Here is a 72,089-nt window from a genome sequence, read left to right as displayed (position 1 = left end):
GGACCTGTTTCCCTTAGATCAGAAGCCATCTGTATGCTGGTTGATATGAGAATGAAACTAAGGACTCTGAAATTACAAGATCTTTTTACGAAAGCATGAAATCATTTCATTAATTGCTTTTTAGCTATTAAGTCATCAGACAGACAGAGATGGTGCTGCTTTTTCAGTGGAACCTAGCTTGGTGCCCGATGTTTCGTTCTTTGTCTTTATAATTTATAAAAAAAAGACAAATGTTGTTGACCCGTTACGTGCCTTAATTAAGGCGGGTCGGTATTTCTTAAATGAGCTCTTAATCTTGCCGCGGTGACACACGGTTAATGGAGGAATTTAACGTTTTGGATTGCTTGATTCTATGCGATGTGTACTGTTCCATCAGAGTTATTTTAGTTTTGCAAAATTGAAAAAAAAAAAAACAAAAAAAATGTTACTGGAGTACTCAGTCTTGCTTATTTATAGAATATTGATGCTTTAAGTAAGGGACACACTATTGTGGGCAATAGATTTTTCAATTCCCTAGCCTCATTAACAACAACATGAGCAATGATAATGATGATGATAATAAACAGTTGCTACAAAAAAATATAAAACCAATTGAAAAAACAAAAAATTTAGAAACATCTGATCGTGCACGGTGATTACTGAACAATTTCCAGAAAATCAGTTTTATTAGTTAACAATCTACAATTATTCATTGCTATTTATATTGTTCACAGGCAGCTGAATGGCATTAGTAACGTTGCCTAATGCTAGCGAACAACTGTCTACAATAATTAGTTGAGGAGAATAAAGTTGGGCGTTAACAGAGTTTTTAAAATTAATGTTGGCTATTACGGACTATTAAGGATTCTAAGAGGCCGTTCGCACGAAAGACTCCCATTTTAAAACAATGAGAGAAAATTAGTCTCCAATGCACCTCGTTTTTTCTAGAATAACCAATGGTAAACTTGCTGAAGAAAGACAAAAAATGTTTTCATAAATTAAAGCCAGTTGGTCATTGCCTAATTTCAATAATTATATACGAATATGGTTGTATGAACTATGTTTGCACTTTTATGCCATCTAAGATGTGATGCCAAATATAAATAAATTGAGATATCAATAAAGATGGTTAGAAAAATAGTTTCACTTATATCTAACGGGTAGCAAAATAGGTACTTGTAAAACGTAAACATCATTATAAAGGCGCCTGAACCTTGATTGTATCAAATAAATTTAGTAAAAAAATGACATTTCGTAGTATTTACCGACTCCACTCCACATCCCAATTCCTTATATGTTCAAACTGCATGTCTCGCAATCTATACTGTGAACGCATTTGTCTTTTAAGATTTTTTATTAAAATACCGTACATACTAATCACACTGCGCTTAGATCACATTTTTTTAATGGCTTCATAAATACTTCCGGTTGTAATAACCCCAGTTTTACGCGCGTTTCTCATATTTTGTAATGATTAATTGCTCCCCATGTGTGTAAGACAATGCGTGGGCTGGTATGCGGCAATGCTGTGTTAAAGATCAGTCACTGAATATTTACCATATAAAAGAATGTCGGCACATATGGAAGCCCGTGATAAATTTTCTACAAGTAACAACTTCATAGTAAGAAATGGAGAGTGAAAATCTTACGAATTCATTGATCCTTATTAAACATAGTCTGGATTCCACACCTACGAAGTTTATGCATTTTTCCGGGAGTGATTTATTCTTTCGAAGAATAAATTTAAGTGCCTTTAAGGCTTTGCTGTATGAAAAAATTCGAAGGCGTTCGTGGCAAAAAATGACTTTTTTGTCTGTGTTGGATTCTTGTCTTAACTCATGTGCACCAGTCTTCACTCAGTCTGTTAAGGGCACATGTAGCCGGCGGCGTGGGCAGGGATTTGAATTCAACAAGCAAACGTTCTCATAGGAACGCTGTCAAGACCTTTAGAATGTGAAATTTCTGGTGTTGTATTTAGCGCTACATCAAGTTTTAATCAAGAAAACGTACCTCGTTTAAATGTTAGATATACCTGACGCGTCCGATGGAGAAAAAAACATAGTGAACAAGTTCTGCATACTGTAAAGCTATTACTGTTTGGAGGCTAATGAAAAGCCCATTCACAGGCCACAGTCATGCTCAAAGATAAGGCAAAGTGGTTCGAGACCGGTGATGGTTTTAATTTATCAGTTTTGTAAGACCTGTCAAACGCTTCGAGTACATGAAACAGGGTTAAAGATATAAGTTAGTTTTCGTTTGAACTGTACAGCCAGGCAATGACCTCGTGTGTATTTCATCCGGTTATTTTTAAAGATATGCTGCATTTAAGAACAGTATTTTTTTACAAGCAATTATTCCCCTTGTCTTAGTCACTTTTTGCTCATTATTAATCTTTTTGATGATTTGAAAGATTATTGAGATAATAAGGCATAAATGCATAAATGCAAAGCTTATTTCCAAGGTTTTTTAAAACAAAAGTGTGATGATGAAAGATCATGCACTTATTATTACCAATTAAAAAAAGCCACCTAAGTGGTGTTATGGGCCTCATTGTGACAAGTGACCCCTCACGTGACGCAATGATATATTGTACATGTTATTCCTACACAGATTAAAAATCAGTACATGCAACGGGCTCATATGGAAAATATTTTATTGCACATGCAAACGCAGGGCACAGTGAGTGAAAATTGCTTAGTTTTGTTATACCTGTACGTGTTTTGATTTGTGGGGGAAGTGGGCACCTCCGAAGCTCTCTCTGCGCGCGCGCGCGTGTGTGTGTGTGTGTGACAGAGAGAGAGAGGGGGGGGGTGAAATCACCCACCGTGCCCCCTCCGGGTCCTCAATTGCTTACGCACGAAGACCTGCTTACGCACCAAGCTTGGGAGCCAACCTGCCACGTAATATTTCATGGTGTTTACATACATTGCAGAAGGAGGAAGCGTAGATGGCTGTTACGTAAAATTACTCTCGCTCTGTTATCTCAATTAATTCAACTAGAAGGCTGCAAAACTGTAAACACATAGAACATTGTTAAACAAGAACTGCACTGTTGTCGACGTCAGTACACATTTGTGACAAGCAGCGCCAAATGTGCACTTGTCTTCTCTCTCTCTCTCTCTCTCTCTCTCTCTCTCTCTCTCTCTCTCTCTGAGTGTGTGTGTGTGTGTGTGTTAGCGTGTTTCGTATTCGTGAGCCTTGTGGTTCGCGCGTCCTAGTGTGTGCATCAACAGACATACAGCTAGATCGAGGCACACATGAGTAGTATCGGATATTGTAATATAGAAAAAGTCCCTTTTTTATTTGATGTTTCATAACAATAAAGGGTTGGCCAACTTTTCAGGCGCTTACTTCATTCAGTTAAGCGGACCATTTTGGATTTATCTTAGGCATAATTAGATACAAGTTATGGTGTGGAAGTTTAAACCAGTTTTCAGTCCCGCTAAATCCATTTTTTTTTTTTTTTTTGAAAATCATCTCAGTTATATTCATGAACTTCTGATGGTTCAACTAGTTCGTGGATAAAGTATTATTTTCAGATCAGACAAGTCAGTGTTTCTTCCTTCAAGGCAAATCTATTTCTAGATTATTAATGCATAATATATTGCCTAGTGTTAAATGATATGGTTTATTGCATATTCTATCGTAATAAGTCATTTTATAACACGTAATCTTATACAGTATGAAGGTATGACACACCGTCAAAAATACATTAAGGATTATCTAATATCGTCTTTCTTTTATGACATCTGGCGTGATCAAATAACAGAGTTGGTCTGGCGGAAAATGGTGACGCAAAAGGAACGCATACACAGTAAAAGGATAACGCCATTACGTCACCTTTGAATGTGATCCCACGTGACCCTGGGAAGGCTCACATAAAAGAACATTTGGGCGTGGATAGTTTTGTCATAATATATTTAAAAAATCATCCAGAAGTATTTCGTATGTTGAAAGATGAGAGGTCTGTCGTTCTGGATAACATTTCTGGACATCCCTTTCCCTTTCCGAACTTTTTTTAAATTTATCATTTAGAGTGGGGCCAATGTAATTAAAATTCGAAAATAAAAATGGAACAATAACAATATAAGGTGAATGATCCAATGTCCCTTGACCCGACCCTCTATTTGTTTTGACCCGATCCGGTAAAGAAACCCAAACCTCAGTATCTTTGATGGATTGCAGTAAGCTGTTGATGACAGCTCGGGCTTCAAACGTCAAGACCGCAGAAAACACCTGTGTCATGCACCACTGGTTATAAATCTTGGTGAAATATGGAGTACTTCTTGTTACGCGGAAAACCAGCTCCCCAACAGAGATATTAACTGAAGTTGTTTACATTGCCGATTTAGAGTAGAACAAGCTATAAGGTTCGATGTGCTTCATATTCTTCTGAACAAACAGTTTCTTGCAAGAATAAACATAAGAGGTACAGGAACCGGTATGTACAGTGTAGCTTCTGCTATGTGAAATTCGAATTAAATTTCTTCATAGCCCTTATGTTGGGTTTAAGAGGTTATTGAATGCGTGCCATGGTACGTTAAACATTGCTTCCGTTCACTATTAATCTTTACCACCTCTTTCTGAGAAAGTTTGATTTGAATTCAAATTTATGTATGAGCATATTTTTTATACAAGTCACTCTTCAACCATTTCAATTTATTGGAGATGCGAAAACAACAAAACTCTAGCGCTACGTAGGCACGAGTTTTGGGTCTTGCGTCCCGTAGACGTAATAAGTTATAATATATTTATAATAAATTCTAGAGAAATGAACAATACTTTCCTTGAACAATTCCCTTTGGTAAGAATGATAATTTCAATATGTTTGATAAACTACAGGTAAGAACAAAAAAAAAACTTTTAATCACCGAAAACATAACCTCATGATATCTTGTAAATAATTATTATGACACTTTTTCCAGATGAAACGTATACCAACACATTTAAAAAAAAAAGAAAATAAAGCTGGAGTTATAATTCAATCTCTTATTGAAGCTTATGTGTGAAGTCATTAGGTTTTTGACACCACGTGACTTCGTTTAACTCAACTAAATTCATTTTGGCATTTCAGAGAGTTCAATTTAACTGTTGTATCACTGCAAACCCATCGCGAGGAATTAAACTTGAGTTCTGAATGCCCCCCTACCCCCCCCCCAAAAAAAAAAAAAAAGAGAGAAAAAACACACACATACACACACACACATATAGAAAACATAACTGTAAAAGCAAACAATAGACAATCATAATTCTTTCAGTACGGTGTGTATTTCCAAAAAATATTCTCTTATATTGTACATTTCAATATAAATACCATCAGTGAAAATATCACAAACAAATAACGTGTGCTCACCACGTTCAACGAATAAAACACTTGCAAACGTATTTTCCAGTCAAAGATCATCTGGCAGTCAACCGCTTTTATCAGAAACATTCTTTTGTTTTTAGGACGATATTTACATAATATTCATCAGTATTAACCGATGAAGCCAGTTCTTCATTTATCCCACAGTCAGATCGTTAAGATAACACTTTGTGCCAAAGTGTTGGATGCTCAATATCGATGGCTATATTGGCCCCGCGACTTAGAGTATTGGCCCCTGCCAAGTATAGCGTAGGGGGAGGCACAGCAGGCACCAGTTAGTCGTCAAAAAGTAGCAATGGTGGGGTGTGCGTAAACAGTTATGGCTTTTAAGAGCACAGGTCCACGTGCAGCTCTTTTGATATCGTCCTCGCCAATCTTTTGGTGCATGGTATTCGTCAAAACAATCCGGAAAATCCAACATCCGGTTGTTTTAAAAAACGACATATTCAAAACCAGGGTATTTGGCAAAATGTCCCGTTTCAGTATAGCAACTTTGGCTTTCGACAATGCAGAACCTCCAAGTGTTAAAAGAATGATGTTTACCGGGACTCGAGTCAAAATCACATGTGAAAAGTAGTTCCATCCTGTTGAAATGCTCAAGTCCGATTCACAATGGCATACTTTTTCAGATTTTATACATTGTTGAAAAAATAAAAAGATAAAAATAAAAATTGATTACCCATCAAAGTGCACATTTATGATCATGCTACAGTACGTTGTGCATGAATCTTCGCTAAATAAACCAGAAATTACACTATAATAAATTACACTATTCACATATATACAGTATTATAACAATATAAATACCAAAAAATACCTAAATAGACTTTACTGATAAACCTTTACTCATTATTTAGATCGAAGCTCTCTATTGCTGTGCTATATATGCTCCGTCTCACTAATTCTTAATTAGGCTACTTGGTCCTGGGTTTCTGTAACATTTCTAGCAATGTCAATGACATGAAAACAAAGGCACAGAGCATTATGTATAGTCATATATATGTCAAATGAAACACAATACAAGGCCTATCAACCAAAAGTAGTCCGATGACAAATACATGTACAGTCAATATATTTCTTGAAGACGTTCGTTCGCCTCCCATTACTACACGAGAACAGGCACGCGTATTTATGAAATGTACGAAATGGCAGTGTTCTGAACTGCCTTCCTGAAACAGCCTTTGTTGCTGAATTATGGTGCTTACTTTGACCTTTCGATTGCACGTGATTTCATTCATTTTGTATAGCGAAAGAATAAATCCATTTCCCTGAGCATTTTGCAAAACATTTGTCGCCGAAGGGGGTCCAAAGATCCGCAGCTGATGTAATTTACGATAGGCACTTTTCGTTTTTTGCAGTTGTCAGAAGTCAAAATTCAAGATAGACCACAAGACAAACGCGGTCATGTCCGGCATGATTTTTAAAATCAACATATTTTGTTTTAAGCCCACTTGCAAAGTGCCCAAAATTTCACACTTTCTCGGAACACACCTTTTTGGCGGTCACGCGTCAAATAAAAACCCTTACAGTTGTCACTTCGATGCCATTTTGTCACCCCCTTCACGCGACATCATGTTGTGTCGGCAGCGTTTATTGCTTTTCCAGGTGTGCCTCGCTACCGTTGCTTTTAGCTCAAGTTGTGTAAACTACAGTCAATACCTAATTGGATACGATCACATTTTTACATCAAAAACGTTTTTCAACTCCACAAACTTTAAACAGTTTCCTCAAAGGCTGCCAAATACAGTATAGCGTAAATACAAACACGAGTCTTATTACTAACATCTGCGCGAACAACGCAGCTTTATCGTGAAAGTATGTGGATGAGAAGTTACAGGAGGATATGCACACGATTAATGAATAAATGAACAGATGATGATTAAAACGAGTACAGGTAAGCGGCAAAGGCAGAGATGTAAAGATTGAACAAAGTTCTCTGGTGGACGAATTTTGTTCTTCAGAAGTCTTTTGTCACTTTGTCTGATTTGATGACGTCCTATCTAATCGCATCACTGACGCTCTGCTTCCAGCCGTTTATAGATGCGAAGTCGTGTGTCCGATTCACGGTTTAATGCTGTTTAAGTCTCTGGATAATACAATGTGGGGTGTATGTTTCCGCGCAACTGTCCCAAAAGTTTAAAACGACTTATTTTTTAACTGTTTGCGGAAACGATTAGGAATTTCTTGAAATTCCGAAAAGTCTTCGACCAAGAAGACATGAATGTGTCACACTGATGCTCTGCCACCTTGAAAAGTCAAGTATCACGTGGTGGGTAACGGGGAATTTCGATTTCTGTGAGGAGAGATAACGTTCATGACTCGTCCACGTAGCCGCCGCGTTCATCTTCGTCTTCCTCTTCTTTATCTGTTGAGAAAAAGGATAACAATAAAGATGTTTGTAATCATGAGTGTATGTTTTTATTTTATTTCTTATTATTTCTTTATTCCATTTTATTTATTTATTTATTTGCGAGAAGAGAAATTCATACACTGTGGCCAAACACATTTGAAATATTTAAATCTTTTAACGAATTCGTATATTGTTCAAAGACGCTTTAAGCTTAAACGTACTTTTGTTGTAAATAAAACTTTATTGAAATATCTTCTATGTGATTAGCTTCGGTACTATTATATACATGTTTATTTGACAGAACCTTACCTTTGCAGATTACTCTGTATAAAAGCTTTCGTAGATTTTTGTTCAAAGCTGCTGATTGGTTGAACCTTAACCCATACTGAGGCTTGGAGGCGAGGCTGAACAACGTCTTGTCGCTTACTTCATCGGAGACTGCCAGTGTCATAATTTTAATACCGTGCTTCTTCGCAGCTCTGGCTGCGGCGTAGGCCGATTTCAACTTTTCTGGGTCCTTGTCCAAAACGAGCACCGCCAATTTCCGTACATTCTTACGGGCGCCGTTTTTATGGTGGAAAGTGCTCTTGACGAGGTGGTGGATTCTTGACTGGGTGGTGTACAATTCTTTGCTCTGTAATAAACATAGAACGGACCTTTATTTTAAGAGAAATAAAAACATATTGGGACAGAGTAAATACAAGTTAATACAAGGCTAAATCATACGTTTTCTGTATATATACATATACCATGTACCAGTCCTACATTTCAAAGACCATTGATGTTAGCTTTTTTTCCATGAAAGCTTGGACGAAGATGAAAGCAATTTGTGTATCTTTTACCCTAACACTTTAAATGAAAATGGCATTACCTCTACGTTGTCCAAATGTTTATGAAGGGACCACATATCCTGGTACTGGTTGAAAGAGAATCCGGGTGCCTTGCACTCCTCTGGGACCATGGCGACCTGGATGGCATCCGGTCCGACTTCAAACTTCTTGGTGATGTTCTTGACGAGCTGACTGTAGAAGCGCAATTTGTCGGGGTTTCTCGTCGTGGCCTCCCCCAGAACGAAGGCAACATCGGATTGCATCTTCTTGCCGCAGTCTACAAATAATCAAAATCAATAAGGGAATAAAGAAAATGAATCGAATATGCACCGTAGTGGGTTACTGCATGTACCAGTGACTGTCGCATTGGTATATTGGTTCACGTGCACCAGCTAGACATTCTGTTACACTTAGTGACGTGTACCAGAAAAAGACACCACCATGCCTTCATTGGAGTAGGAAGAAATATAAAATCATTGATATAGACAGGATCATGTATATAATAAACGTTTCAGCAAGTAAATACAATATAATAATCAATGGAAATCAAAGACAAACTACTGAAATGTCTGACAGCATTGTTCAAACACTCCCGTGCTGTCACCCAACACGTTGGAAAAAATCGAGACAAAACTCTGAATGCAGTTAAGGCTTAAACTCCCTTGGTGCTCAAGATTAACCTGTCAAACATGATACTTTCCCACATTGAAATGTCTTTTTTAAAGCCGTATGTGTTTCGATGCTCCATCTGAGAAAGAGCGTGACCTTGAAGATGCAGTTTGGATTCGTGAAGTGAAATCACGAAACAGGGAGAATATGTGACACCGAAAAGGTGCCATTATCTTGAGTTACGCAACATGATATCAGCCTTAGTTAAGCCTCTGTGGTGGTTGGCAATAGTTTGATGGTGTCAACGAGATAAAATATACCCGAGTTGCGTGCATTATTGCGAATTTTACTTTAGTTTCTTTTTCTACAGTACGTGCCACGAGAAATTTTGCGCTCAAACCAATTTTGGCGCGGCATTTATACAACGTCCCCACCCAACAATGAATGGCATCGAGGTAAACCTCCTTGTAACTGGAAATGACCACCAAAACAATTGAAATCATACAACTCAATCCCCTGTCCCGATATATAAAATGAACACAAGAAATGAACACATGGTGCTTACCATGCCATGGTGGAATCTTAGCCTTGACTTCACACGCTTTGATGGCCAACTCCCTCTTGATGTTGTTCAAGGCGTCATAGCCGCCTTTCACGTGGAACACGTTCTTCTCCGTGGGCTCGCTTGCTATGGCATTCAGCTCGTTGATGTCGATGTTCAAACCCTGAAGCAAAAGGAGTTTTCCTATGTAATATTTAGAGTTATGGTATGTCGGAATGTCATTCCGTGTAAAATGAAATGCGAAACATTCTAGGGTCCCCGATAACAATCGTACTACGTTTTTAGATGCTGAGGGGTTATTTTTCCTAACTTCTTACTTCAGGATAAAATGCTTTCAAACTTACGTTCTTACGCCGATCGCCAATGCCGATGACCATGATTCTGATCCCCGCCTCTTTGGCCAGCTTGGCCTGTTTGATCGTCTCTTCTTTGAGTGTAGACTTCCCGTCTGTCATCACGATGGCGATTTTAGGGACCTATACAAATAAGAAAAGACCATAATCTGTCAATGCGCAATTGATAAAGCAGTTATTTTAGAAGTTGTTTTAATTATAAATTAATAAACATTTTAATCAAAATCTATATAGTGCCATGGCCTTTGAATTAATTTTTGTTCCTTAAATATTTAGGACTTGAGTATTTTTTTGCATGCTCACTTCATCATCGTCCCATCTAGCGCCCTCCCGCATCGTCATCATGCTTTCGCGCATCTTCTTCAAAGCGATATTGGTGTACGTCTGTCCAGCACGCTGGTAAATCTTCTTAATGGCATTGGACAGCTGCTCCCGCTTGAAGTAATCGTTGAGGTTAAACTGGATGTCCACGGCGTAGGAGTCACTGAACGTGATGGCGCCGACCCTTGTCCCCGTCCCGTGCCCGTCCACGTTGAATTCGTTGACCACGCTGTTGATGAACTCTAGCTGTTTCCGGAAGTGAGGCGGCCATATGCTGGAGCTGGCGTCGATGACGAAGACTAGATCGGAGGGAAGGCCACATACTGGAAAATAAAGTTATCAAGTTTAAAATTTTATAACCGTGTCCAACTAAAATGTAACTGTGTTTATTTATTTACATGGCACATGCTACTACTACTACTACTACTACTACTACTACTACTACTACTACTACTACATGTCTACTACTACTACTACTACTACTACTACTACTACTACTACTACATGTCTACTACTACTACTACTACTACTACTACTACTACTACTACTACATGTCTACTACTACTACTACTACTACTACTACTACTTAATATCTTTAGGGCATCAGATATGACAAATTTACAGCTACAAAAATACAAAACTGTGCCCAAACGTTTCTAACATGAGTAGCAAATGGTAACACTGGTGCGCGTGTCGTAGCGTTACATTTGGACCGCACTGTACCATGGACAAAAAAAGTCAATGTGCGATGCAGAGGTGGGCGTTACTGTATCAGTCCAAGATGTGGCGTTAGAATAAAGCACTCTTCACACGCGGTGAGTTGCAGCGCACCGGTTCCCCTCAACAGTAAGCGGATTTTAATGTCAAATTCCAATGAACATCGCTCACGGCCAGTATTATAACTTAAACTCATTATCAACCCATTTACAGGTCTTGCGAAACTGTAGTAATGCTAATCGTTTTATCTGGTGTCGTATTACATTTTAAAGAAAAAATGTTAAAATAAACGGGATTTAAGATAACACAGTAAAGAGCTAATCTAGAAAACAGCTTAAAAAATCTACAAACGTGTCACTTGCTCTTTGCTTAATGTAAGGTCTTATCAATACTGTTTATTAAAGAGAGTTTGGAAATAGGGTTTATGGGGCGCATTATTTTTTAAACATCTCCCACTAAGCCGTGACCCCTTCAGCTAGAGTGAGAACACTGTTAATTTGGCATTGCTAGCTACTGAAACAACATTTCAGTAGAACTGTCAAACAATCTGCGGTAGGGAGAGTGTCTCGGGGCACAGGTGAGGGGCCTCAGACGAACGCACTGGTCACCTGAGGTCAAGCGACGGCCCGAGTGGGGTCAGTTGATGGGAAACAACCACTTAACCACAAGTGGCGTCTCCCACTCGGCCAGGTGCGTGTGACGGATGCTAGTCTCGTGTTAGTGTAATACTCGTACGTTGGCTGCTGTATTGGGCTGTCGTGACGGATTTCTATGGAGGTGGGTGCATCGGGCGGAAAATAAAAGGCGACCTGTCTGAAGATTTCTAAAGAGATATTTTTGAACCTATAGTCAGTACACAAGAGACATTAAAAGAACTACAGTATTTCACCAAAGCTGTATCTGCCTGATTTTCAACCACCGGTGTTCTTTGTGGGATCTATCCAGTAGACTGTGCTCTCGACTACCCTTTCATGTAGGCCTACACGATGTGTATCTACCGCACTATGTATAAAATATACTTGTATTATGCATACGCGTTCATGTCAGGATGGGATATCCCAGTACATGTACAACTTGTTAGAATAACCACCCCCTTTATTCACTGCTCAGAGGTCATTTACAATCAAATCAGTCTCCCTCGCTGCCCAGAGAAGATGGTCGTTTTGCAGTCCAACTTTGTAAAAAAAAATTGTTTTCATCTTTCGTGTCACGTGTTTACCCGTAACTGCCACGCGATGTTTCGTAATAGCTCAGGGCTTCCTTCAGCTTTTATTGGGCGTTCATCAATCGTGAGCCAGGCGCTCTTTGTTGGTTGTTTTTCTTAGGCCGCTAATTTAACAGTACCAGTGGTGATTCTGTTTTGTAATGGCACGAGCAGTTACGTATTGTACATGCCTCCTGCTTCAGTTCCTTTCACTATACCAAACGGTCACCGGGCGAGCCACCGGTCAGTTGAGGCGATTTCTTTATTTTCCAAAATCGGTGCCACTTTGCTCTTTGGACCCACTACATGCACAAGTCAGTGACAAAAAATGAACTTCTATGGAATTAATTTACACTTAAATTGTGCTACATATATCAATACTAGACCCAATTTTCCACCACGCTCGGTATATTTCATGCCTGTTGCATTTGGCATTGAGATTACGTGATGCAACAAATTTCCACATTTCTTCATTTCCAGAAACTGGTCGAAATCGAAATAAATATTTCTATAGCAAGTGGTTCTTGTAAAAATAATCTTCCTTTTAAGTTGGCCCATATGAACGATTCCATTGCTATATTTGCGAGGCTAGCAAAGATTGCGAAATCTTTGTTTTCGTTTGACTAGTCAAAACGGAAAAACTTCAAACGGTTAAAAATGATAAATTGTTTCCCTCACCAACCGACAACAGCATTTCACACACACATCGTCAACTGTTTAAGGTGTAATTTCCAAAAAATCAAAGCCTCTTCCAAAACATTTAGCAATCGAATAATTTACGTGAACCAGAATCACGGGACGACAAAAAAATCTAATGAGGAAAACATATTGAGAGTTATTCACCCTGATGTACGTGTAGTTACTTAAAGCAAAAGAGGAAAAAAGTATTTCCGTTTCACCGTGGCATGCCCTTGTTGAAAGTTACTCCGAATCATTTAATTCGGAATGCAATAACTGCGAGCACAATAAAACAGCGCACTTGTGACTTAATGAGATCGCACTTTGGATATGGGGGGAAAAATAACGAGAATAATACTCGCATTAAAGACGCCCCACGAGCCAAGAGAGGACCGCTTAACATTTGTTGCCCTCTCTCTTTCTCTCTCTTTCTCTCCCACTCTCTCCGTTGTGCATAACAGTCGTTTTTTTTACTACGAAGAATAATTTATCTTGCTTATTTAAGTCGAGTGACACAAAACACAGAAACACAGATCAATTTACTTATTATACATACTTTTACTCCCCACCCCCTCGAAGGGAGTTAAATTAAATATAATTCAAAACGGGTGCTTAAACTGAAGGAAAATAGTAGACGCGAAGAAATAGACGGTTGCGTAAACTAATCATATGGTAGAAATGTACACATATCTAATTTGGGACATGCCAAAATGAAAAAAAATGTGAGAAAATTACTCTTATCAAGATTGCGGTTTCGACAGTCAAGCATAACCTCCCACCACGGCTTACAGTATTACCTGACTGAATAAAATTTTAAAAAATTGCGGTGTTCTCTTTTCAACGGCTAATTTCCTTTCTTTTCTACTTTTCTATTTTTAGGAGAAAGGTGTGAGTTGAAATTAGGAAGGCGGGGTTCTAAGATGAGCTTACTCATTTGCCTTTTCAGCGTAATTGGAAAGGGACGCGCACACCGGACCGCGGAATAATTAGCTCAGTGTCGAACACATTATAAAGAAACACGATGCATATTTTCCGAGGGTGTTTCCATTTAGGAATGCAATTCAACACTTACTTTTAGGCGGGCCGGTCGGCTGGGGCTTGGTCTCAAATTCGTAATCACTGAAATAACCGCTCACCTAAAAAGGTAAAAATGAAAGATTGTAATTACCCAAGAATGCGGAAAACATGTCCAACTATAAACACATAGCAACAACTCAAACAAGAATCACTCCTGATGCGAGCAATAAAGAACCCAAATTAACCCAGAGCAAATTGATAATTCACTCCACTCTCACTTTACTTTACTAAACGTAATTGACTTCTATTATTACCTATCGAGTAAATAGACAAATAATCAGATTTCAACTATGCAGAAAATCTCGAAATAGCTTGGTATTTGTATACGCGGACAACCGAGTCTCAATATACATATATACGGTATCAGTTTTCTATATAATCAGCTCGTTTTGCAAGGCCTTTGCGGAGGTCTTGGGGCCTGCGCCAGAGGTTGAGGGTAGCGCCGGACTGGCGTGGTATGGCCCTTTTTGTCAAAGACGTGAAAAGCACAAAGGGGCAGTGCCCGGGATTCTTAGCTGTCTTTTATTTCTTCACGACACCCTGCTAGTTCAGCTCGATATAGCTCGCGTGGCTTGTAAGAAGAGCGTCGTCTGCGAAAGAATGCGACGTGACGTAAGCCCCCTGCCCAGGTTAGGGGGCTCGGTTTACCCCCTACTCGACCCCAATACCGGTGCTGCTAGCGTCCTGCAGGGAATGTTTATGGTCAGGGACGAAAAAACACGCGGTCCGTGTACAAACAAATATGATCGGATTGCTCCCACGAAATGAGGAATTTCTCTCGCATTATGAAGGACAAAGATGACAAACATGTCAGGCAGACGATCTTTTCAGGCGATACCTGTCACTTTTCGCTCTACACATACACTCCAGACGACAGGGCACATGCTTGCGATTCCGCCCCGACGCCTGTTCAGCGGTATGGTGAAAAAAATAACAAACGTCCCTCAGGTGAAAGATCCGCGTTTATTAAGACCCTTCTCTAGGCGGATACTCCTAAACTGCCGTGTTCAATAAGATCTTGAAAGACCCTTTAATTGGTCGTGATCGGTTTCCGGTTTTGTTTTTATTACCGTAATAAATGCGAATTGCCGTTACTGCATTTTAATAATGCATACCAGTTGCACCCCTCAGCGGCTGAATGCTGCATTTGTTTTACTTGGCAGCTTGTCCGAATTCCTCCACGCCGTGAATCAAATAACATTTACACCGCTGGAATATGAAGTTTGTTTCAAATTAACCCAAAAAACGCAGGTGCTCGTGTTAATTGAAGAAAGGCCACGCGCAGCGCAGGTGAAGCCCTCGAAGTCATGTCTCCGTGACGCCTTTATCACATTTTAATCGACTTTTCGCCTTTAAAGGATTTTAAAATGGGAAACAATTTTGTCTTAGACTTTGTCTTTGTTCTTAAGTCTTGTAATCTGCTCTAAATGAGAAACGAGTCTACAAATATAGCGTCTTTCGGCGGTCGATTCATACCATAACTCCATTACAAGCGACAATCGTGGTAAATCGTGCTGCCAGACGATCCGTGTCGGCATGTGAATCGCGGGAAAGTAAGTGTCGCAGACGACGGGGACGTCGCAAGAAAACAAATCGGTCTCTTCATATTAGAGTTGCAATAAAATATTTTTTGTCAACAGGCTGTCCTTCGAGTGGAAAACAAGTATGTTCGACCGCCAGTCTCAACAATTTTATTAACTACACTTGAACAAAAATTTGAACAAGATGAAAAACATGAAAACCTTCCACGACGAACAAAAATGGCCAATAAATCAGGCATATGCCTAGACAACGAGAATGTAAATAGTCTATTACGCGATTACAACACAAAAGACAATAAAGTGAATTCCTTTATTCCTTATCTTTGGTGTTTTTCCAAATAACATTAAATAAGAAGTCATCATCGTATCTGTCGCCAGCACCAATTTTTCTTCACGGCCATAAAAAAAGATAACCGCGGAATCGTGGATCTCATTATTTCATTTCTTGGCCTCCTGCGAGCGGAAGCCAAAATAGATTGAATCATGGGGTCATTTGTAAAACAAGAAGAAAAGAAAATGCGGCGTTATCGAACGCATTACCTCATATCAAAACCAGGTGGAGAACCCGGTTGCAATTCATCTGAGTGACATTTTATTCATTAAACAACCGTGAAATCCCCCATTGGGCTTCGAGTGGGGAATAAATTCCCCCCTTAAAGACCTTTATCAAGATAAGAAGCAGTAGGCGTGCTTATTTTCTTTAATTTCAGGAATTGTCTAAGATAATTGGACGTCTGGTATCGCCCTGTAGAGCTATTTCTTACTAGATGCAAACGGAGGCTTTTTCGAACTTTTTCCAAAAATTCACTAGAAAAAAGCTCGACAATACTTTGGTGACAATACTTTGGTAGCACATGTGCGCTACTCTGTACAAAGTTGCCCTTGAACGGAAGGTGAGACGCTAAACGCACTAATTATGTGACGCTTACAAAGGTTTGTTTTTTATCTAAGCAGCTCAGGTGACACTCTGCCTGTCACTTTACTTGACATTTACACGAATTATTTGAGTAAACCAAATGTGACGCTTATCCGCTCCGTAGCTGGGACGATCCGCAGATTCCGAAGGCTCGCGCTGACAAAGCCCCGCGACTGACAGTGCCAGTGAACTATGCGAAACATCGTGAATACAATCGAATTAAAAAGGGCAGTTCAGGTTACGGCGCGAAAGGGAGATCGTCTGTATTTCAAGAATGAAAAATTTTAATCGCTAAGTGGTGTAGTAAAAATGATCAGAAGAAGACCATTTCCTTTTGTTTGCACGGACGCAGGTGAAGCGAGTGCTCAACTCTGAGGAGTCAATCGGGGAGGGCAGAGCATCATTTTTGCGGTTGGGGACTATTCTATGGTTTCTATCACAGTGTAGCGATACGGTTAAAGAAAAACAGTCCCGCACCATGGCCCGGACCAGACCCTGAGACACGTTTCAAATAGGCAATCGAGGGGCGTCTTGTTTTATTTGCTTGACTTGCTGACTGGAATTATGGCATTTTCAGGCTTTTCAAAAACAGTCACCCGACGAAAAATAGATTTGTTTACCGTGCTGAAAGGAACGCATAGTTTCACGTTGAGGGTCAAACAGCCGTGAACCCCCGTACCCCAGCGCCACCTGACGGGGGATTTCAAATAGATGTCAAATAGTTGGATTTAATTGAAAATCTATCTTTTCAACAGAATGAGTCGACTTAAAGTGCCGCGGGCTTTGAAAATGGACTCTTAAACCCTGGGTCAGTGCCGCCGCTTCGCGCCAGCTTAAATTGTCGTCTGCTCGGCAAAAAAGTACATTCGTCACATCTCAATTTCAAAGAATTATTTCGACTTTGCTTTCAAAGGAAAAAATCGCCTCTAGCATTAAAACGATTTCCAACGACATAACAGAATCGCTGTAAGCTTCTGGCATCCCCCTTGCAGCGTTTTAACTTAAACACGTGCATCGCCCCCGTAATTAACCGCTCGTGCCGGCAACCCGGTTTTTATTGGCTACAATCCTCGTGAATATTTTCTTTACCATCGCTGTTTCTGTGACTTTTGCTACCGCAACAACTAAAAACAATTTGGCGTAACGAAAATAACCCATCTGAGTTTGTAACCCAACAGGGGAAAATAAACATGTAAAATAAACCAAACTAGAATCTTCGAGATGACAGGGTGCTTTGATAGATGACTAGGTTTTCCACGATTTACATCAGCGCGTTCCAATTGACTTTCTTAAGTGAAATGACTTGTTTGTTTTCTTGTCGATTTTTTCTCCACATTTCGCTGCACGTCACGTACAACAAATCAACGGCGACTCTCCAAAGTCGATAACGCTGTCACGCAACAGCTTAGCTTGAGACCTCTTTTACAAAGTAAATAAATAAAGTAAAGAAAGAAATGTTTATAAGAAAACAGCACTAGATTTTTAAGTCAAGTAGGACTTATCGATTGTAAAAAAAGGAATATTCTACTTACCATTGAACAACAGAGAAGTGCCACGACCACGGCCTCGGCTATTCTGTACATCTTGATTTTCGTTCGTGTAAAAACGACCAGGACGGCAAAAAAATCCACTTCAGTTAAATCAGTATCTACTTATGCCTTTCAAGTCAATGCTGAAGTTCCTCGACTGACTTTAAAAACGATCCTAAAGAAGTTTTCCTTGGCGTTCGCTTTTCTTTATCTGCTTTTAGTGTATAAAGTTGAGGAGCTCTACCTAGTCAACCGCGTTAAAGTATGTAGTACTAGTAGTACTGCGTCTTCGTTCTTCGAGGACCTCGTGAGTGAGTATGAATGAAGCTCCCTCTCAGCTGATGGCCTTTTTATAGGCTAGTAAGCGAGGTTATTTTTAGTGGGCGCAGGGTTTACTGATGGAACCGATTGATTTATTGTGGAGAGGGCCGCTGTTTCAAGTTACTCGGGCGGAAGTGAAATTCCCCCTAGACGCCATGCCAATCGACGTCACCGTGCACCGGCCTGGCTTAGCCAATCATTAGAGGCCGTTTGGTAAAATCACGTACGCGGCTTGATAACAAGAGAATCAGCTGAAAGCCGTGTCAGGCCCCGTTATTTTGCCTGCTCAACGAGGGGAGTTAAGGAGCCACGTCCCCCGAGGCCAGAATTAATCGTTTAAGTTGACACACTGTTTTCAAGAAATGTATTTATTTAATCCGTGTATAGACGGTATCAGCCGGTCCTTACATGAAGTTATTCTCCGTTATTGTTCGCTACTCTGGTCATTCCAACAATGCGAACAATGTTCATAAATTAGCAGCCTAACACATTTGTTTTTGTTTTCACTTTCTCCAGGCTCTTTGTCGTTCTGTTGACTTCGTATGTACACGTTGCTGACTAGGGGGGACAATTAATACATTTACCTTAAGATTGTTGACAAGGGGGGTGTGTTGACTTCGTGATTTACCAAATTTCATTCCTTTGTGTCGATAAATCCCTGCCACATTGTTGAAAAAACTGATGTTTATTTTCGCTACGATTGACCTGTGAATTGGTAAGAACAACAGTAACGCTTTAGCTTTTCACTGCCGTGAAAATATAACTCATTTTGTAAGCGAACTGATTCTTGGCATGCCGAGGCTTACCTATTAGCGACAGAAGGCAACAAGTCGAAAGGCACGCACAAAGAGGATTTAATTTGATAAAGCAACGCTGTGAATTCTTTCAGCCTGTGTAATACAACAGAAGTAACTATATTCAATAGGGGGCGGGAGGTTCACGCATCTCGCATGCGTTCTACATTGTATGTATAGCTTTGTGCGTAGTCCTCTTTTTCCCTATCGCTCTACCAGTCAAAATAACCCAAGTCTGGGTCTGATAAGAGAAAGGGCAAATTTTGAGGGCGCGGGAGGGTGTACTTATTCAGTATTTGACTTTGTATGAGAGTTGTCATTATAGATTCGGTTCAGTCGATTTTTCCTGCACAAGAAACATGAGATACACATCCTATTTTGCTATCACCTCATTACTGCATAACGGAAATCGAAGACAAAAGAATAAAGGATAGATGCGCTCAGACCCATGCCCCTTTATCATTTAGTACTGCTGATATTAGAATAAGAAGTATTTTCTTTAAATCGGACGACCACATCGAAGTAACGACGGCGAAAAATCAGTTGTCACGTATCAAGTGGTCCATTTGTCAATTCCCAATTTAATGGGCTATATTGTCACTCCCACAACTGACAGGAGTTTAAACCGCAGCTCCAGATAATCATCACCTAAGTATTTCCCTGTCATTTTTTAACCACATCATTAATTGCCGTGTATACAGCAACAAGGTGGAAAGATCATGTTAACGCTTCTGCCAGTGTTGGTGTTTTATGACCGCCCGTTACCGTTGCCGTGCTCTAAATCGCCCGTTCAAAAACATTAGTTTTTCGTCTCGTCACCAACACATGCTTGTGTCATCAGCGGGCAATCGAAAACCGATTAAGTGTAAATTTTGACTTTCCTAAGTCACCCATATAACGACTTTTCCTTTCTCCGTCTCTCACTCATCGGGTCTTACTGGTACACGTTAGGCTGCGATATTTATCATGAAGTCCTGCGTCTCTTGTTAAACCACAGGACCCTGATGCAATGACGAGGGTTTCATCAGTCTGTAGGAAGAGGTGGGTTTCGAGGGGTTCGGGGTAAGGAAGAACCACTTCTTTTGGCCAGGAAAGGTCCGGTCTCAATAAAAATTTGATTGAGAGTTTTAGGCTCCTTCCCAAATTTGGCTAATTAAGGGGTTAACAGTCCACTTTATCAGAAAAAAAGTAACCCCCCCCCCCCCCCCCCCGGCTATATGCCTGGATAAGATCAGTCCGGGAATTACCAGATTTATGATTGAATCAACAGCCCAAGTATAGAGGTCCCATCATCTTTTCGCACACCATATTGTGCCAAGCCCCTAAAAACCGTCACCGGTATTTTCTCATTTAATCGCTCATTAAGGGAAAGTGTCAACATATTGGAGGTTAGATATTTGCCGGAAGACTTGGCTAGACCTAGTGTAAATCTAGCTAATGTTTATTGGAAGAGTAATGATTGCCTTTGACAACTTCTTGTAGGGTGATAACTTATCAATCATTTAGTATGTAAACTTACATTTGTTCCCAATGTAAACCGGAAATGTCAGTTTGTGATACTACAGCGAAACAGAAATCTATACATTATTCACTATCAGACGACACATCTTTGGGCCTTGTTAAGTAAATTTTGCCAATGGCCTGAAAGACGCGTTCTCTTTTTTTAACAGTTATGAGTGTGCTTTTAAAGTGATTGCGACCCTCAACAACAAATCTTCTCGTCAAATTTGCTTTAAATTGACAATCGTTTAAGTGTTTGTGTTGACTGGTGTAAGCTTGTCGGGTTTTTCTTTTAATGGGAAAAGTCGCGGCCCCTCAGGTGGCTGTGATAAATTCCTTTAGACGCTTTAACTTTACATGTCGTTAAAGAGGACAGCGTTTGTATAAGGGTAATTCTATGTAATAGGATCCCGTCTCCATACACCAGACGTGACTCTAGCCTAGTTTCAAACCCATTCATTTTTTTCAACCGAACGCAAGGTTATGCAAGATATAATGGCTTTTAGTGATGAGGTATTTGTCGAAGCAATCAATCGAAACTGCTTATATAAACTTTGTCATGGATCCAGATTCTCCTTTTCAGCGGTGAAAATGATTGCAAACATTTTGAGCCTAAGTCAATAAAAAAGTTACCGGTTTGTCACAATACGGTTTGACCTTGTGGGTGACTCTCATAATTAGACCTTCTGTTACAACATTGGGATGTATTCATGGGCGAAACTGAGGAAAAGTCGACAGAGGTGGTGTGTTTGTTTGCTTTTTTGAGTGGACTTTGTTAAAACTACTCTGCAAAACGTCTTCAATTGGGGACGTACATCTGGCATTAAATTCCGAGATAAATGTAAGAGAGAAACCCAAGATGATAAAATATACGCAGGTGTGCAAATGCGTATCAACATAGCACACGTGTAACACTCTGCTCTGTCTATGTGTGTGTATGTAGGGGGGGGGGGGGGGGGGGGGGAGTGCAGTGTGGGTTTCCTGTTCCGAGGGTGGGTGTGATTTTGGGGTAGTAGAAGTATAGTATTTGTTTTTATTATTTCGTAGAAGATATACAGTTTTATAACACTTAATATGCGAACAGAACACAAAATCTTTTCCATCATAGTGTACACAAAGAAGATGACACTTTAGACAACTATAACAAACTGTAATCAGGCCTACCCAACTACCAGACTCGGCACCTAAGGATCCTGAATTAACCGGTATATCGGACCACACTACCCGTTTTCAAGGTGTGTTTCAGATCGTATTTCGGAGTATCATACCCCAGAACAAATTTTGTAGGACGACTGCGAGCTCATCCACGCTCGACTGAACAACCTGAAACAGTACTCTTACTTTAGAGTACTCTATTTCATTGTCTCTATGGGGGTATATGGGGACTTTACGACATTCGGTTTGAATGTTTTAACCACTTTTGATAGGGCTATTTTGCATTATATTAGATTAATGTGGCAGTCTAAGGTTCATCTAGGTGGCTTTCAAATTAATGCACCCGGTTTTAAAATCATATAGCGATTAAATACGACAATCGTTTACTATCCAATCAAGGTGACAGCCGAGCGTGGGCTCATCCTGTCGGTGTTCTGACTGATACTCCGAAATGCGATCTGACACACACCTTGAAAACGGGTAGTGTGGTCCGATATACCGGTTAATTCAGGATCCTTAGGTGCCGAGTCTGGTAGTTGGTTAGGCCTGGTAATAGACGTTTAGAAAATGGAGTAAAATTAAAAGGAGGGGAAAGACATCGACCTGTTACCGCTTTCACTGTCCCACAGCACTGTCACATAACACCCTGAAGAACACTGTTCAATATATCAATGAAATTGCTACATGCACCCATCTCTGTGACAAGTAGTACAGAGAAGAGGATTTTCCGAGAATGCAGGGTACATGTGCATCGTGTACGTGTTGCAACGCGGAAGGAAATAACTGCATTACAAATATACCAGGTGAAGGTATTCTTTTTGAATACATGGGGAATTTTCTGTGCGTTTAAGAGAGTCATGTTAGTTGTCATGTTAGAGAGAAAAACTCTATTTGATTTACATTTTAGGCATAAATAGTACAGTACATTTTAGTCTGTTTACGTTGAATGAAAAAAACGACATGAAGGAAGTAAACGCGTGCACGCACGCGTGTGTGAATTTGCGTGTGTTTGTGCGTTAGTGTGTTTGTGTGTTAATGTGGTCCTTGCCTTTAGGACTGAAGGCACTAAAAAGAGGGGGAAGCCCCAACTCCCCCCACCCCCAACAACCACCGGGCTCCTTCGCCCATTAAAAAACACTCCCCAGTGCAAGAAGTGAAGGTCTTTCAAATAGTGGCCCGAGGGTATCGCACCGAGTGTACCCTTAAACTGTTCCACCCATTTGAACGCACCTAGAAATTGAAAACTTCACAAAATATTATGATCGTATTTTTGATAAAGGTAAACAAAAAGCTGTTCAAAAACTAATTAAAAAAGGGACGATGTTACAAAAGCTGGCCCTGGGGTGTTGTACGCAGCGCACTTTTGAACCTCTGGCGCACCCAGGAAGCGAATGAATTGGAGAATATTGTGATCAGAGTCGATAAAAGTAAACAAAAAGGTGTTCAAAAACTAAATTAAAAGTTCGTCACACTACCAAACCCCGGTTGTTTGTTTCTGAAAGACGAGCAACTTGAGCCCCCGTGTCGCTGACAAGAGCGTGAAAGGAAAAGCACGTCGAGCCATTTCATAACCGCGACATTCAGTACTGCCACAATAAGGTTCTCGGTCCTGTTATTATTCCACGTCATTTAATTGTTGTGTTTCTTGTGTAGGCAGTGACTTTTGTACCCGGTGACAGCAAAAAGTAACGCATGAAAGTATTGCGTTGTCTTTTGTTTCGTTGACAATTTGTATTTACTTCACTTGTTGGTCAGTGTAATAAATGACGCAGCTTCCCCGTGTGGGAGGGTTCTCGTTTTTACTTACTGTATACATTTAACGCAGTTTCCTCCATAGCTTCGTATCTGGTGCAACATACGGGGGGGGGGGGGGGGGATGTAAGGCTTTAACAAATAAAAATTCACCAAGCGTAGGTATCTCAAAGTGGCACAAACGAGCGATGCACTGAAGTAGCAAATCTCGTGTGTTATGAATTTCTCATATTATTCATCTGAAAATATATGAGAGTGCGTATAGGCGTTCGAATTCGTCAGCTCTGTGCATTCACTCACATACTTGGTTTCTCTATCTTTCGATTTTTCTTCGATTTCTAGGGTTATTTTATTCATAAATAAAAACAAAATAAACATCACATCCACTCAATTTGAGCACTCCCGGTCTAATTCCATCCAGGAGTCAAGCACCGAGTGACCGTTGAGAGTACATTTAGTTTCTTAGATTCAGTAAACAAAGGTAGGGGGTGTATTCTACGCCATTGAGAAGTCGCTTTTAATTATCCCATCAGTTTGACTGCCGGTTCCGCGCGTGCCTCGTGCACGTTCGCCCGTCTCTGTCGTAAGTGTACCTTGTCTGAAGCACTGTAATCTTTGGCACGGCGTGCCGTTTTATTATCGGCGTGATCGTACTCGGCAATAAAATGGCCCTCAAGATTATCTTGTAGTAAATTTAATCGCAAGCAAGGTATGCAGCGGACAATGCAGTGAGCGCATCTGTCAGATAAGTGACCTTGAATTTACGACGGTTCTTTTCCGAACAATTTTTTCCTTAAATTTCTTTGTGTATATTACAACAACTTTCCTTTTTTCGTCTTCCTTCTTTCTTTTTCGTTTTTCTTTTTCTGTTCGCAATGTGCACCAGCTATAACTCTCTGCGAACGCGGATCATCTGCTTTGTCGCTGTACTTTTGAAGAATCGTAAAAAAGGCGCAGTTTGTTTACGTTACCTATGCCTTGTTTACTAGCTTAATCTAGTATCAAATTAACTGTTTTCTGGATCCTTGATAATTGATTGTAAATAACTGACATACCGCTTTACGTTCTAAATAGACTACTGTATTGTCACTCCTATATAGATTAGCACTGTAATTTTATAGGTATACCGCTATATGTATCTGTATGAAAAAATAGAACTGACGAACAATAAGAGCAATGTAAGGTGTTAGTTGGATGAATGTTTTTACCGCCCTTACTAGAACTTCTGCATAAAAGACCATTGTAATTTCTGAGGTATTGTAATGAAAAGTTTGGCTGACGAATGATAATAACAACAAAAACAGCTACAGGTGCAAATTGGACTTAATAACTGACCAAAATGTTTTCGTTATTGTCATGGAATGTTGGGTGGGGTAGGAATAAAAGCCGTAATCCTTTCAGCATTCTTGTAAACGGATAGTTTTTACCTTCGGGGGATATTTTAACTTTTTGACAAATCACGTACATCGAATCATATTTGTGAAATTAAATCTAGGAAAGTCCTTTCCTTATTTCTTGTTAAGGAAGAGTAAATTATCTGAACATTTCAAACTTTCGCCTACACGTCGCCTCAAATAGAGTTATAACGAAAGTTGTCATTGTAAATGTGTCCATGTACTCCCGGCTGCCTTCCTCCGCCGTCAACAGCAAACAACCAGTTTATGAACTGAACGACATCAACATGAAACCTATCCCACCTCTTTAAAAGCGAATTTTCTAAAGTCAATCGCCCTATGTCAACTAACTACGAAAAGTCAGTTTGCCGTCGTCATTTTCCATTATTACGGCGCCGCGGGCTATTACGACAAAAAGGAAAAGTCAACTCCTCGTTGCTCCCCCATACATTGTCCCGGCTAAGGTGAGCTGAGGTTCCTTAAACCACCCTTAACCAATGCTGGATCCGAATTTTTGCTAAGGGGGGAGTGGAGGGGGGGGTCGCAGGGGCAAAAACTTTTTACTCGTTTTTCTCGGCAAATATTAAACAGTAGATATTTAACAATACTATATAGGGCGCAATGTGATAAATCCCTTGATTTTGCTTCATTTTTTCATAATACTTTTTGGTGGAGGTGGGGGGGGGGGGAGGGAGAAACGGGACCCTCGGAGGAAGGATGCGCGCCCACGCCGTACCCTCCCTTAGCGCTATTGCTCACCTCCGGAGTTCCCAGTGCTCCCCGCCCTTGCCGTTATTCGCTGTTATTTTGGTTGTAACTTAAACTGTGCTTGGTGACAAATGACAAGGTGAGGTCACACGTGCTTAACTTAATCCCAGGACAAGGGCGCTTCACTGGGGAACACCCAGTTGAAAAACCGTGTGAACTGTCCTTATATCAGCGGTTGATGGTTACGTTACGTTACGTTACTGTCTACCAGAGGACATTCTTCGTAACTGTTCAAGCAGTTCCATAGTCTGTCCTTCAGCAGATTTTGTAAGTCTCTGGTACAGAGAGACGTAAAATTTGCTGTCGTTGTAGATGTTCCGAATTAGGAGCATGTACACGTAGCACGCTGTACGCGGGAATTGGTTATTTTTTGATGTTGTCTATCCGTCGAAGAAGGGTAAATGGGTAATAAAGAACTGGGGTTAAGCAAAAGGCAAAGATAAAGCATATCAGTTCACAATAAATAAAGAGATCAGAGTGGTGATATAAACCAAGTAATGAAAAATAAAACGTTCTCGAAATCCATGACTTGAACAATCCATATCACCGTACAGTGAAGAAAATACTGAAGTTTTACAATGCCCGGTATCAGTGTATGTCAAATGATGTGGGGTGGGGCAAAGTCGTGGTATCTTGCACTGGGCGACATTGAAATGATAATCTATATATAGGAAACAGGTGATCGACAGGTGTGAACACGTGGGTGCACGCAAATGCACTCGCCTGCATGTGGTTATGCTTGTGTATATATGCACGTGCTTGTGTGTGTGTGTGTGTGTGTGTGTGTGTGTGTGTGTGTGTGTGTGTGTGTGTTTTTGCGTGCACGTGTGTGTGTTTGCATATACTTGCCCTTGGATGTTAGTTTGTGTTTCTGTGCGTGCACTTAATGGACGCGATGAATGTTCCCCCGGGTAAAGATTAATATCTTGTTACCAAGGAAGGAAAGAATATGTCCGTCTCTTTCTTCCCGGGGCATGTTTGAATCTGTGGGCGGAGCAACTACTTTTTCTGGGTACGTTCTCGTGCTTACAATTGGGTACCTAATGACCCTACGGACAGATACTTATTGACCCCTGGGATGTGTTTGTGCTGACCCCTAGGGTGAGTACCTGATCCCTGAGACAATATTGTGCCGGCCTCCGGGTTGGGTCCTTGCTGACCCCAGGGGATGGATTCATGGTGACCTCTTTGACAGTGACATTTTGAACAGTCTTTTTCATGACCATCGGGTGCGTCTAAATACAGAAAAACCCACACTGAGCACTTACTGTCTTAGACCCCATTTCCAGAGATTAGTTCGACCTACTTTAGATCGACCTAACTCCCTGGGGGTTCACGCTAAATAGCTGTCAGCCGAGCGGACACGAAAGTTAATTACCCCCTTACAGCTTGTAGTAGGCGGGACGGACATTTAAGCCGGATTATCTGACAGTGATCTAGTGAGACTCCCCGCGGAGATAGATCGATCTGAAAGCTCTGGGAATACAGCCTTATTTTCTTCTCACACATTATAACAAATAACAGGTTTCTCTCTCAAAGGACACGCAGCACGTTCTTGACAACGTGTTTATTTATTTTTATTATTTTTTTTTTACATTGAGCGAAATGTTTTCGCTTTGGAAACATTTGACAAAAATGCACTGGTCAAAGATCTTAAAATGTTGAAAGAAAAACTGATGATTAATGGTACTAATATTCTTGGCAACATCTCATCGAATAATGTAATCCGTCATTTGTTTTGATCGAACACCTTGAAAAAATGATGTTGTGTAAACTCTCCGGTGGTACGAAATTAAAAACGTATTTTACACATAGGGGAGGGATTAAGGGGAAATTACAGAGCGATTAGTCACAAGTTCGCTTATAGAGGAGGGAGAAACATTTGGAAATGCAAGACGTAATTCGTATCTTATCTTGCATTCTTTGTCAATTTATTTTTAAAGATATCGTGTCGTTTGATTTCCATTGCACTTTTCCTGCGTGCTGTTTGGCTAATATTTGATTGGAGAGAGAGAGAGGGGGGGGAGAAAAGGGATCGTCTGAGACACTGACGGAAAGGTGTGTGTGAAAAGCGCGATACCGACAGTCAGTTCATATTTTGACAAATTGACACTGACTTTTTCAAAGATAAAGTGGCATTGTAATGAAGTTCACTTCACCTGGGGAGATTAGCCAACGACATCCTCCATAAGAGATGAAAATCCCTCTTGAAAAGATGCCTATACTCTCCCGTGCACTTAACTCGAAACGGGGTACCTTTTTTATTGTTCATTATTTTTATGAGTCAATGAAAAAGCAGAAAAAGAGTCGAAATGATCGAAGTGGCGTTAATAAGAAAGTCGATCCAGACAGAGAAAGATTCGATACGTGTACGCAACAATGGCCCTGAATCATCGCCAGAGTATTAAATTAATCCTGGATCATGTGGGCCGAAATACGACACCATTTATCATCAAGTCGATCTTTTTGGTGTATTTGAAACTATTTTCAGGCATTGTTGGGGCATTGGTGATTGCGCAAATGGGAATCAGTTTATAGTTGTGTGGTCATACAATGTAATGTGTACCGTCGACACTGGAGGTAACCTCAAGGGTTTAAACATCCCCGACCCCTTACCCAACTGAGACAGTGTATTTCTTCCTCAACAAATATAGATGAATGTGTATGTACATTGTACAACTCTAAGGTGGGAGTGTGGTATATTAACACACTGTGTTGTTAACTCGTTTCATCGATGGGTGTTTTACGTGTCGTTATGAGTATGCTACTGGTTTTTACAACGAATCCACATAATTTCACGTATCTATCGGTTGTCAGTGACAATAATAAACAGTATAAATATTTATCGATCTATGACTCCTGCAACCGGGGCAACAGGGGGAAGCTAGCAGGTGCACCAGAAATATTGTCGTGCCTGCTATTTGGCATCATGATTTAGCTGCAGTAATATTGCTTCAGTTATATTCAGTGATGTCAACGCCATGACACTTAAAAAAGTGAATTAAATTCTTTCTTCTACATGTAGTGCTTGTTTCAGCACTGAAGTAGGCTACGTGAAAATGAAGGGAAATTGCAGATATGATTTGCTGCTTACTCGTAGGCCTAAATCACCCACAAAAAAAAGCCAAAATATAAATATGTCTAACACACACAAGCACAAGAGAGAGAGAGAAAAAGAAGAGAATAGAGGGCGTATGTTCCTTTTGCTGATTTTTGGACTTAAAAGCCTTTTAGTGTCTCGCTACTGCATACTTGTATTCAAATCTTCAAAGATTGCCGTTAACGAGAACCCCTGTTGTCCTATACAAGTGTCTAGTTTCAAACGATTTGTCTTTTTTATGCTGCGGATAACATGAGAGGCTACTCCCAAACTAAAGCTCCTTGAAGCACATCAGGGTAAATATTCTAAGGTGTCATGATGAGAGATATAGATAAGCAAATTTCTAGAGATATAGACTCGCAAATTTCTAATAATTGCGTGCTCATATATGGCGACCAAGCGATGGCAGATCAAGAGCGGATGGGGGGTAATGCTGGCACGTGCCCGTCCATTGCCTTATCTCTATCTCCTTCCCTAAAAATACGTTACGAGCAAAAAGAGATAAATCTCAGAGGTCGTGCAATCCCTGTACCCTACATATTATAGTAAAATTGTTCTAGTTAATCATTTCGCTTGCCAGGCAAAGCGGGACAAAAAATATCACGTTTTTTTCCTTCTCGCTTTACATAAAACCCTGCGCTAGTATCTAAAGATTGTTTTCGAATTTTCACTCTTTTCTCTGACTCTATGATATGGCATGGATTCTAATACACCTTTTTGTAATTCGTTTCTCTAAGTATATGTACTATTATTATACAAATATAAATGAAAGGGGGGGTAAGAAGAAAAAAATATCTTGTTTTTTCTTTAGGTTTAGTTGGAACATAAGCTAATGCTATGCTTAAACTACCCGAAAGTTCTTTTTCATGCTTTTATTTTTCATTAAAAAAAATGAACGATAAGAAAAAAAACGGGCAACCAGGTGAAGTGTTTTACCCATGCAGCTGTTGTGAAAAATTTGTACATCTCAACGTAATACAAGACATTTTGCAGAGCAAATTTGCCACACACTCTGACGTAAGGCGGGAAAGAAACGAACCTGAGCGTATTTGAACAACGGGTTTCCATTTCTGACAGAGTGGTAGAGTTTGATGCCTGTGCCAAAATTCTGACTCGACAAATGTCTTTTTACTTTAGTTCATGCCCGGGAAATTGGTCTAATAAAGTAATGCTAATATTTCGTGAGAACGTTTTGGGGTTCAGTTGTTAAGTACGTGTGGCGCAAGTACCTTGAGTGATGTAATAAATAGCTACTAGTGTGGATGGCACGCGTGACAAAAATATACTAGTGAGTGTGAGAGTGAGTGAGTGAGGTAAAAGTTGTGCATAGCTAGAGGAAGGCATTTTTGTGCGGCTCGTGTATCGTGGCATAACGTTTCACATCATGCAGATTCATTTCGGAAAGCATTGGTGTGACCATCTATTTGGTGAATGTTCATCTTGAAGCAAACGTCATTTTCCGCATTTCATCTAGTTTCTATAATTCAATTTTAATAATGACCCCCCCCCTCCCCTCTTCCCCAGTTTTGGATCTTTTTCCTGAACGGGCTTTCCTTCCCAACTAAGACGTAAACTACCCATTCACCGTTAAGTCAAACGCTTGGTAAGGTGCATTTTTCGCTTAAATTCTTCTCGTCAAATTCAATTTCTGGTCCGGAAGCCGGGTTGTCGTTGGTTGATATTTAGGTTCAAATAATAGTAAAAGAATACAAACCTTCGCCGACAGCGTGTCCTTAACTTGAATGTACAGAAATATGTGAAGTAGACGAGTAATAGCCCTCTTTTTTAGGGTCAAGTGTTCCACATTTAGGAGATAAGAAAGCTGATTTTTGTCATTTTCCATACATTTTTCTTCTACGAGGAACGTGTTTTACTCCGATAGAATTTTGAATATGAAAAGATTGTGGATGGAGAAATTTGAAGTATTTTCCGGAAACGATTTGTACATTATGTACAATTGTAGTAGGCTTACGAATAAGTTTGAGCAAGGGACGAACAAACGCGATATTTTGTTCAGCTTAAATATATTTCAACTTTTCTCTTTTTCGGGCAAGACTTTTTCGATATTTTGTGCGAAAATTTAAAAAAAATGACCATACTTATAATAAATCAATAAATAAACGAATAAAGAAATGCCACACATGTAATAACGTCGCCCTGCGCTGCACTTTGCAGGGGTCTTCTGGTCATTTTTAGGATTTCTCGAAATTTGACTTTGGAGCATAAAGCATTAAATGTATCTTTCGTAGCAATAGTAGGCCTAATAGGTTTTAAACCCAGCAGGTATATGACGTCATTAAGGCGGCTATATTAGTCTAAAGACGCCTAAGGCCTGCATGTCGTCGTCCAGTAGACGTCTTGAGCGTTGTTAGTCTGCTAAAGAGACTACCCAGCGCTAATTTCTTCTTACAGCCAAAAAGTCTGCGAGGCGGGGGATGGAATATAAGTTGCTTCAACAATTTAGAACTCTGAGTGATTCTTAAGTGTCTGGAATGACAAATATGATGAGCTGACAAAGAGAGGGGTTGACTTTAATTCCGACATATTTGGGCTTGATACACGAAGTGTAGCGCTAGGCGCTTTGGTAAATATTTGACTGTTATTTCACTGGAAGGCAAGACACACAAATTAAGGATTTTTTATTCCACAAACTATTTGACAAAAGACGCAGTTAGGGAAATTATTCGAATAGATGCATGCACACTACCCTTAACTTAGCGCACAGCTCCAAATTGGATAAAAAAAGATAGGTGAAAAGAATAAGAAGCGAAATAAAGGAAGGAGAAAAAAGTTAATCCGGATGCAATGTGAAGCACTTTTTTAATAGATAATTCAAATCAGCCAGGTATGGCGCTTTTATAACGCTGCTTTCAAAAGAGCCAACAATTTGGAAAAAAATCGCTGACCTGTAACTTCTTGCTTACTGAATTAAAGAGGATAGCACCCTGTTGACTGCAACTTTGAAAAGTTGAATAAGCCTTTTTTTTAATTTGCAAGTATTAGAATGAACAACCCAATTCATTAAGTACGCTTCAACCTAATTTGTTGAAATCTTCAATGTCTTCTCCGAGCTTTTTGGACGAGCGTTTCTTGATATCCACCTTTTTTATTACCAGACGGCAGTTCCCACCAGTCTTTAAGATCGTTAAAAAACGAAAAAAAAATCAAGATTTGGGATTTCGCCATTAACTTAGAGTTATTATTGCTGTATTATATCATCGCTCTCACGATAAAAATTGAAATCCCGTTTCCTATTAGCTAAGTAGTTACACATTGTTAAGCTTATCGGCATTCTATCAATTTCCTTTCTCAATATTTCAAAAGACCATTACGTCAGAACGACAACATTTTTCATGTTGGAGTATCAATTTTTTTTCAGGAGCGGCTTTACGGGCAATGTTTTGCTAGTCTACGTTCGGCCCGTGGTCTTCGATTTGACCAGAAGTGGACTTCGGATTCTTGAATGGGAGTGTTGGTACAGAGGAAGAAAGAATAACGGCCCTATTGCAATGCAGTGTGGGGTCTGGGATTGGGGGTGGGGGGGGGGGGAGGGGGAGGGTGGCGGGTCTTGTCGTGGAAAAAAATTGGGGTTAGGGTCTCGTGTCCAGTCTTTCCGCTTAACCCCCAACCACATTTCACTTCACCGCTGTTCTACGGGGTAGAAAAATGCTACGTGACTCTCCAATGGAAAGGATTTTCAGTATCAATATCACAGCTCGATCAAAGATTAATTGACCATAGTGGTATACCTAAAATGACCCCTTTCATCTTTTCTGGTACTTAAGCCGCTTGGTGTCCAGCGACCTCACAGCAAAAGGGTACACTTTATATGAACCCGGGGTGTTTTGTCGGGCAGTCTGTGAAATGGAAGTTAACTCACCTTGATGCCTTTTATTGCATCCTTTATTACAAGGGGTTTATCGAGGTAAGTAGGGGAGTAATCTCGTACTTGAACGACTTGTAACTAAAAACAATTCCCGTTTGGGTGGTCGGGGGGCAGAGAGAGAGAGAGAGAGAGAGAGAGAGAGAGGGGGGGTGGCAGGGAGGAAGGGTGGAGGAGGGTGGGGAGTGAGAGGGAAAAGAGCAGGCTGGAGTTGGAGGTTGGGGAGACCTTTTTTTGTCTGTTACCTTTAGGTGTGTGTGTGTGGGGGGGGGGGGGGGGTGGAAGTGAAAGTTGCAGAGGCTTATTAAAAGATAACAATGTGTACTGCCAACTGCCAAGATTAGAATTGCACCCGAACTGGACGTCAGAGAGTTCGAGCCATAGAGAATGATTACGTTGAATGATGATTGGAACACATCAGTAGTCAAGATAAAAAAATTACAAAGCTATGTGAAAGAGCGTATGACATTTTAAAATTAACAAAAAAAAAAAAACTCACAATTGGTAAAGTCCTGATATGATGAAAACAGACAAAGTAACAATTGGGATAATTATTGTAAAAATACATTCACACTTTTCGCTTTAGATATTCCAAAAACGATAAGAATAGACACGAGATGGTGAAAAAAACGTTACAATTCCCTTCGGGCGTGACGCTCGTAAATGAAACAGACGCGTTTGGCTTTACAAATGAATTACACATCATTACCTGAAGAAGCAAGCTATCACAACTAATTTCAAAACTAAACATGTCATGCCACATGCTACTTAAGTGTCCCCTTCCGCAAAATACCATACCAAGAAAAAAAAACTTAAAATAACTGCATGGAAAATCGCAGTGGTTTTAAACATTTCTGGCACGTTCAATCGTTGTGCATGCTGGTACACATGTACCGACATACATTCCAAGCCGCTCATAAAAAGAAAAAGAAAAAGAATGAATGAATGAGAAAATACACCCATACAAAGAGCGATTAATACGCCCCTGTTCTAGTGTGATTAATTGCCCAAGAACAATGCCGTTGACCGTAAGGTTTGCAGCGAGATAGACAGCGGTTAACTGTGGCTTGCTTGGAGTCTTAAGCTGAATACAATTTAGCGAGAAACCTCTCGGAGATGGGTCGATCCTGATAGATCGATCTAGGTATGGGAACGGGGTCTAAAACTGCATATTCTGCTGCCCTGAGACGTCCCAATCACCACTGAATGAAATCTGACGTCACCCCGCCCGCAACCGGTGCGAGAACATCTCCTTGTCTGATTGTTCTGTTGCTTTTAATTTCAGTTTCTAAAACAGAATAGAGTATGTTCCACCAGATTGGTTTCAACCCCCCGCGGCTATTGCCGTCTTAGGCAAACGACAAGTAATAATGTCTATTTATCCGTGGCGTAACATGTTTGTCTTGTGGAACTGTTATTAGTTGTATATATAGAAGCTGCGGTCTGGAGATTTGTTTGAAGGGGATCTGATTTAAAGTCTGCTACGCCTAATACAGACAGGTGTAGCGTTCCATTTGTTAACTTTATGGCGTAACTAAGCGTTCCGAGGTTAGCCGCATATTGAAAAACACTGCGCCACTTTTGTTTAGTAAATGTCGATTAGAGCATATTTATCAAAAGCAAGGCCAAATTCGGTGAGTTTCAAAGTCTTCGAGGTTATAAATCAAACCATTTCCGGTTAAGAGCTACAGCTTTTTTCGCGTCTAATTGAGCTAAACAAGTACATAAGAATTTCGTTACTAATTGAGATGCACAAAAAAGCGCACGAGAAAAATTCAAGACATCACAAACTTTGTCCTACCCGTTGCCTGTGAATAATAAAATGTTCCAGAATGCGCTTCTTCGTGTAACGCACTAGAACGTATAAATGAACTAGAATGTACGCAATATCACATTCGAAATCTAAGAAGTACCAAGTCCCAATGTCAGTACTATTCTCTTACGAATAATTATATAAATAACTGTACAGATTACCATAGAATAATACTACAGCAGTTAATCAATCGATAGATGATAAAGTCCTCTCGTTCTGCCATACATTGGCTTATATACAACAATACCGCTCATACCGGTAGATCATATATAATAAAATACATATTAATGATTCGTTACAATGCAGATTTACGTTTTACGTTAAACGCGTGTTGGGAGTATATATTCCCCCGGTTCTGGGCATATGGCACATTTTTTTCCAAGGGAATTATTTAAAGTATGTACGTAATTGGATGCCGTGGATGCTCGAGTCATACGCTAATGATGGCTTGGAAAGTTGGTCATGAAAATTAAACAAAAACGGACTGTTCTAAAACTGACCAATCATTTTAATTGCTTCCGTTTCACACGTGTGTGTGTGTGTGTGTGTGTGTGTGTGTGTCCAGCTCACAATGCCCCATCAGAATGTATTTTTAATTAATTACCTACAATTATTTGCTAAATTATTTAAAGTGGTTTTAATGAAGCACTAATTTATATTTATATTGAAACCGTGCACAGTTAATGAAAATAAAACTCTACACAGTTTATGTACAGCGCCAGTATTTTTCTTCAGTCCGTAATAATATTTAATAACACACCATTCCCTGTGTCCTACAGCTAGGTACCAATAGATTATGAGGGCATTTATTTTTGGCCACAAAAGGTTTTTTAAAAAATAGGTGGTCAGAATGGAATGTTACAACGTTAACCCTAGGTGATTTATTTTCATCGGCGTTTCCTCTGGAAGGTGCGCGTTTCTATTACCGTTGTTTTTTCACCACCGTTCCCGCGGGCCTTGCCAACTGTTCAAGGTATTTCCCAAACTGAATTACCGGCCTCATGTTCCTACTCGGACCTTTGGCAGATCACCGTTGTTTTTAAAGTCTCCGGTTTAAATTTCTGGACACATCAAGTGACCACAGTGCTTGCGTCAGGTGCAAGTCAACGTTCCAAATATGTGCATTTGGTTTGCTCAAATTACTTCTATAATGGTGTCATTTCAGTAAATTCAAACGTACTCATTCTCTTTAAAATTGGGATAATGCCCTTAACATAATATGAAATAATTATCCTGCTTAATTGCTATTCCACTGGTCACTAATGACAAAAAATTCCACTCGTACTTATTGCATGACGGAATTCCCCAGCACTTAACACCCATGGTGATTTTTTTAACAGTTAATAAAGCCAACGCTATAAGTCAACTTCATATGCCCGTTACATCTTTCTCGGCTTCTTTAAAATGTTTGCGGTTAACCAAAGCGTCTGTTGATAAATTCCCCCCGTTATCAAATAATTGTTATGTTCCTCCACCCACTTGTGCCTTGGTGATTTGCCGTCTGTGGCTCATATTCTATCAACTTCTTGATCTGGAAATACCTTTAACTGCTTCTCTATTATTTGTATTGTGGTTTAAAGTTACTAACTCGCGAACAAGTATAAATACAGTTATACGAACTTGTATGATATATGTAATTATCAATCTGTATCTGTATTGCATTGCATTGTATTGCAATGCATTGTATTGTATTTTATTGGTTGTTGTCACAAATTCTACTGTAACAGCATTGGGCATCATGAATATCTCTACTCTCTGCCTTACGATAACAATTAAGGTCCTTACTGCCAGAACCATGACACGGTGAAAGTAAGCATCGACGTCCCCGCGCATTGGCTTTCATTAACTCTGGAAAAATGTTTGTTGGTTTTTATTACGTTCCGATTTTTAACATTACAGAATCTATCTCTGTATCGGTGATATTCGTGTGAAGGACTCGTGTGTCCACGGTAATAGATTGTAATTAGAAAGGCTGGTGAGAAATTGATGTGAGATTAGACGGTTTTAGCTTCAGGTGAACAACCAGCTCACTTGAAGTATCATCATCGGCGCCGTCCTGAAATTATCAAATTTCTGAAATCAAGGTTTCTAAATTGCCAGTCAGGTGTAGATGGAAAGTTGATGAAAATTTTAAACAAAAATCCCCATGCAATATAAATCTTTCTAGAGATCTGATAGTTTGTGTTTCTGTTAAATTTATTTCTACGACCCCGTCTGCATGGTATTGTCGCACGTTATTTGAGTGTGGATGGCGGTCTATAGCAGTTCCATTGAAATACTTGAAAGTGGCCTTACATTACAGAAATGAGCCGCAAAGATTGACTCTATGTCCAAAGAAATGTAATATTTTTTTTCTATTTTCAGTGATGGGTCCTTAAATGTCACCCCATTCAAATGTACAAGTGCTCTGCTTGTTATTTATCTTATTTAGTATCGACCTCAATCGGCTTTTTCGTTGAATAATCTCAATTTTCCACTTTTCAGATATACATCTGTAGAAATCTGAACTCGGCGGGTGTCTGATACTTTGGTTTGTTCGGCCAGACGCCATATTCATTCCGATGAGGTTATCTTAATTATCTAGCTTTCACATCTATGTCCTTGTAATCTTAGCCATGTTAACTCAGTTTTTCACTGATCAAATATACTCGTATGCCCTTAAAATTCGTTCACTTGGACGACACTTTGGTAAAATCAATGCTGCGGACACCTTGTTTTCCATACCAATGACCTTAGTGGTCATTGTGTAATATTCAACCGGACAATTACGCGCCCTCAAAATAGGACAACCCCAAGCCTAGAACGGCCTCTACCCTAATACGTGACCTCAGATGGTTATTGATTTTACCTTATTGAAATATTTGATAAGGGTAAGTCCTTGGTAAAGGTGAAAACTGTGGTGTACTTTTTGACCGGACTTGTATCACCAAGGTAGGGGAAATTTCAAGGTCATACGGCCACTGGTACAGTGTACATGTATTAGCCGGTCAACTGGAGGAAACTTAGTTGATCGAAACGATTACATTTGATAATTTTTTTTTTTCTAATTCATGACTGGGCAAGCGACCTCATAAAAAGGACAGTGTCCGTGTGGAGACATTACTAAAGGACGTACAAGTAACTAGATCATGTCTACACATCCAAAAATAGTTGATTAGAATATATATTGTTGACAGGCATGACAAGCGTTTGAATTCACTTTACGCGTCAGTTGTGGTAACTTTTATCCAACGAAAGATTCCGAAAGGGGACAAACTAATTTGGTGATCTGATTAGAAAGATTAACCGTTAAGGTTTTCCCCGAGCAAGGTTAATCCAATAATCACCGGAAATAATTATCACGGTTTGGACTTGTCTCGGGCCAATACATGTACGTCGAGAACGCGCAGACTCCCCTTATACTGAAAAGTGCTAGCCGCAGGCATGTGTCACTCTAAACGTGTCTATGACGTCTTCACTGCAATGTCCCGTTGTTTTGTGGAAGCATTCTCGGCTGAAATTGCCAGATTTGTAGACGAATTATTGTCTTTGAATCTGATGTGTACGAAAAAGGGGACTCGCTTACATCTTGCCTGTGACTGGACTTGCGTTAGCATGATCTTTTGCGTTTTGAAATAAATCAGCATTTGATATATCTTAACAATGTAAATGCTGGATTTGCGACAGATGAATCATTAGACAAATTCATCTTCTGCATCTCCAACGATACACAAAACATAATGGGATGTGTTATTTTCATAGTTTGTGCAATATAGAATCCTAGGTCCGTAACATTTTCATGCCAACCACAAGTTTTATTTTTTTCTTAATTCTGAGTGTGTCAAGTTTTCACACATAATGTAAATCGTCAAAGGTAACAGTCACGTCACGCTTGACATGATCTAACAAGTGTTTTCACTGGGAGCCGACAAGAAAGTTAACAGAATGTCGAATATGCGTATCTCTAAAAGAGAAATAATTCAAATTGACTAGAAAATACCCGAGCAGACCAAGCAACTATAACAATTTGGAGACCGTTGATTACAACATGGCTTAGAGTAAGCTGAGGCTTTGCCTTATTAAATTTACAGTGTGGTTTTACACTTAGGGGGCATTTTCATTCCAAAAGTCTAAAGAACTGACCGCAGCTTAGAAACAGTTGACGAATTTCTTCCAATTGGCCATTTATCGTAAAATTGATTGCCGTCTTAATATTATAAAAAACCCAATTTCGTATTTCCTTTCTGTTGAAAGCATCTAAATCACTGGCGTTTCAGTTTTCGTGTGATTAGTTTTTATAAGATGTTTTTATACATTGTATTCGATGGGCTTTTTAAATGTCACGTGCATGTGATTCACACTCATAAGAACCCAATAAAGGGTAACTGAGCCTTTTGTGGTGAATACGTAATATGTAATACGGGTAGGTATGTATGCCAAAGTGTCAAACTCGTATTACTGTTATCCTTGGTTAACTCGTATTACTGTTATTATTACGGTTATCCTTGAGGTAGAAACCCAAAGTGTGTAGTTAAGTGACCAAATGCCTTTAACAGAATCTGGTGCCATCTCATTGATATATGGACTTAAGATTATAGATAAAAAAGGATGCAAGAAGACCAATTTATATAGGAAAGTGCAATATGCCCATTCACAGCAAATATAGTACATTCAAACCAGTTACTCTGTAAATCTCCGCCCCTTATGTGCGCGTTCTTTATGCAGCTATATTTCGGGTTTTCTCACACCCCAAATCAAATGCACGAATGACCTTCGGGGGGAATGTCACGTGACCTCGTTATCTTATAGACCCATATTGTTTCTCCGGATGTCACAAGAATTGATCAATGAACGAGTGAGCTGAACTCCTGACGTAAAGCCAAATACCTTCACTAAAAACCCTAGCACACCGGCTGGCCCACGTTACCAAGGCCGGCACATGAAAGCAGTGACGGGAAATTCGATAAATTGGCCAAATTAGACCCACGGGCCACGTTACTGCATTTAGTATAAGGTGCTTTTGAGTAAAAGCCTAGAGCAATAGTTCCTGACTGGGAACCCCATTAAGACTTAAATCACCAGAAAACACGACGCTGCAGCAGGGTTCTCGGCCGGCCATTGTACGCCTACGCTGTATGAAAGGAGAAAAGTCTTAAGGACGTACATGCCCGATTGCCCACCTTGCCGGTAAACAGATATACCTTTCTTGTTTTTGTTTTCGCTTGCGAATGTGCAGAATCTCCAAAACATATATATTAGGATATAGGGCATGCATGCTGACTGAGGATTGAGGGATGGATTTGAAGGGTGGTTTCTAATTTTAATTTAAAAATGTAGTTGATTAAGCACAACAGCCAAGGAGAGCAATGATTCGTTTCGGTTTTGATATGATAAAAAAAGTTTCCCAATCTATGGGTCTCTAAGAGAGCTAAGAGTATATTATCACCACAGACCCTTTCCTTCAGGAAATAAAAGAGAAAGCTTTTGGACCTGCTACTACCATGTTATAGCACCCGTTTACACTAGTCGTTTTGATGCCAGGTTTCCAAAACATTGCAGATGTTACATAAACAGTTACGTAAAGCCAGCATTGGTGGTATTTGTCATGCTCTACACGCAAGTCTTTAACTTCACAATCTTAACAGTGCGTTTTGTTTTTGTGTGACATGGTTTATTTAAGTTATTCTTTCAGAAACAGGAACGGAGCGTTTTAACGCAGTAGAATTGTTTGTAACGCACAGGAATTCAACAGTTGCATAACAACGACACGCGCTTTCACTATGCTTTCTTGGAACGTGGTGGATTTTTTCGCGTCACTTCCTGTAAGTTGCTTCTCTTCTCAACTACAAAAACAGCAAATGTAATTGTACAAATCTGCACTGAAAGCACCCTTCTAAAATTCCATGCCACTTCTGAAACACACCGGTAATTTTTCTTCCACTTCTTGCAATATTGACCTCTCAGAGCACTCTGGAAAAATTGCACGAATCCGCTGCATATTAAGAATTCAAAGCCATGAGAATTGCTTCCGATTGCAAGCCCAGGAGAGAAACACTCTTCGTTTGGTTTTGTAATCACTCGAGTATTGTAGTTTTTTCTTCATATAGCTTCAAAGACGCCAAAGAATTCGGTTAAGTCAAAAACCGTACCAAATTAACTTCTGTTCAGGGCGGTTTGTAAAAAAAAATCTCCGTAAAATAAACTCTCTCACATTATTCAACTACTTTGCATACGGTGGCATATTATTTGAACTAGTCATTTTGCCATCTGTGTTTTTCATAACTGTTTGCCATGAATTCGATAATCTCTTTAGCACCCTGGGGTTCTAGGCTTTTTTATGACTGCAGTGTACAGATTTATTAAAGATGCATACAAATTCAATTTTTTGTCACAAAAACCAACCAAATGCCAGCATATAGTTTCAAGTAGTATAACTAAGAGAATTACCAAAAGGCATTGTTTAATTTTACCCGAAAATGATGTTTGAACAGATTTTTCTGCTGGCATTCTAAGCTGTATGTCAATGGGGCAGGAAAGTAGGTCACGAAAGTAGGTTAAATTTACGACCAAAATTTTAAAGGGCTTTTATGGCTGATCGAGTGATCTATTCAGTTTATCCCTTGGCATGTCGAATTTATTTGAGTACATATAAGAATCTAGTAGAAGTGGTTTACAAGTGTTACTGGGAGTCCACTCTCCACCGATGCTCGGTTCTTATGTACCTTTAACTATGGGTCCGATACCCTTTTCAATACCCTGAGCATGGCACATGTTAGTAAAGCACATGACTGGGGAATTTGTTTGGACGTGTCACGTTTTCTTTTTAAAATTTTTATTGGGGAGATAAGGGATAATAGGGTACCTCTGGATTTGAGGGGGTGGTAGTTAGTTGCCTAGTGTGACCCCCCCCCCCCCCACCCCACCCCACCCCCACCCCCCACCCCCTTCTCCAATGTTGTCCCCTTGCATGATTTTTGTCCTAGTTTCTGGTCACATTATTCGACGTATATTTCTTTCTGGCGTTCACAGGAGAACATCTTGGCTGAGGAAATAAAAGCACTTGGAATGCACTTGAACCGTCGATAACACTTGGCGGGGAAATTGTTTCATTTGATTACAACTCCGTTCTTAAGGTTTCTTCTCATATCTTCATCTCTAAATCGTTGCTGTCGTCGTATTTTGTAATGAAAATCATCAACGAAAAAAGCATAATAATGATAATAGAAAAAAGAGAGAAAGGAAATGAATTACATTAGTACAACAGTATCGCTAGTCTTAATTTTCTTTGATCTTTTTCTTTTCCGTTTAGGATCGTAGGTATGTATTGCATGTCACGCATCTCCATAATAGTTTCTTGGTATATTTCTCGCCGGTAGCTGGTGGAAGTTCTTACAGTCAGTAGTATGGTATGATAAATCTACAGATTCGCATACCTAGGTTAGTATGTTATTAAAGCTAGTACCATAAATGTAACAGCAGTGTAGGTAGAGCAATTTCTACCGCCTAGGTTTCAACTGGTATTTTCTTTTTTTTTTTCACTTTGAAAAGCGTCAAGCGGAGCGGATATATCTCACTCCATAACCAGCTGGGCCACATCAATAACATGCGGAGAGAATAATGTTATTACATGTGTTACAAGTTCGGTAACAAATTAACTCTGGCGGCTCGTGATCCTTAAATATTGCGATAAGAAAGCGAATTTGAGGCAAACTGTAACAGCTTAAAGTTTGCCTTACGACAACAGTTGCTACATGTACCTGTGCGGCGATTGGCTGACAAAAAGAGTCAACCCCTAGTTTCAAAACTGATTCCACACCAAGACAAGAGGTTTTCTGATCAAGCTGTTAGCGTGTTATGTTCAAAATTGACTCTTCATGGCAACATGGCTTTTCTTATCAAACCAGTATGGTGTAGCCCCTCTCCCCCTTCCCCTTTTCAAAACAAAATGGCAGATTTGGCCTCGCCTCTTCCCGGAAAAAGAAGGTAGCAAGTATTGAAACGTTCATTAAACTGCTCCATTTTATGAAAATGTTTTTTCAAACCAGTCCGTCTTTTTAATTTCATCTAATGGAACCGTAATGTCAGCAATATTGAAATAAACCAATGTAATCTCGGAGCTACACATGTGCGCAAACTTTTTATAAGTGGTATCTATTTAAAGATCGGAGAAAATAGAATGTAATTTAGAAAAGGCAAATTCTATTTAACAAACTTTGATTCAATTTGGACAATAACATGTTACGTATCGGTACCCCAGAACACCGTTTTGTTCGACAAATTAATAGACAGCGATGCAATTGCTTTAGCAGATACCTAAATAGACGCTTATATAGACCCAACTGCGCTCGTTATAGACACCTGTTGAGTCACAGAATTGCAGACAATTGACCAAATTAAAACCCTTTCAATAGACACGTGTACATTCAAGAGGTTGCTAAATGAAAGAATGAATGAATGAATGAATGAATGAATGAATGAACGGATACATAAACAAACAAACAACAAAAGATAAATAAATATATCTATATAAATACTTAAATACCTAAATGAAATAGCAAAAAAATTAATTTCTTTTTCTTAATAATCTTTCACGTATTTTTTTTCTTTTCACACTGTTGATAGATCACGGCAACCGGATAATTCTTATTCATATTCCTATCTTTTCATGGTTACTGTTAAAGACGGACACTTGTATTATTAATATTTTATCACAAAAAACTTGTAAACTTGTAAACAGCGGTTTTGAACTGTTTAAGAATCAACTAAACGATCTATCGATATTGATGAATGACCGAACGTTTGAGTGGACCAGAGAGAACATTCACGCTTTAATCTTTCAGCGTGCGTGTATATACCTCTTCCCAACAAAGCGCAAGTAACAATCCAAAACAGACATTTTTTTCTAATTCCCAGTGAGAGTTGTGGAAATGCTGGCAGGCAGATGGCAGTCTCCATACGTTTACGACCCCTCAAACACGCCTGGCAGTTGTAAACAAGGCAAAGAACCCAAACCACGCAGCTGCGGTAAGTTAACATAACTCGTTTGTGGCGGGACTGGCAGGCCCGCGGCCGTGTTTCTGTTGACCTTGCTCACTGACCCTCTCCACTGACATTTACCCATTCACGAGTGGTTGATGAGCCCCCCCTTTTTTTTGGAGGGGGGGGGGGCTAATATAAGATCAGCTAAGAACGTAAACAGATCGTGGCTGTATACATGAACGTGTATCTCTTTCTTCTACAGAGTGGATAAACAAAATATATAAAACGGAAATAATAGAAAAGATAGATACTGAATAATTAAATTATGACAACTGCTAAACTTCACTATATTATCCCACTAAGTTCATACCTTCTCTGTGCACGCATGCGTTACCGCTGTAGTCGGCTTCCGGTATCTACAGATATCGTGTTGAGAACCTAATCAGCCCATTAATATCAATCTCTTTGATATCTTAAGTGTCTGTGCTCACCGATCTCGTTCTTTTGATACATTCCTTTAAAGTGAAGTAATGAGCTGAGAGCTTGACGGATTCCTGACAATTTCTGCAATCATTGCCGGCAATGCTTTACGTGATTCAAAACATTGGTTTCCGTTCAACGTTTTAAAGCTCTCGTTAAAAGAGAAACATCAAGTAAACGACTAGACTCGTTACTTAAATGAACCCTCAAAATACATCAAATGCACGAATCTTTGAAAAAAAGGATACTTTCGCTATCATTTTTCTGTGTGTTAATTGTGACGGCGCTATTTCAACAGGAAATGTGTTTTGTTTCTGCCAAAAGTAGTCGCATGGACATGTTTTTAATAAAAGAGACGAAAAAGTTATCTCCCGTTTGATGATAATAGTATTTCCAGATTTGTGATTCCTTTAATTGTGAAATAGTAAACATTCTTTGATAGGGGTGTATGATCTAATTGAAATCATAATTGCATCATGTTCTAAATACAACAGCAATGCAGCCATGTACTCTACACCATGAAGTAGTCTTTTTATCTTAAGTCCAACGAAAAGATATCCAGGCTTCCATCTCCGATAATATTTCCTGATATACAACATTACATTTATCAGCAGACTGAATGAATATTGGATGGTTTTTTTTTCGTGCGATAAGTGAGGAAATTCCTTTGTGGTACATTCCTCTGTTTCCAAGAACTGCATCAGTATGTCTAGACACCATATAATAAAGAATGATTGTATTTGCCATGCAAAAATGAAATCAGTGACATTAAGATTATGAAACAATGTGCAAGGTGACCCGTCTGGCTAAATGAGAAAAAAAAAACAACCACGGGCATGCAATGAAAACACATGGCAGTTATCACTATTACCTTTTTAAAAAAGGATAAACTGAATTAAAAACCATAATCAAATGATATCTAGGGGACTCATGATGGATATTGAATTACCGCTATGAGAAAACCACAGTACCGAGCTTTAGCAAAATTGGATAAATTTTATTTATAAGCAATATCTTTTTGCTGGAGTGAGGATATAGAAGAACGCGGGGCCACTCTGCCGTATCGATTTAAACTACTTTATCATGTTCAGAATTGAAATTTAATGATTAGCCGATTTCGACTGCGTCAAGGAATTAAAGGGATAATAACTCTTCGTATGAGATCTATATTTCAGAATAAAAACATTGTGAATAACTCATAGAAATATAATATATTCTGTTTTACCACAAAAATGGCAGTTATAGCTATAGTTCTGATATCTGAGCTTGTCTTTAGACCACGTGACCTCCATTGATGGCCATACTCTGTTAAAATCTCTTAAGAGATTTTAACAAAAAAAAACAAACTTTTTAGAAAAAAACCAGGGACTAATTTTGAATGTAAAAATGGATTCATTAACCATTGGTAAGTATGGGAAAATTGCTGTTTATTCCAGAATAATTCATTTTTCAGCCGAAACGAAGAGTTATTATCCCTTTAAGGGTCGCCGTCTTGATCACATTTACAACTGTGACTAACATACCATACTGGACAACAAGATTGTCGTAAACAAGTAGATTGGTTTTAATGTCGTCTGCAACTAAGACTTGAAAGCTCCTTGAAATCGTATACTATCAAATAAACAGATATAACAGGGGCGTAAAAAGCACATTGTGTGTGGGGGGACGGGGGGGGGGGGCATTTAGAACCAGGCAATATACTGTAGATACAACAGTGAGTGAAAAGAAGGGATAAAATCAATAAGTATATATCAAAAGATAGACAGAGGTTGAACACATGCATAAATACATCCGACACTTGTGAACGTTAGAACAAAAAAAGCACCGCGCCGCATATAGAAGAACGCGGGATACTTGTACTTATTACTGACGTGGTTGAAAAACGTGGGGTGCAAAGACCCCCCCCCCCCCCCTCATCCTGGCTCCCGTTTACGTCTATGTTTTTTATTTCACATGTGTCATTGCATGGGTCACACTTGAGGGGGCGCAATGGCAACCATTGCAATGTGAATGAACTTTCCGGTATGTAACACCGCGTATCAGTCGCTTTTTCCTGTTTATTCTTTGTGGTAGTCAGTACAGAATGGATGGCTTTTTGTATTTATATGACAAACGTAATTAGTATCCCTCTACTGATCCAATGACTTCCATGTGTATTGCATCCATGTGGCGCAATGTTAAGATATATATCACATTCCTCGTACGGTTTTCTCGTTTACCACCCCCCTGCTGGTCATCTGTATTTCACCTAAAGTATAAGTTATAGGATAAGTTACTATCAAAAGCTGACGTCAGACCGAGTCGGAGACCCCCGTGGTCCATTAAGAAAGCGATCTATACTCCTTATAATTCAATGGCAAGAGACACAGTATCTACAATCATAAGAATCAGCAAATGTTCTTTCTTAAAAAACAATATGATGCGTATCTGAAAACAAGCGAAAATTGCTGATTAAAATATTTATAGCTCATTTAGAATACGTATGATAGACAGTCATGTTTCTTTACAGGTTTTATAAAAAAAAATGGCCCGTTGTGGACAACGCTTCTGTTGCCAGAGCGTTTTGTAATTTAGGCTGAAGTTCGTACGTATGTGAATTCCTGGAGTTGTATCTTTGAATGCCGAGTGGCATGTTCTTAATTTCATGTTATATACTATAAGACGATATTTTTCATTATTAAACCATTTTACAAAGGCAGGCCATAAACTCTTTTGTCCAAGCCCTTCGGGTCCACACTTCTGAAAAAGGGAAAGACAAAACAATTAAATTGTTCTTTTGCGTCGCGATCACCTGTCAATCTCCCCCCGTTACTTGCACATGGGCAATCTCAAGTTTAAACACATGTTGTTTTTTAAACAATTAACGCTTCACTGGTTTTGTGGCAGCTAAATAAGGTTCTGATTGAACGCAGAGTGGGCCACAGGTAATTGCTTCTTTCTGGCAGTTTGTACCAGTCTTGAGGAATGTGCAGACTAGGGCGATTTAAGACCGAAAGTCCATCTCACTCGCGTCATCAAATGACCAGTTCGTCCAGTAGGCATCTTAATAACTAAGGCGCAACATATAATCTTGGTCATAATCCAGTGTGAACAGAGAAACTACATACATTCAAGGCATTCAAATTGACTTGTTGACCGGCTGGCAATTTTTTTAATCGAACAGTCCTGGTACTTTCTCCGTGTAAACTGTACTTAGGTCTGAGGCGTACATTTGGTCAGAACCATTACGTTTTTAAATTGAACCATTTGGCAGGGCAATCGGAATGCTTTTGACGTTTCAATTAGATTCTAAAACACTGCTGCCACTTACTGCATACTTTGTTGAGATATGTTCAAAGAGAGAAATGGCCTATGATGTTCAATCATGTAGAAATGGCAAGCAAGCTGATGTTTTCTTATTTGTTTTTTTATTATTATTAATTTCGTTTTTTCTTGTATTACCTCCTATTTTTTCAAACCTGCGTCTCTTTCTTTTGTAATGGTGACTCCTTTCACCATAACTTTCAGCACCAGTCATCAAATCCTGCATTTTTAACCGTGTCTTCTTTTTTCCCTTTTGGTTCATTACAAATACCTTTGCAAATTCCTGCAATGAAGGCCAAGGTCAATTTCTATTGACGTCCACATGTTTCCATAACAGGTGTTACTGCTACTCTGTTACTTATAATTGCAAGCTTTAATGGATCCAATGAATGTCAGAAACCGGTGCTATGCGTCGGTTAGTACAAACGCGATGTTTTTATCGAACATGAACACATGTGAACGTGTCGGTGATGTTATGTGCCAATTACGTTCAGCTTACTCAATTGTATTTTTCTGAGGTTCAGTTGTCCACATAAGCACGAGAATCTTAAAGATAAGGTCTTCTGTATTTTACGCATCTTTTGGTGTTTACACAGTTATGGACAGTGAGTGTCAACTTAAAAATCCCAGGATGCAATGACACTGTGCTTTATTGGAATGTTTCCCACCCAAAATTCGGGTGTTTTGTCCTTGTGCTAATTGCTACGCAGGGGGCTAAGGAGCGCATGTATTGCTTGACAGACCAACACGAGATACAATTTCCCTTCTGATAAAGCTTATCGCCTTTCCAAATTAAGAAAGTATGTAAGCCAGATGTACAAACGTAATATTGCTGAAGTGGAAAACATTGGCGAGTATTCATTGTATTATTCGTTAGAACGCTAGCGTGACTTTAAGCACCTTACAAATGGGGAGCTTGTAGTGTTTGGAGTTGCCACATACCACGCTCGCCACGCGGTTATGGTTCCAACGGCGATTCTGTCACAGCAATTTGCCATAGACATGTCACCGTGTGAGCCGATGTCAATGTCATACCGAAAAATGTCCCATGACCGGTCGGATATGTTCGGAAAAATGCAGTTATACACACTTTGACACCTACCTTTGTGTTTTGTAATTACTGAATGAACTGTAGCGAAAAATTACTAAAGTATCCATTGTCCATCTCTCTATGATATATCTATCGGTCCCGAATTAATAACAGGGATGAATAATAATAATAATAATAATAATAATAATAATAATAATAATAATACCCTAGTCTACACTCATTTTATGCATCACATCACATAACATGTGTTTAAGTAAAAAAAGGAATATCTTCCTCCTATACCTTCTCTCTCTTAAAATGAGGTACGTGTTTATTTAAAAAAGTATTAATATACAAATATCAAAGGGCCTCCTTGTGAATGCCAGTCACGCTGCAATAAACGCGTGTATTAATAGATCAATATCTAGGTGATTTACTTCACTGATTATTTTCAATGTACTCGTTACGACCCTTTCAATGCACCTACTGGAAATTCCGTCTCCCCTTTGCTTGAAGATTCCCAACAGTTGAACTGAGTTCAACTTTGTGTATTTGGAATTCTTTTAAATTTAGGTACTATGTTTTGTGTCCATGAAAAGGTTTTGGGAAAGTTTGTAGTTTATGCAATTTGCGTTATTTCATAACACGGAAACGCTTTTAGAATGCAGGCAGTAAATCTTTGAATTGAGAAAAACAACTCGTGCTTTATGTACTTGTCCCCGTGGGGTACTAATGACACGCGCAAAGATTTCTTTGATTCGTAAATAATTTTTTCTTTATTTTTCCCCGAACAGCCATTAGCCATTGACTAAAACAACTGCTTCCATAACAACCACCTGACTATTTCTAAAAATATTTTTATTTCTTGTATTTGTTCTCTAGGTACATCCTCAGGAGGATTTTATCTCTCCATAGGCTCATTGGTGTCAACCCAGGTTTTGACAGCTTAACTCAAGTCTAATTGGCGAAAAAAAAGTTTTCTTTTCATTTTTTCCTGTTAATTCTGTCCCTTAACCTACAAGAATACTCATGTGATGAAAAAAGGGGAAAACGCTTTCTTAATGAGACCACCACAGTCACTTTGCTGTCGTTTTCTGGTTCAGTCTCTGAGCAAAATTGCCTTGCTGTAGGTCTGTTGGTGTCAAATCGGAATTTTGGTTGCATGAGCTCAATACTTCTCATGGTTTCAGTCTTCCGTATGCCAGCTCTTCATCGGTTACCTTTTCCAGGATACCGAAGGCGATACCCGCTTACCGAGGGCCAATGGTGCCTAATTGGACAAAGTGCTCTGTGCAATCAACGGCTCACAAATAACAATGTTGAAAGCAGCGGATGATAACCACTATTGTTGGTGAAAGTATCAAGGCACCTACCGAAACCTAATACGTATTTTAGTGCACTTGTTAAGTCAAATGCCGCAATGACAATTATTGGCAACAGGCCCTGCATCTCTGGAATCGAAATTTTTTTCTTAAAATTTATATAGTGTGAACACACACTAACTTCCACCATCAGAGTATATGCTCACTAGTCCAGATTGCATATGTTGCTATATCTGTGGTATAACAAGATATACGTGTATATATGCACGGTTCAAATTGGCTTTCAGATATTCAAACTCGGGGGTTCTGAAATTGACCTCTGGAACGACGTCGTCCTGTATTCTATATTGATAGATTAAGACCTTTCATTCAAACAGAGCCAATCTCTCAGATGTTATCTTATTCAATGTGGCGTCTCAACCAAAGAGTTAAATGTGAAACCAAATTGTTCTGGTGACGGACAGAATCCATTGCCTCCCCCCAGACAATGCTTATTTAGAGGCATATCTATGGTTACGTTTGGGCTACTTAGTGCAAGCGTTAAATCCTTTACAAGGGTTTAATGTGCTACAATAAAGAGACATATCGTTACTTTTTGTTATATAAAAATTAACGAATTTTCTTTCAAATTTATACAGCCTTGTCAAACGCCTGTTGTTTGGGGACTGCACTTCCTAGACAAGGCTAATTGGACAACTTAATTTTTATGAGAGAATAAAATGCATGGATTGTGTGTTGCAGTTTGTTTGGCTTAAGCCATTTTTGGAAATGTGATCGTAAAACAACATTGTATACGGTTTTTAGGGTTTGTAAGTTGAAATGTCGATGTATATATAGATAGTACACGGTATAGAACCGAAACATCGCACTTGAGGGTTCTTGCTTAAATAAAACAAATTGTCTCTTTAAGCAACAATGATTTGAACGCTTACCTTTTCTGTCGTCAAAGACTCGGAGCGAGATGCAGTTTCTGTTTTAATCTTTCTAGTTCTCCTTTTAAGTTTGTGGTAGGTGGATTTGACCAAAGTCCAATAAATGAAATTGCAACATGTTGCAATGAAAGATGGATCCATTGTATACATACAGCAAAAATGTGATGAAATTAACATCATGCGAACACGTGGCACGTGGATATTTTCCAACGATTAAGTGCTACAGGTACCGTGTATGAGCAATTTAGTAAATTATAACGGCTTAATAAGAATCATATTGTAAGCTGTCTTTACATTTTATTACATAGATACTATTTGTGAATATTATTCACACTAATCTTGCATTGGGTGCACTGCATGTACAATAGCACAGCCTGCTGTTTGACTGTGGCAAAGTAGCATCACTTAATTCTGTAGGCGTGAGATATTTGTGCACGGGATGACAAACGTTCTCAAGGCTATATCTTTCTACTATTTTATTCATTGAAATTGCAACTGCATCACTACCTGTTTTTACAGACAAAACTTGGGCAGTTTGCAAAGCATTGGTGTCGTGCATCACTTCGATTATTTACAGATAAAAACACATATTTGCACCTGTTACTCCGTGAAAAACAAAAAATAAACCAACATAAATGTTGTTCTTACAAAGATCATTATAAAAAAAGAAAAAAATATATATTGCCAAGATCTTATTTACGTGATTCCGGTTTCCTTACCCGCTGTAATCGCGTGTTTTTCTCACACCAACGCAATGCGTCCCCGCGGTTGTTACGACGGGGACGAAACCGCGATGCGTATTGTTTCAATCAAGCGCCGATCCTACATCCGCGCCCATAAATATTATGCCATAACGTTGACAAACTGTTGAATAATTTCTTTTATCGCTGTTTGGTGATGAATATCACTTTTTTACGCTTCAGAAATTACTGTCTTGCTAGGCGGTGTTTAATTGCAAAAATGTTATGGTCGTATCATTGCTTCCTGTTCCGTCTACCGCTGTGTTCGCAATTTATAACGGCAGGCACGCGGCGTGCGCTCTTTTGATTTACGATAAAAATGAGATTGCCTCTACCAACCTCCTCGAAAGTTCAGCATATTACAGGCAAAAGAGAACCGTCGTTATTACATTTTTCTACTCCGTTAGTCAAAATAACCGTATGAGCGATTTGGGGAATCCTGGGTTTTGGGTTGGATAGAATGGGAGGGGTGAGGATGTTAGGATAAGGGTGTATAATGTTTGATCATACTCCCCTCAAGATCTTCCGAGACTTCCTCCGATATTGCTTTAAAAAACTGCAGTTGATTTGCTTTAGCATGTATTATCTGATTTGTTTTGTATTGATAACAGGGTTTTTCCATTAGGAAATCTAGTAGATATACAGGGGGGTCAATGGAGTATGTAAGTTCAATTGATATCATGTTGTACAAAAAAAACTCTTATCCATGGTTATTTAACAAATGCATCATTGTGCATCATTTACTAGTAAATTCATCAGTTTTAACTTGGATTTTGAACTGTAGCCAGTGGATATAGACCAAAAATAACACTTCAGCACATGGAACACTCAAGGCATCAATCAACCATGACGTTTTTCGTAATCAATGTTCATCTGAGGTCTTGAAACAAAAAAAAATTGTGCGTTTTTACCGTCATTCTAATAACCAAATAACGCCCATTGCTGTTTTATATTTTCCGAAAAACTGAAAGCGCGATACTTCTAATCTTACAAGTCGATTTACCACATTTTCATTAATGTGAATTGACTATAGTTCAAAGGCTACAATAATTGAAATAACTTTTTCAGATTTGCCGAACACGTTGTGCTAATTTCTTTGACCTTGAGATTGTTTGTGTTGCTAATTCGATTCCGCAGCAAGTCAACTTGAAGACGTAAAAAACAGCTCAATCAGTGGGCAAAATTCCTCAAAAGTTGATTCGCCCCGAGTATACAGAAACACACGGCGCCTGTTGATTGTTTTTCCAACTGAGAAAAATTTGAAACCACCATCATTTGGTGGCTAACAAGGCAAGACGTAATACAGTTAATATGTGTTGACTCATTACGACTAGCATTAATTACGTTGATTTAACCTTCCTAGGCTTTTTAATGTTGTTTGCACACGTTCAGAAATTTTATAGCAGGGGATAAGTGCACGCTAGGAGAAACAAAATTAACACTGCTTGTTTGCAATGTTTCAATGCCGCTGCATTGAACCGCATTCGTGCATATAGCATCAAATAAAAAAAAAGAAAAAAAAGACAGAAAAGGATGCGCACTGCAGAAAAATAATGCAGGGACAAGTACGTGATTACGTTATTACGATATATTTCTCTGATTACATTTTTTCAATCGTCGAGTGCGTTCTTAAAATAAAATGCCGGTATAATAGTATAACAGAAAGTAAGTCAAGATTACATGTTTTACCACATTTTTAACAAAGAAACATTACTAGAGATCGAATTTACAATTTGCGTGTTGGGGGGCAGGATGATTGGCAGTATGAATTGTGTGTTCGAGGAATAATTCTAAACTATGTCAAACACGAAAATTAAAAACAAATTCGGCGGGGGATTGTACAACATCTCACATTGCCTTATTAATTTGTCTTCTCGTTTTCAAAGAAAGCAAGCGTATCGAGTTTTGTTGACTTTTTATTCAGAAGACACCTGTTACATTTTAACGATGGGCTCAGTAGTGATCCGGAGACGGGGGTGTTGTCGTATTTTGGTGACATTTCTTGAAAGAAAAACATCAATTTGAGCACGAGGAAGGAAACCGCATCTTTGTTTGACAACTATGTTCCCATTTTGTCAGCTTCTCATTAAATGACACAGGCAATTAAATTTTAAGGATGGGTCCGCTCCTTCTGTTTGGCGTTTTTGTTGGTTCTTTGGTGGTATTTTATTGAACAACAACATTAATTAAATCGTGAGGATGGGAATAGTACTTTTGTTGTTGTGTCTGTTTGTTTTTTGATGGTATCGGTCGAAGACAAGGCAGCCTGGTCATGATTCACTGGCTCTGCATTTGATAACATTTATCTTACAATCGGTGCACCTTCCTCTTGCTGTTTGTTATTAGTTTTTTTTTCCTGTTTTAAGTGCGTAACGACAGGTGCGATCACATGTTATTACGTGTCCCCAGACAATTACTCATAACTATCATGTTCAGAATGGTGCGTTCAATTATATATAATTACAAATAGGTCAACGATTTTATTAAACAATTACAGGCACACGAATATACCTACACCGATTCAGGTTTATATGGCATCATAAGACGACCAAATTTGAACAACTGTAAAACTTAACAGAATTTTCCAAGTAAGAATGATGGTGTCCATTTTCAAATCATTTAAAGGACACATACTGTACGTCAATCCACCCAGGTGCACTTAATCGTGTGAATATATGAAGTCAGCACCAAATGCCTGTAGCCATCTGCACTATATCATTGGTATATTCCTTTCCTAAACTGGAAAATAGGTGCTACTTCTGCCTAGACCAGTCATATTGTTTATTGCTGTCTGAGAGCCTTGACATGGAATATTTATGAGTGGTTCCGGTTCGTTTATTATTTGGTTTCCGGTTATTTTTAGGTAACTGTTTACGTTGTTTCAGTGGTTGAAAAAATGGCGATAGTTTTGCACTGGGATGACGGGATAAACAAGATATTTTTGGACGGAAAATAACACGAACGTCTTTAAAAAAAACGTCTCTCTACACTGACGTTCAGGGCGGTGTGGCATTTAGGTGAAACTAATGCCCTACAGTCGTTTGGAAATCGTGTCTGATTAACAAAACATAACAGTGCTGGGGTGACTGGCAGCAGTGGTAGTAAAAACAACCGCGTCTTTTAGCCTCAGGTGTGTCGAACGGGATACTGCACCGTTTACTCAGCGAGTTCTGATGCCGGTGGAATGCGCCACCTGCAGTTGGGGAGCTACGCCCGCTGTGATCTTTACTAAGTTTAGCTTCATCGGAGTGTTCAACTTGTCGCGTTGTCAGCTGAACCTGTTTGGCTTGTAGAGCAAAATAAAACCAGCGGTACCGATTCCTATTTTTAAGTGGCCACTGATTTTTTCTGCTCAAAGAATACAACGCTGTTCTTGTAGTGTAAAAGAAGCATCACTGTGCTCTTTATTTTCGTTTGATTGGTCGTGACAAATTAAGCAAGCGCCCGTCTGCGAATAGCATCACAAGATCCACACCTGCATTTATGCGACACATTCTCTTCAGATTTGCAGATTTTGCTCTGTTGAGAATAACAAGATAACTAATATGTCCTATTAAATCCCATATAACAAATACTTTATGTATTGTAACTTACATTGTACGAGAGAGAGAGAGAGAGAGAGAGAGAGGAGTCAGGTCGGTAAGGCAGCGTCCATTTTTACAAGTACTTTCAAAGGACAATTTTATTGTTGGTTAATAGGATGAGTTAAGAAAGAGTAAGAAAGCGTGTGGCACGGGGTAAATGTAGTTGTCAACTATAAAGCTTCATATACGGAGCATCTTAATTCCGAAATGATTTCCCAATATAATCTAATAAATGGTTCGTGTTCAAGTTCTGTCTTTCCAGAAACTGTGAAATGAGTAGAAAAACTATAACTGTTCAGTTAAAACAAGTTTCATTGTGCTGTATACTGGGGGAAAATGTTTCGCACGAAGGACTTATGACACCTTCATCTAAATAATGCTTTTTATTTCAAAAGTCTGCAGAGATACCGGTAAATGTAAATGATCTAGTGATACAACATTTCCTTTAGAGGTATATGGGTTTTGCTTTGCAGTATAAGTAGAAAAGAGGAAATGGAAACATACAATAATCGTGAAATTGAACAAACGTATCAAACAGAAATTGAAGTTCACATACCAAAATTTCCTCGATGGCCTTTTAAATTTATTTCAATTTTGCAAAATTTACAAAAATGGGTAGGACTATTTTACTTCCTTCAAAATTGCTTAAAATACTCCGAGATGCCTGGTCCTCGTTATCGAAAAAGGGGCAACCCATTGCGCAGCACGCGCTCTCGCGATCGCCGAGATTTCGCGGCAACACAAACCACGTGTTATTACATGTGCTATCTGTTTTCTCCGTTGATACTGCATTGATACAGCTTATTGGGGGAGATTCCTAAGGCTGGATACTTGTAATGTCATTACTAATCCCTTGTTTTTTCCCGACATCCATAAAAACTATCGGAGGTGCACGCTTTCTGTAATGCTTGGCTCACGACACCTTATCAAATACATCTATCTAGAAAGGGAGTGCTCCCAATAGGTAATTGGTCATCTCAAGATGTTCTACATTGTTTTGATCTGGGCAGTTGGTTTTAGGTTTTTTTCTTAATCAGGACCGGGACGCTGGCACGGTTCTTTAATTCTATTAGATCAGATCAATTGAAATTTCCAGGAATTGCAACCTGAAATCATTTATTAAATTGTATAATCAAGATTGGCATTCAGGAAGAAGATAAAACGAAAAAACAAACACTTTAATTTAAAAGAATCTATTTCTTTGGCGAACCGGGATGTTTAAATAAAATAAATATCTTTAAATCTCTTTGCATGGCAATTCTGCTTTCAATACCATCAGGTACTGCAAAGCCATTGACCAACGATATTCGAACCCATCCTTGTGATGTTTGTGCCAAAATGTTATGCGATTAGTCTGAGCATCTTTGCATGCCTTGCTTAATGTGATTTATGTCATTGCGTTAACAATTAAATACACTTTTTGGATGACACCGTGGGAATTGGACTAGAACATGTTATCTGTGTTGCCAAGGTAATTATTCCTAGACAAGATGTATGATTCCCTGAAATTGTGTAATGTAAATTAAACATGACATTTACGCAGATGTGTGTCCGTGATAGAAATTGCAAGAAGCGGAGGCTTATACCTGTAGAATTAAGACGATAAAATAAAAAAAAATCTGTGTGATTGAAACCCTCCTTTACAGAAAAATACCAATTCGTATATCTATGCACAAACACTGCCACTAGCCCACAAGCCCAACAAACACACACACACATATAGTGTACACTTGCAGGGTATTAATGTACATTCTTTTCCCTTGCCCTGCACGATTTTTCGCTCGAGATAGAGATATAAACAAAATATTCGACTACAAATGCAGCAGAAATAAATCGACAAATACATCAAAGGATCGTTTTTTTTGCCTTATATTTTACTGGATAGGTGAACATCTTTATCGGATCTTAAATCCAGGGTTAAATAGTTCCACATGCCTGTTCATGTGACCATGATGCTGGTCACATAGGCAACAAAGTGACCGCTGGTCAACAAGTTAAAGGCCTCGAATCTTGCCGTGTTTCCGCATAACTTCACTCATTTCTGTAGTTATATGCTGAACGGCGGGGGTGAGGCGAGGTTGGGGTTGGGTGCTCAAATATACAGGGTACAAGCACGCCTGCACTTAGGGTTGAAGTTGGCAAGTTTTATGATTAGAGATGTTGTACTTTGCAATAAGGCGGGGGAAAGAATAGGGAGAGGGTAAATGATTTTTGTCTGGGACATGTTTTTTCTCTTCTTCTTTATTAAACCTAATTCTTGCTAATACTGAGGAGGATTTATGATGCCTTAACATACGGTGTATCAGAAGACAGATAAATAAATATGAACGAAGAGATAGAACAATTTCTGAATGAAATATACCAAAAATTTTTAAAGTATCATAAAAACTCTTCATGAAAGGTATTGTCAACAGGCACGGGTCAGTTACTTCTTCAGCTCATCGAGCAACCCCCCCCCCCCCCCCATTCCCCCAACACTCCCTATCCCCTAATACATGTACTTAACGGAGTGAACCGCGAGAGCTGGCGTAGTGTGACAGCAGGGTTTCACATAACCTCAATCAATTTCACACTCCTCTGCCTTCTATACAGGTATTGCAGCGTGACGGGCGATATACCCGACACTTCATTGTCGCACCTGCTGTCAGCGTATGCCGTCACAGAAAAACACATTTTGTAATTGACTTTTAGCTAATCTTCCACATTCTCGGTGCTCACTGAACCATTTTCGAGGCTCCTTTTTTCGTGTCATTCGGAGCGCTGGGTCCATTATGTGGAGATCTGTACTAAACATTCGCAATCATTTAACATGTACCTACAAATCCTTGACAGTGACATTAACAGCGAATCCAATTAGACAAAAAGATACAAATGTTCCGCAAACAGATAGAAAGGCATACGGATAGAAAGGCATGCAGACGGGCAGAGAATCAGGCACAGAAATTTACAAACACAGGGACTCACACACTTACTTACACATAGAATGTAATATATATGAAACGTGACTCCATATTCAACGTAGACTTGTCGGGAGTCATTTACGTCACATTTTGTACATATAAGCTAATAGTTCATCCATTCAGAACGTTACAATGTATACAGAGTTATGTATTAGAAATGGTACCCATGGTGTTTCATCTGCTGTAAAAGCTTTATACAGCTATAAACTTCAGGCAAGCTTCATACAAGTGGTTTTCGAAATATACTTTTTCAGCGTATTCGTTTTTTCAAGCCGGTGTGACAGGAATGGTAGGCCAAGGAATGGAAGTCCTGGCTCCCATATGATTAGTACAGGTTAGGGTTAGTTGGAGTATCGGGGTTACATGTAGTATATGAGACGAATGTCACCTGTACAAACTATTCCTGTCACATCGGTTCTACAGTCCAGTGTGACGAGACATGAGCCAAGACCAGATCACGAACAAATGATTCATAATTGTTATTATTAATTTACTGGATAGATTGCAATTGAATCTCCTGACACCCCCTCCCTCTCCCCCCCCCCCCCCCCCCTGCCAAGCACCCACACAAACCCTAATTCGGCTCGTACATGTATATACAGAGTGTTGGGAACCGGTAGTCAGTTATAAAACAGTCACATTTTCGAACACGTTTCGAAAAGCAACCTACTTTGTGTCTCTTGGTCTTTTCCTTTAAAGGTAGATTCTATATACCTCAGACGGTGAATAACCCTTATCTTTAGTTGATCTACATAAAAGCGTAGACGGTTTAAATTCAACCTTTGAATGTATAAACATGTGGAGAAAAAAAGGATAAAATCGATATGCGATGCACACGCTGTTACAGGTGAACGGAATTTTGTTTTGTTGAGAGAAAAAAGGCACGCAACAAACAAGGCTTTTAAGTCATTAGAAACTAATGGGAGTTGAATTGATAGGCCGGTGTGGTAAATATATAATGTGACATAAGGAATGTACATGCTAAGAGACGCGGAAATCTGTTTTTCTCAATGAAAAGTTCAAGTATTTGAAAACGCAAAGTCAAATGCTATTGCCTTATGAGGGTAATAGACCTTATACAGAACGGATTGAATGTTTGTTGTATAAAGTCTATTGATCAGAAATGGCGACAGTTAAAACATGATGTTAAAACAAACATGATCTTAAAAAGTTACAACTGAAGCAAGTATTTGTAGTCATGGCTGACGGCAGACTACAGGTACATGTACATGTCCATCTATGAGTACCCGTAGATGGGTGTTTTCTCATCATAAAGTGATATACAGTATTAGCAATGCACGTACAAAATAGACGCAAATGTATCAATCGATAAAGACATGCCATACCTCATATAATTGTTTTGGAGAATTGAATCGCATTCTGTAAAACATCGAAGACCACTGCTAATCGCCACCGAACGTGAAAACGGTCATTTTGTGTTGTCATTTATATCCTTGACTATAACCTTGACTAATATATAAGCTGTACAGGGAAGACACACACGCACATGTTAAAACAGTGAAGGGATGTAACGATTTTTAAACAATATTCTTGAAAATCATTAATGAAATTTCGTCAGAGCAGTTGATATGTTACGATTTATTTATTTATTTATTTATTTATTTATTTATTTATTTATTTACATGTGTTTTGTGTTATTCCTCTTTTCATTTGACCTATATTCATACCTACATACTTCCATTACCCTTTATGTCCATGTATCTATCTAGCTATCTATTTATTTATTTACAATTTGGTTGTTGACGTTCCTTCTGACCACTGGAGTATGCGGTTAACCATTGAACCTTACAGCTGACCATTGGACTGGACAGTTGACGTCAAAAGTTAAGAAAGCATTACGTCTAAATAAACGTGTTAGTCGGCAGGTTAGGTAGGAGATGAAGCATTCAAGCGGGACAGTAAATAGCAATAAAGTTTACACCTAGGACCAGAGAGAGAGAGAGAGAGAGAGAGAGAGAGAGAGATTAAAATAATGATCTACGATAAATCTAGATGAAAAAATTGAGATGAAAACTTAATGACTCAAAACCTTTATTCTGCTTTCCAAAAAGTGTGCAGCATATTAGAATAGGACAATGCTGAAATAATTCATACTCTCACTAATAGGCAATGTTGTGAGCAAAATAAAACTAAAGCCCGCATGGCAACGCCAATTCCCCCCGAGATGTTTCAATACGATGCAAATGACACCCAGATACCGTCACAAAAACAATTACTTGTTCCTACATAGCAGTGACACATCCTTCAGTTGTATCGGTTATGTAGACTACACTTGCCCAGAGTTACCGACAAAATAACAATACAAATGTCACAACCCGGCGACATTTAAGTTTGTCGCAAATGCTTTATGATGCTCTGTCTATATACAGACGCGCTATTTACTAACATGCTTCACTTAATCAGCAAACTGACAAGTCCCCGCTCATTGTAACTATAAACAGCTTGCAGATGGTAATACTGTTATCAAATATTTACAAGTATTTTATGTTTTTTCGTTTATTACAATGAAATTCCATTGCGTAACATGCATTCTACTGGTAGTAGGCCTATATATCCCTAAGCGGGGGTGTCATCGAAAGAAAACAGACACAGGAAAGCGTTTCTGTCGTACAAGGAATGACTTTTTTGTCTTCGTTTAAATTATCAAATACGCCTGTGCAAAGTCCATAAGTTTTGCTGTACAAATCCCCACGTCCCCATACATTTTCATTCCACAAATATCCCGAGGACCCATCCTGATATGAAATATTTACGACTTTGTAAGTAATTTGCGTTTCTTTGTGATGCAATTAAGTTGTGCTATTTGGCTGAGAGCGCTATGGGACTGTTACTACAGATATGAACTGTAATTTATGTATTAAAATGAGATCGACACGTTCAATTGGCCGTATCAACATTTTTAAATGTGCGTCAGTAGTTATCATCTCGAAAATGGTCTTAAAGTATTGCCTAACGGCAAATTATTTTACTCTTCATGCGACAAATAGAAATCAGATCAGGATATTCCTCACTTTAAATGATGTCACATTTGATTCTACACAGTGGCACAGGTGGTGTTAGTGAGGTACATTTTAACCCTCGGTAGGATATCCCTTCCAAAATGTTTCCTAATCTCATATATATCATAATATAATGTATATATCACCTTGTAATCATACACGCCACCTCCACCCCCTCCCCGAACACATACGCACGCACGCACACACACACACACACACACACACACACACACACACGTATCGTCAGAAAAATGAGGGGAGGGGGGCAATGTCGTTATAGAAATGGTTTGTAATGCATGTGGAGCGGTTGGGTCTTTTTTCTGTCACAGTTTCTATCTGTCTTCCGTATCCAAGTTGATTTTTGACCAAATACAAACATTCATCACCGCCATATAGGTCTCTCTCTCTCTCTCTCTCTCTCTCTCTCTCTCTCTCTCTCTCCTTTTTCATACTGAATTGCCTGATGAATTTTTTCGTTCTCGCATACCACAGTAAGTGGACCATACAGTGCTTCCGGACGTCCTTTAAAGAAACTGCAATCTGCAAACACTTCCCTAACTATAGATAAATATTGCCCGATGCTGCTCCGTGCTGACGGCCGTCTGACCACATTATTTACTGGACACGCGGTGCTACTGCGTTGGTGGACAGCTGTTAAACAGTCGGCGCGTGCGGACTCTTCCGGTGCTCATAATTTTGTAAACAGCCTGCCTGCATTTGACTTTGTTTGTTAGTCGGCTACTTCCCTATCTTAGTCTGTTAGCGACCGAGGGGGCGTTTGGCTTCGGTGACGGGAGACATTCGAGAATTAGGACGCAAATTTAGCGTTTTAATGAATGAGCCTTTTAACGCGTATTACGCTTTTAATCTTATCATTATTTTTTTTTATTGGAATGTCAAACGGGTTATTTAAATTGTAATTCATTGCTAATTTATCAGATACTTTCTCTCAATCTGTGCCACACATACTTCTCTTCATACAGACAAGTGACTATGCTGTGGGTCATACTAAAAACTCAGACAGACGGTCATTCAGTAATCAAAGTTGCAAACGGGGGATAACAGAAGGACCCTGGAAACTAATAGTTCGCATGTACGGAGCAATATTATCTCATTGTGTTAGTTGTAACAGTTGCACAATGTGTTTTGACATGCTGATTGTATCACGCTAAATGCTTTTGCTGATATTTTGGGTTTAATGCAGTGACCTTGTGAACTTAAACCCAACTAAATGAGCACGGGAAACGCTTTGAAAAGATTGGCTCATCCTGATATGCCGTCGATTTTCTTAATGTTAAGACAGCAAGTACATTCAAATTAATACGAGTCGATTGCTGTTAACTACTTGTGCTTTCTACCAGAGGCTATATATAGTAGAGTGATGGTGTCAATTAGCCATGGAAATATCTGTGAATAGCAAAGGAAAATCAGTCTGTGTCCCTGGTATTTTGTAACTGACTTATCCAATGGCTGGCACTTCGAATAATAGCATAATTACAGGCGTATTTCGTCACATTTCGTCACATTTCGTAACATTAAAATACAACCCAGTCCACGTAAGCCAAATAAAACATCCTATCTTATGAAGCTGTGACATAATAACAAATGCATTATGAGTCCTACGGGTCCTTCCGAGGTACATGTAGATAAGGAACGCCTTATATATTGAGGAGAGATGGGTACTTAATGGTGGTTATTTGTTTAATTGTTACTATATTATTATGTTACTCTCACCAAATGCAACAAGGTGCTTCTCAGAGTAAGCTTATATGATTTCTGGTTATACCATATTGTATTAGACCACCTTGTTATAATATTGTACTATATTTTATGTCCACCATATTATCATTGCATCTTCCCACTATTGTATTGGCCCGAAATAAATGAACTGAGCTAAATTGAATAAAACTATACGACCTTGTCTGAAGCAGAGCGTTCGAGGCAGTCATCCAGATGTCATAGGGACCATTCCCACAGATATTTGGATCGATCTATCTCCCTTGGGTGTCTCACTAAATTGCTATCAAACTAACCGGCATAAACGTCTGTGACGCCTATTAAAGTTGTTAGGGGGTAATTATCTTTACCCCTAGCTGATTCGGTAGACGTGTCAGACATCTAAGCCTCTTGAGCTGATTGCAATTTAGCGTGAACCCCCAGGGAGTTAGGTCGATCCAGATGGATCGATCTAAGTATGGGAACCCAGTTCTAAACAGAAAATGGTTGGATTGCGTGTGAACAGGTCTGGGAAATCTTGAATTTGTTTTAATAAGCGAATAATTGTTGGTCCAAATAAATACCCGCGGCCGTACACGTACGGCAATTCGGAACTTGCGAATACCACCTGACCAATGTATTGGCGTTTCCGTAAATTAAGAGTCACAAGATACATGTACAGTATAACAATCATTTTTTTCTATGCTTAAGTTGCGCATACTCCTTGCAAACTTTTATAAATGTTGGTACTTAATTAACGTACTATATTAAAAGAAAATATAATTGCCTTGCCGCGCCTTGACCAGCCCAAAGGAGCACAACCCAATTAAATCACTACATATTACATAATGAAGGAGTGCAACAGACATGGTAGCCAGTGAATTGGTAGCGACACACCTGACTACACACGTCTCCATTCAGATATCTTATATGAGATTTGAGTCTTTTGAAAAAGGAACGCATTTTTACCTATACTAGGCATACCTTTGAAACTATTAAATGTCAAGTCTGTAATTTCCTGCTTAATTAAATAATAGGTCCACACATCCGAAGCAATGAAAAACTAAGTGTGAGATCACACAACGCAATCACAAAAAAATACTACAATGGCCTGTTTGCTTTGCTTGTAGTAACAGCTGCCCCGATTCTGATTTTGGATGAAATCAACCCGAATACAATCTAACTTCGAACACAGGAATGTTTTTGTCTGACAACAGCCTGACCATCGGACAGGCAACATGAAAAAGCAACACGCGAAAAAAGTTACAGATGTCGGGCGAATGCATGGGCGGGTGTCCATTTACTACACTGGCATTATGCAATACATGTATTTGAACAAAGAACCTTGAGCAAAGTCTGATTGTTTCGTTTCACAAGAAGTCTCAAGGGTTTTGTTTTCCCTGTCTTTGCAAAAGGTGCCCTAAGCAAATCATGATTGTCTTGCTGCATAAGTACTTCATCTCCTTGAGTTGGACGACGATGATTATACAGACAGACCATTGAGCGAATCCTGTTGCTTTACAAGAAGTCTCAAGGGTTTTGTTTTTCCTGTCTTTACAAAAAGTGCCTTGAGAAAATCATGCTTGCCTAGCTGCGCCCCCTCGTATAGTTATTCACTCACAATTTTGACCTTTTATCCTAAAGATATAAATTCAAAATAATATCTGTCATAATATATGCACATCAACTTTACCTTACTAACCTTCACTCTTCTTTCGCACTTATAACTCTCTTTCATGCATTAGACATCCCCGTAAATACACCATCCATGGGTCGTTCTGCACCTTTTAAAATTGCCTTACCCCAAAAATTGTTCTCTCTGTCTCTCTCTCCAATATGTCTAATTGCTGTTTGGATCACTTTCGAACCCCTGTCTTAAATTTTTTATCATAGTTTTTTGCACCATTAATATTATTTTAATCATATACTGTTCTCCATCCTAGAAATAACGATATAATAGTGTAATTTTGGGGGCTACGAATACTGTTTATATCCTTTACGTTCGATACCATTTCTCGCCACAAATTTTCTTTTTTCACAGTTACATATCTCGCATCATTACCAAGCTGCAAAAATGTTTTATAACAACTAAAATGACATGTACCGGCAATACTATTAATGACAAAGGGTTTCACTACAATTTAACCGACTCTGGACAAACCTAATTTGAAACTTTTAACTTGGGTTTCAACGACATATATTTTGATTTGTCATTTTTGGCTTCTAGCCAGAAGTTCTGAAACACTGATCTGGTACTATATATGCACGGATAACCACAAACATTGTTTTGTACCACCTAGCACCCATATAATAATACCCTGTTTAGTTTTCAAGCAATCTCAAGCATTATGTAATCCCCGTATTTGAACAAAGACCTTTGAGCCAAATCTGATTGTGTTCTTCCTCAAGAAGTCTCAAAGGTTTTGTTTTTCCTGTCTATACAAAAGGTGCCTTGATTAAATCATGCTTGCCTTGACGCCCCCCCCTCCATAGTTATCCCCTCACACTGCTTCTTATATGACCTATAAAAATATTGACCTTTAATCCTTAAGATAGCTAGATACAACAATTTCTAACAAAAATTATATCCAAGGACCATAAGTGAGAATTTGTTAAAGGCCGCATTCCCAACCAAAATTGATTTCTTGTTAGCATTCAAAAACTGACGTGATCGAAGAAGGCGTATCATGGATCATATTTTAACTGACTGTTCCCATGGGGGGTCATGATCACTGGGGGTATGATTCACGGGGGGAAATGTGAGCAAGCAGAGGTGGGGGGGCATGAACTGTTAAAATGGTCAAAGCATGCCACAGATATGACAAGTCGTAATGAATTATCTTCATGGCAGAAGATCTGTAAGATCTGTTAAAAACAGACAATTCAATAATAACATGGTTGGTCTCATACTTAATGTGTATAAAATAGCCGACAGAGTTATTTCGGCTAGAGCATAATGTATGGTGATTAAAAGCACACTTTTTGGAGTGGATGGCACATGGCGTTTTCGACGCGTGTCTATAGATAGTAATAACAGTAATTGAAGAAGTGGGAAATTTTGGCAATTACGTGTGCCCCAGAAGTTTCATTTTGAATAAGAAGCCTGCTGAGAAAATACGCCTTATCAAACGCCTTACAAAGTACTCTTGAGTTACAGCAGAATTAAGTCATCTTTCTGGATCAATCTAGACCATGAAGACTGAGATGAGATGAGTGTCACAGCACGTCGATTACAGAGTGAAATTTCCGTTGATCTAGTGTAATTGTTCAAGCCAAAAGTTCATTGCTACCTAAGAAGGGTTTCGCAGAATCATAATATAAATACTTTACATTATTTGGAAATGATTTTTCATAATTTGTCATGCCAATTCTATGAGAATAGAAAATTGCTGAAAACCTAAATTAAAACAAACATGTGGGGAAAATTATCTGGGACAGCATCGTGTCTGTAGGTGTAGTGTTGTATAGTTTGCAAAACATGTATGGCGTACTTTCATCAAAATAAGTTGTCAATGGTTACCGACGGATTTCTATTTCACCAAACCCCAATGGTCAGGTTGAAGCGTAAGACGTCACACGTCAGTCATCAACCAGGTACAAATGTTTGTTTCACTTAGTAAGACATGCACTGAGACTGCTCCAGCTTGTGAACGGCTTAGCAACACTTTCCTCTGTTCTGCAATTTTCTTTGAGTTTTTTAAAACCATGAATGCGACTGAGATGTCCGTAAACGGAAGCTCTTTTCTTGAAGAAGACGAAAAGCAAGAGGATATTCCTGATTTGGCTTTCATCAATCTGTATTATTTCGTTTTTAGTGGAATTGGGATTTCTCTAGTTGGTGTGGTTGGCTTTATTCTCAATAGTCTTTCGATGGCTGTATTTTCACGTTTCGAGAAACGGACCCCGACGGTCTTCCTGTTGATATGCTTGGCAGTGGCCGATAACATCCATATTTTAACGGTGATCTTCAACTTCACCGTCCCGGCCATGTACCCGTATACTGGGTGGTTCGAAAACTTCTTTTTCTTCCGGATGAAACACTTCCGGCTTCTTTATGGGTTGAAATATTCCCTTGTCTTGATCCCACCCTGGTTAGTAGTGCTCATAACGGCGGACCGTTATCTGCACATTTGCTCTGAGAACGCCCTTCAAAGCGGAGCAACGGCAAGTATTAAAGTTTGGGCGTTAAGAGTTGGCGGCGTCGTGATTTTTGCCTTTCTCAACGATGTCCCACGATATTTCCTTGGGTCAATGCCCGAGCGAAATTGTCCCTTGAACACAACCTCCCCGGTTTTTTGTCTCGCCGCCATGACTCCGGCTTCGGAATACCACAGATTGTATATATTTTTTTCTTTCGTTTTTGTGCAATTCTTGGTTCCTTTCATAATTGTCTTTATCTTGAATGTGAAAATGGCCCACTACATGAGGGCTCTTGCTAAGAATCCAACTATGATTGCCATGCACAAGTTGGGTGTTCATCGTACTTTGATAAAGATGACCTTGATCATCGCCATTACCACTTTGGCTGCCTCTTTAACCATGACCCTATCTGCTCTCTTTGGGCTCGTTTTTAACAATCGCATAGGTGAAGGACCAGGCCTGACTTTTGTATATCCAGTTATAGTCTTGTTCTCTACACTGAGTTCATGCATTAATTTCTTCATTTACGGTCTTTTTGGAAAACAGTTCAGAGACACTCTGAGATCGTTATGTTGCTACCAAAAGCCGAAAAAACAAAGGCAATCTGGGGCAGGACGAAACAGAAATGCAAAGATAGAAGGGCAAAAGCCAGGAGTGCAAACTATGTCCACCAAATGATCTGCTCGAGCAGGAGAGACGAGCCCTTCATAACAAGGTAAATGATCAATATGCATAATATTTGTTTGACGTTTTTCCTCTTATTGTTTTTATTATTATATTTTTATAATTTGTTGTTATTATTATTATAGAATAGGCTGAAGGCCGCAGCGTAGCAAATAGTATAATTGTAAATGTTTTGCCCAGTTTTAACATTTTTTTTGGAAATAGAACTCATTATTAAGCCCATTGATATGCAGGTTTAAGCCTGCTTTGCCATTTTGACTACATAATGTAAGCATTAGCGACGTGACCTAGTTTTTTTACCGTTGGTAAAATGTACATGCTCCCTCGGTGTTTGTTTCAAAGATGTAAAGTAATTTCGTATTTCTTCTCAACAAAAAAATCCCAATTTTGTTATTAATTTTTTGTTTTTTAATTTTATTTTTACATTATTTTTCTTCCGAAAATAGGCATGGTCGAGCTTTTTACTAAAATTCCTTTCTTTTATTTTGCCGACATTCACCTCTTAAGAAGCAACTCGCCATTTGCGGGGGTGCTTTGTTTATTTAGAGGGCACGAAAAAAGCTGCATTTTTGTATTTTTTTAGCTATAAAAATTGCCCGTTTCTTGCATGTATTGTCAACAATCGCGCCATTAGCGTAAAACTGTATTTATTGTTTTATTTCAAAATGCGGGGATGTGAGCTACTCTCCCATCCAATGGCCCTTATTTTTTCTTTGTGCCAACTTTTTGCTCTTATAATTAACTGTTGTTGTTTCACATATTTGTCTTTATTAATCTTGTTTGCACTCACTAACCTAATAATTTTATATTAAGGCAGTTATTATGTAGTAGGTGGGATGTTTGATTATCCCCCCATTTTTGCAACCTTGTATCTATTTTTGGTCATTAAGAAATGCCAATTTTCAGTCGTGTGGACTTAATCTTGCTTACCTTTGAGCAAAAAAAGAGCTTCGTTATGCTTGTGAACATTTGGCTTCATAAATATATTCGACCTTCTCACATGTAACTTCTAATAAGTTATTTCTTGCAATAATGTGGCTTGTCCCTTATATTGGTGATTCCAATTATACCCTGTATGTACGTGTACATCTTAACAACCAGCCCCATTTGTCATGCTATGTCTTAGAAGTAAGATAATCTCTCTCTTAATTATTATACACATAGTTTGATTAACAATAGAAGTGCTTGCTCAGTGTTGTTATATTCCTGTACTAACGACTGTGATATATGGAAGGCATGCAGAGACACCTATATGTAGAAATAGTCAGATTTCCAAAAGAAATTGTGAATGTGTTAAAATGTTGAAGCTAAGCTGAGATATTTCAAACCACTTCCCTCCTTCATGGCCGCAGATGAACAACGTGCACTTTTCTCCAACAGTGGTTAAATGTGCCATGAATTATTGCCATATATATATATATCTGTGAATATCAAGTGCAAAATCAATCTGTGGCCCTGGTAGAGGGTACTAATTAGCCGCCAAGCCATTTAATCGTTAAGAAGGCAGTTTTAGTGCAGATAATTAGCTTTCTACGCGTAAAATTATAGGTAAAATTTTCGACAAATTCATTGGGAGATTTTCTGTCACAATTTTTTCCGTGTGTTTCACCACTTCGTAACATATCAACAAAACAATGTTATGACTGCTGCAAATTCCCTGTCTTTGAGGTTAAAATTGGGGAAAAATTTGATAAATTAAAAAAATTCACTAACTTATTTGCCCAGATATATTTTATTCTGTTTCAATGGATTTCATTTTTTTAATATCGGCATTTGTGTCATTTGTTATGTCTAGTTTTCATCAGCATTTGCTATGGTATATCTTTTCGGTTAAAGGAATAGCGCTGGAATTTTCAAGGGTTTTTTTTTTTTTTTTTTTTTTTTTTTGCTACATTGATTTGGAGCTGATTGTTGAAGCGTGCAGCATTGTCTCTCTTTTTTTTCTTTTTAGTTTAATGCATCTTTGCAGTTTAATGCATTTAAACCATGGAGCGTCATGCCATTCAAAATTAAAGAGACTTTGTTGTATAATTGACTGTGAGAGCAGTATGCCGAGGACGTCCACGGAATGGAAAACTTTGACATTTCCAGTTTTTACTTTTTCTGCATCGAGTGATTTGAAAGTACTCCCAGAAAGCAGACGTCCGCCAAGGCAGAATCCACACATATATATTCAGAACTTATATTCACGTATTTTACTCAAGAAACATATTTGTCAAGGAACAAACATGTGCTAATGCCGATAAAAACCCAATGGTCTCCGTTGGAAGAGCTGACGATGGTGGCATAAGCGGAATGCACGTTACTGGCATTGGTGGAATGCACAACGCACAAAAGTGTACCTATACACAGCACTCATTGAAGGTAGACTTCCGCAAACAAACTATAATAATTCTTGTAACATATCAGGAGAAATGGATTCGGTTGAACTTGCATTAACTTATTTTCCTCTTAATTAACTATTCCGAATACATCACCTTAACGGACGGCGGAAAGTTACAGAAATGCTGGCATTATGCCACATATAGAAACGCTAATGAAAACATTACAACCTCCACTGGCAGAGCGGAGAGTTAACTGGCATTAATGGAATGCCCATCTGATCCAATGCATATATTTACTATTGATAAAAAAGACTCACAAACCTGAAGGCATATTAGAACGTCAAGAATAAAACGGTAAAAAGAAGAGTCACCTTCGATTGATAAGAAACAGGGTGATACCACTCGCTAAACTTCAGGTAATCGAAGACATTGTCAGAATTAAGTACCCATTATTATATCTTAAGACATTATTACAAAAAATAACACACTTCAAAAAACAAACATGGCCTAAGTTAGGACGTGGGAATGGATTCATAAACCATTGGAAAGCATGGGAAGATTTCTGACAAGAAATTTGAAGAAGAGTGCAGTTTAACAGCTATTTTTGGCTGATTAACTTGGTTTATCTTTTGGCATGTAAAGATTATGAACGCTGTGCTTTTTTATATGATTTGAAATCGTTCAATCAAGATATACCATCATTAGGCACAACTAAGGTAAAGGAGAAGATGATTATGTCTTTGAATACATTTATTTTTAATTACGTGTAATGCAAAGCTTAGTGCACGCCGGCTGGCACTTCTCTGGTGGAGAGTATAAATACAACACGAATCGTCCACTGTATGCAACATGCGTCATTTTAGAGGTTTAGTCGACATAATTCTCACATTTAATAATTACATCTATCTTTTCAGTTAATTTGCATAACGTTATTATAATGTACATGTATTAGCCTTATCGCATAATTATTTTTATTTTCCCAGTGTTGAGTATCCCGGTGACTCCCTTCGCCACAAAAGTGTTCATGTGCATGTAATCATTAAACAGATAAAAAAAAATGTCTCACTGCTTCTGTAATAGTATGAAATTACACTTTTTGTTAATTGTCGCTTACGGTGGCCAACTTAGTGATGCTTTCAATTATATCTGTGAATAGCAAGTGAAAATCGATATTTGTCCCTGGGAGAGAGTAGTTTGTAACTGACTTATCAGCTGGCACTCCGAACATGGCGCTTATTTAACTATTGCTATTGCTACTATGTGGCTCTCACCAAATGCAGATAGGTACTTCTCATAGCAAACTCTTATGTATACCAGTTACATGTACCACTTTTTTTATCGAAAAATATATTTTGTGTCCACTTTATTATCATTGTATTTTTTTACTGTTGTTTTGACGTGTGTGTGGATGTGTGTGTGTGAACTAAAGTACTGATTTGAGGGAGTAAAGATGCGGAGACGTTTCAATGCGAGTAATGTCAAAATTTTTTCTAACCGAAAGGAACAAAGTATTTGGGAAGTGTAGTGATAACGCGTACCTCGTAGGTACTTCATGTACAAATATACTTGAAACACTGATCAGGTATACATGTATGTTGTTTTGCACCGCCCAACACTCATATTACGCAGTAACTTTTTCCACAAAACCTCAAGCATTGTCCGGGTAATTTTGTAATTTTATCTTGTTGATGTCAAGAGATTCGTTTTCACAATAATTAAACCCTACACCAAAAACTATCCGAAAGTGTCTAATTTTCATCTTTATTCTTGATTATATATTCAATAACCCCTGTCATTACATATGCATGTCAACTTTCTTCATCAATTCCCATTTGACTTCACCAACTTTTACTCTTCTCTCGTACTAGTACCCCCTCACTTATACATTAGAAATCCTCGTAAATATACAATCCATGGATTGTTTTGCTCCTATTTTTATGATCCCCCCCCCATATGTCTTATTGCTCTCTCTCCCTCTTTCTCATTCTCTCTCTTTCTCCAATGGGTCTTATTGCTGTTAGGATCACTTTCGAACCTCCGTCTCAGTTAATGTTTATTTTTATTTTATTAATTTTTTAGCATTATTTTTTGCATCACTGATATTTTCTTAATCTTACACTGTTCTCCATCCCAGATATATATATATATATAATAGTGTAATTGTGGGGGTTATAACACGAATACTGTAAATTTCCTTTACCTCCGATACCATTTTCTCCTTGATTCACATCATATGTAATGATACATGTACCACAAATGACCTATTGTCACGCAATTACATATCTCGTATCATTACCAAACTGAAAAAAAACATTTTATAACAACTTAAACCACATGTAATACTTTATGTGAAAAAGGGTTACAGTTCAATTAAAGCGTCTTTTC

The 72,089-nt window shown here is 38.9% G+C and overlaps 1 protein-coding gene and 1 long non-coding RNA gene across 2 annotated transcripts; one reads left to right on the top strand and one right to left on the bottom strand.

Moving 5' to 3' along the window:
* Window positions 1–5,228: 5,228 nt before the first annotated feature.
* LOC106171352 (matrilin-1) lies at window positions 5,229–18,445 on the bottom strand. Its single transcript, XM_013551662.2, has 8 exons — window positions 18,035–18,445; window positions 14,041–14,104; window positions 10,352–10,692; window positions 10,040–10,171; window positions 9,699–9,858; window positions 8,566–8,801; window positions 8,004–8,328; window positions 5,229–7,709 (listed from the first exon to the last, which is right to left on the bottom strand). The coding sequence occupies exons 1-8, from the start codon at window positions 18,083–18,085 to the stop codon at window positions 7,657–7,659; spliced, it is 1,362 nt and encodes a 453-aa protein (XP_013407116.2). The 5' UTR covers window positions 18,086–18,445; the 3' UTR covers window positions 5,229–7,656.
* Window positions 18,446–39,280: 20,835 nt separating this feature from the next.
* LOC147759479 (uncharacterized) lies at window positions 39,281–67,582 on the top strand. Its single transcript, XR_015331515.1, has 3 exons — window positions 39,281–39,677; window positions 43,404–43,514; window positions 67,243–67,582. It is a non-coding gene; the product is annotated as an uncharacterized LOC147759479 (long non-coding RNA).
* The last annotated feature ends 4,507 nt before the right edge of the window (window positions 67,583–72,089 follow it).

Source organism: Lingula anatina, chromosome 10, assembly GCF_051362555.1.
Source record: "Lingula anatina isolate TDL-2025a chromosome 10, LinAna3.0, whole genome shotgun sequence".
In the NCBI taxonomy this organism is placed as follows: Eukaryota; Metazoa; Brachiopoda; class Lingulata; order Lingulida; family Lingulidae; genus Lingula; species Lingula anatina.
Note: the sequence above shows the minus strand (reverse complement) of the source record. Positions and strands in the feature narration are given on the sequence as shown.

Excerpts from the sequence above, each read along its gene's own strand:
- LOC106171352 (XM_013551662.2), bottom strand. The coding sequence starts at position 18,085 with ATGTACAGAATAGCCGAGGCCGTGGTCGTGGCACTTCTCTGTTGTTCA. Across the intron at positions 14,105-18,034 it reads CACTTCTCTGTTGTTCAATG|GTGAGCGGTTATTTCAGTGA; the intron begins GTAAGTAGAATA and ends TTACCTTTTTAG. Across the intron at positions 8,329-8,565 it reads AACATTTGGACAACGTAGAG|AGCAAAGAATTGTACACCAC; the intron begins GTAATGCCATTT and ends TGTTTATTACAG.